The sequence below is a fragment of the Diadema antillarum genome, unplaced genomic scaffold (genome assembly GCF_040938485.1).
Source record: "Diadema antillarum isolate AM-2024a unplaced genomic scaffold, OU_Dant_1.0 scf00000097, whole genome shotgun sequence".
Classification (NCBI taxonomy): Eukaryota; Metazoa; Echinodermata; class Echinoidea; order Diadematoida; family Diadematidae; genus Diadema; species Diadema antillarum.
Genome location: NW_027270986.1, coordinates 1,058,514 through 1,130,602, shown reverse-complemented (window position 1 = coordinate 1,130,602; position 72,089 = coordinate 1,058,514). Strand labels below are relative to the sequence as shown.

Below are 72,089 nucleotides of genomic sequence, written 5' to 3'. Positions count from 1 at the left end.
CGTGCGTTGCCACTGTCTTGTTCTCTTCTATCTCCTTGCTTTGGTGCATCAACGGGGATTTACGGTTTCTATAGTCTTACCATACGATGGATGGAGCTGCAGCTCCATGGTCTTACTATAATCTACACCCCCTCATCCCGGGGTTCCAACCTTCCACCAACCCGATCCCCACGGGCCAGGTGTCATCCAAGAACGAGGATGCTCACTGAAGAAGACTCTTTAGTCTGATTTTTACTCAATTGTTAACTTTATCATGACCTAAATCAGATACTCTGTGGCACTGGACTGGGATACTCCTTATTCTCACCCCTTAAACTCTTACTATAAGTGTCCATTATGTTATCACATCCCCTCCGTCTGGCTCCGCATTAATGTTCATACAGTAGGTCAGAGATCATATCAAGTTCTGGTATTAACTTTAGGATGTGAACGATGAAACCGTGGAGCGAACCCTTCTCCGTGTATCGATCACGAGTTGACCGCTTTTTTTTTCAGCTTTGTTCTACTTCGAGAACTTTTTAATAGGTCGTGAGAATGCTTAGGCAGTCCCCGAAGCCCCCGGCGGGAAGAATGGCTCATGCGAGCCAAGAGTTTTTTTTCCCCTTGTTCCTGCTCCAGTCCAGATCTTGACGCTTGTTGTTATAGTTTTTTTAAAGTTAGACACCATTCACATAACGTAAATTATTTTTGTATGTTTTTTAGTGTGCCAAACAATCTCTATAGCCTCCTATTTGCAACACTGCCCTATACAAAGGTATATAATTTCCGAAATAAACCTATATAATATATACGTACAGTCAAGAGAGCAATGAATATGGGGAAACTCAAAGGCAAAATGTGCAAACATTTTTGTCGAAATTATTGTGAAATAGTTACTGGTATTTCACAATAATCGACTTTCCATTGACGAGATATCCAATCTGATCGAGATAAGGCAGATGATTTATTTTTTTCATTTTTTCATTCAAGCAATATATTCATGTGAGATTTGCTGAATAAAAAAAAAGTCAAGTATAAAGTAAGCGATAAACATCAAACGTAAGCCATTACTGCTCGATTTTGAGTGTCTGAGAGTCAAGTTATATTCAACAACTATCTAAACACGACGGTCACTCTATTCATCCTCTGAAGCATGACTCGAGCAATCGTCTAGTCAGGTTGATACAGACAGAAGTCACAACTTGTTGACTAACATGGGTCATTTCACGGCGTTATTCGTGCAGGATACAAAAAGTTGGGTTGAATACGAGATGATGGTTTTAACTATGTCAGCATCAAATTATATGAACACAAATGTAAAGAAGCTGGTAATGCTCTATACACGTGTATGACTGAGTGTTGAGAAATGTATGTGAATTCTCCAGAACGCTTCATGACGGTTTCGGCATCAACACCTTTTATTCTCGATCTAGTTCTTCTTTTCGCTTTTTTGCTGCACATGCTGCCCCCAGACGGTAGGCCACCTGAAGCTCCTGGCTGCGATGTGCGGAGACCCCGAGTGCAGAGAAGAATTGGAAGGAGAAAGGGAAGAAAGTAACCCGAATCCCATTGATCAAGTCATTAGCGATTTATTTGCGTCACGTGACGAGGTGTCAGCTATAGTCTTCCTGCAATTGCTGGCTAACTCCAGGTCCCACAGGCTCTGTTTAACCTCCTTCTGCGGTGGACGAGACCGCGTTCACACATGCAGACTCTCGAGGAGTTTTCTATGCATAATATACCTGGAAGTTTCTGTATTTCGTTTGTTCACCAATCCTTTTCCGTTCTTCTAACTGAAGTGCCATAGCTTTCACTGCTGACAGGTCTGAAAACTTAGAAACTTAAAACTGGTATTACTTGTGGAAAGATAGACAGTCTGTAGCTGTAGTATAAACGTAATATTCACTCTGCATCGTACATCCAAGTCTATAACTGATGATATATTTTCATGATAAAGTTTCAATATAGATAATAATATGAGCAAAAAAGAAAGAAAAACAAACAAACCAACTTACGTAATATAGGCCCTGTTTGACACAATTTTCTCTCTCGAAAGATATATATATATATATATATATATACATACATACATAATTTCATCATAGGATAAACTTTGTAGTTGCTAAACAGTCACTTTTTTTATACAGTATTTGCAATTTTTGGACTGCGATATTTATTATGATTATATATGAACAGCGACTCGTATTAAGTAATCAGCTTATTGAGCAAAAGGGATGGGGGTGTTAACTTGAAAAATATCCCTTTTTAGTTTCCGGACCCTATGATTTTTGTGCTTGTCTTCAGGAACACGACAAGCTCCCCAGCAGCACCAAATGAACGCCAAAGAATGCGCTATCTGAACAGACCGTAGGTAATCGGCGTGGTGGCGCCTCGGTGTTGGTAAGCGGACTACGCTGACGCACGTGCGAACGCATGCATGGTGCGACTTTTAATACGGCTCAGAGCGTACTCTGAGCGCACTCGCGGCGCACACGCGAGATTCGAATTTTGACGACTGATTCACACCCGAAGATTTTTTCGCATTTGTCCAAAATGCGGTCTGATTCATATATCGTCGCCATGACAATTTGTAAGCCGAATTGACCAGACACATTTCTTTTTCATAGATTAATCGTATGAGTGAACGTGGGTTGTATGATTTCAGCCATCCATTCACTGCTGCATGAGGAACAATGTGTGTACGCCTGTCTGCACATCTGCTTGTTTTTCTCCTTTTATTTATTTATTTATTTTTTTTTTTGGGGGGGGGGAGCTATCACGAATGTTGAATATCAGCATTATCATAGAGCGATAGACAATTTAATTGAATCTGCGCTGATTAGTCGACAAGCCGTATCCTTATATAGAATATCCTCGAGTATGTGTGCGTTGCAGGTCGGTTTAATAAAAATAACATCGGCGCATACAGATCATTATACTTCGCAAAAGAGATGTTGAAGGCAAGGTCAGACACAGGAATTATTGCTGTGAAAAACAGCCCTGCAGTCATTATCTCTATGCAGACTAAACGAATCAAACACGATGTCTCTCTCTCCGATCCAATAACCTAGGAGTGGACCGGGGTAGACAGTCCATGTACAAACATCAGCGTTCTATTCAACTTGTACAGCTCTTTTCTTATTGTCGACACAGAATTCCGAAGTGAGTGGAGTTTCGAGTGAGTTAAGTGCTCCTTTCCCGCACCCAATGTAAAATCGTGTAAATTGACTTAACCCGATATACGCACGCATTGACTGCTGGGACCCCGAAGACTGACTGATTTGACTAGCAAATTGGGCTTGAAAGAAGTCAACGACCAGCCGGACAACCCACATGGCGGCGGATAGTCACCGATTAATCCCATGTCTGTTGAGCGAGCATCTTGCCTAGCTGTAGACATCTTCACGACAACTGTTTCCGAAAGGGCGTGTTACATCGGCAACGTCTTCATTCGTTTTTGAGAGAGAGAGAGAGAAAAGAGGAATTTTTAAAAATAAATGTGGAAAACGGGAAATTTACTGTAAATACATATTAAGTGTGAAAGTGAGGCACTATGATCTGATAGCTATATAACGTTTGTCCTTTATACGGGTCGTCACACTGTAGAAAGGACGCAGGTGCTTGTCATGTAGTTTCAGTAAGTTATTCTTTTTTTTTCATTGTCATCTCCAGTGACATCACTGTTCGTGTAAGTTTAGTCAAAGTTATAAGTTGCAATCGCTAGGTCACCGATATAAGGGACAATTTGTGAAACCGAAGGTGCTATGGTGGGACTCGAATGCGTACAGAGTGAAAAAATGACCCACAATCATCGTCGAGACTGTAAGACTGATCAGGTATAGTTTTCTTTCCTTGTGACACCACTTGAATACAATAGATCCTAAAAATTCTGAGCTTTCACTTTGCAAAAAGCGACAACCCAAGCAAGCACTTCATTTCAAGAAATTCACCTCCTGAAGGAATATGATTATTTTATTACGAACTATTCATTATTCTCCTTTGTTGAGGTATAGGGCCTATAGGTCCGGCATTGCACCCGTACTACCTGAAACAAGGAGTATGCAACTACTGTTTTTATTTCATTCCATGAATCTGTTCGTCAAGCTTTTGCCAGCAATAATCCCCGGACTAGCCCCCACATCAATGAAATTGATTGCCGGAGAAGTATAAAATATATCCGCGTAACACAGAGACACCACACACACACACACACACACAGACCAATTGAAAACGCATTGAATCACCGCATATTGCTAGGCTTCATAATCAAAAGCGTTAAACGAAAGAGTTGTCGAAATAGAACTTTCAGCAATAATGCACAATACGTGCTACACGGTTGTTATGTGATTTATACAGTAATGTTTGAGATAAAAATTTGATGTCAAATATATAATGCATTCACATCAATATAATTATAACTCCATGCAACGTTTGTATTTGTACAAGCGTTCCCATGGCAACCTTTTGCCCGATCAATTGTCACAATTAAATCTGCCAGTCCTGATGCTGCTCTAGAGTTAAAAACGATACGATCTTGTGATATACTTGGCTACTATTAACGGAACCAAAATCAGAAAAGTCCACGACTTCAAGTGAATTTTCATGTTTTGTATGATAATGGTTAATTATTGCGATTATATTGGAAGCATGCAGGCTGTGTCATCACCTTGTAATAGAATATAAATTTGTTTGAGTAAATGTTCTTTTAAGAACATTTAAGACCAGATGCTGTTTAAGGACGACATAACCTTGGAACTCTCTTTCCACATCCCTGTATAATATCATAAACGTTGGTTTTGCCCTGCGCTGTATCATCATATCACTTTTTAACATGATATGTTTGTTTGACAATCAAAATTACTGGGGTAAAAACGGCATGATATTAATGCAGTTAATGAATTTGGGAAGCTGTTCTCACAAAAGTTTCGTCAGGGAACTCTAAACCAACGCTATCACGTACTGCTGTTCAGGGACAACACACTTTGACTTTTCTTACATGAAACGCCATGTATCGCTGTCAGACATGTATATTTATTGTGACAAACACTCAGTGATCGAAGAGACGATCCCATAAAAAAGAGAGGAGAAGAAAAGCGAGAAAGACAGATGGAAGAAGGAACAGTACACAAAGCTTTTTTATATCTATTCGACAGTACAATCACGCAGTGAATAATGAAAGGCATTTTTAACCTGTGAGGCCGTCATGCGATTTGTCAAATATTATTCGCATTATTTGCCGATGAATGCGCGCGAGTTGAGCTCGTCAGTTGACGAATAGCCGGGTGTGAAGCTGAGGCACCGCCTCTAAGCGCCTTTCGTCCTTACGAGGGGAAAGAAAAAAGATGCAGAGAATGGTCATGCGCTGGCTGTAACTCGGACATCCCCGTCTCTGCAATGGAGCGCGCCATGTGTACTCAGCACGACGTGTGCAGGTCGTAGACGGAAAAGGTGTTTGGACATTGTAATGGGGAAGAAAGATCGCTTGAATAACGGGGATAGTAAAAAGGCGACCGCTGCAGTCTCGCAGCCTGCTGAAAGCTGCACATGGGTTCTAGGGTACACCAAAGTCCACCGCTCACACCGAACGTGTTTGCAGCATACACACTCCAGCCCATGCAAACAGCATCCACACACATACACACACATATCGGGATACAGATTTAGACACACACACACACACACATCCTTACACATTCAGCTCGCGCCTCACCGTGACCCTTATTTATCAGGGTGGCCGTAATCTTCGCTCCCCCCGTCGAAGGTGTTGAATTTGTGCCATCTCTTATCGCCGCATTATCACCTTGCTATCTCGAGGAGACCGGACCAGCCGGAGACGGGCTCTGACCCGACGCCGACCGACTGATTTATCGAAGTGTCTCTCGACTGCTCGACCGAAAATACACCCGTTGGATTCCTACGTGATTACATATCATCACCTGCAACTTTGGGGTTTCTTGTTAGGAGGTGAGATACGACGCTTCATCCTCATGAGGTGTTGCCTCTGAATCGGAGGAGTATTTTGGTTCCTTCGTTTCCTGACTGTTCGTCTGACGTCTGCCGTCGTCCTTGACTGCAGTCACCATCTCGTTCTCCAGCTCGCGACTCGATCACCATTAAAGGAATAGGATTCTTAATTCCAGCTGAGGTGAAGACCGACCGGGCATCATCGCCTCTCTCCACACCATAGCCCTCATCATTCACCGTTTCAACGGCAGAACAAAACATGGGGTCACAGAGGTAAAGATACATTGCCTCGTTTCGCTACTGTTGACGAAAAAAATAAATCGTCCAGCATGTTAATGAAAATAATATTTTTTTTTTTAGCCAAAGTGACCAAACACATCATGTTCATTGAACTGAAGTTGATGTGAACTTAAATCTATATCTTATACATTTTACCTACTTGTAATTGAAAATGTAAACTCTCTTTTGTTTTAGTGGCTCATTTACATTTCTATTTTGATGTTCGTTAATGTCATGCTATGGCGTGAAAAGAAAGGTGAAAACTTGTTCATTGCTGCTGTGTGTGATGTTGTCTGCGTAGAGGCAAACATCAAGCCTGGAGTCGCTGTGGACATTTTTTCTAGCTTGCTTTGGTATCGTGCAGAGGCAGAATCCAGCCTTCATCCTCGAGGGCTTACGGCAATACCAGGCTATGAAAACAAGCCAGGTTTACGGGCCTGTTTGTCGAAAGCTCCCGCGTCGTATTGCAGGAGTGCGGAACTGAAGGAGGGAGAGCTAGCCAAGCCAAGCGGTCCGCCTTCCCCGCGAAAAACGAACCCCCAGCACTCACGGGGTGGGAAACGGCGGAGAATTGGGTCTTTTGTCGTACGCCGCAATTCAGCCCCCTTGCCAAAACAGCCGTTAGCAAACACACAGAACCTGTGTTGGTATAGCCGACAAAAATGCACTCCACAACAATTCCGTCTGTATTTTCTCAGCTTGTAAACGAACTTTATGTGTGCCACCAACATAGCTTATAGGTGGTAACTTCTGCCACTGTTCATACATACTGAGTACTTGAATATCGAGAGAGCTAGGGTGAAGGAGCATTGTTGTGAACATTAGGAACATTGCCCCTAGTTTTTATCTTATTCGTTGGAAACTTGTCGGTCCGTGTTAATGACACACATATAATTATCTAGATGAAAATATACTACGAAATTATAAGAGTTTCTATCATTGCAATCATGAGTGCGAGTGTTCGACAATTGGATGAAACCGTCAGCTGTATAGCTTATTTTTTTATTTCACTTCATAATGACAATTTTATGTTTTAGCACAAGAGAAACAGCTATATATGTGTGGCAATAATTATCTTCCATGTGGAATATCTGTACGATTCCATCTTCTGTGGAAATTGAAAGAAAATCATTTATATGCAACGCTCCCGCTATTCGCTCAAAACGTCCCAAAAAGTGCACTCACACAATCGCTCAAGCTGAAATAAATACCATAAACTGCCGACTAATTCGATATCAGCACGGTTCAGTGGAAGGCACGCACGTTTTGTTAATGCCTCCACCAAATCATTATTATAATACAGCCTTCTGAAGTGAAATGATAGGGATGTATATAACCGACTTATTTTGGAGCTGGGGAGAAATCGAATCCCCGCACCTTAGCGGAGCGTATCACACACTTAACCAGAGCGTTTAATCAGATTCCATTCTCCAAGCGCAGACCAACGACGAGAATAACCACATTTTCAAATTTCGAGTAAATTGACGGGCAGTGCGGGACGAAAGTGCCGTGTTTAATGTGCTTAAAATTTCAATATCGCCCACTCTCCAGAGGTAGGAGTCATAAATCCCTTCGGGGTTCCCCTATAATATCAGAGTGTTGGAGCGAACTTCACTTTTTCTTTTCTTCCGTTCTGCATCCCGGAATGGAAGCGATCGGTGCGTAATCCTCTAAAACTTTAATGGGATTGTCTCTCCCTCTCATATACTCTGCAGGAAGTGGTATCATGGAAAAGGGTGGGCTGAAGCTATCTGGATGACGTGTGAACTAAATTAAAAAAAAAAGGATGGAAAGGAGACACAGTATATGGTTATGTCTTTTTCTCGGGTTGAAGAAGATCCCATAATTGGACTCCGTGCAAAGAATACATTTCTTGATACGATTCTCAGGTGTCTGTTTGCTTTGAAATCACGGTCGCTTTACGATCGAATGAACAGAAACACCGGATCACTTGATAGCGACTGCGAGGGTCAATTTGCTGTAAACGCTCAGGTTGAGCAGGAGGTCCACCTCCTTGGGTTGAGTTACAAACGTGTAGTTACTTTTCATGCCTCGACTCTGTCAATTCGAATCCGTTGTGAGATATAAAACGATCAAACTTGTATAACCACATCGTTTGCCTGCAGTGGGACCATTCTAGAGTAAATGTCCACTGACATACTTATATACTATCAGTAGAGGAAAACACTCCACTCGTCCATAATACCTTTCGTCATTGCATGACACTATTGACTACAGACAGACAACTTGTCTATATCTGAATGTTAGAAGCTTGTTGACTTATCAGAACGAGTCAAACAGAGTGAAAATTTGGTGATTTTAGTTCGTTCAGGTAATCTCTAAATTAGCAGTAGCATAGAACAGCAACGTGAGGCAGCAAAGCTTTCGTATGTCGATTGCACTGAAGACGTTTCACATTCTGAAACAGAACTGTGTTTTGTTATCTTATTCTAAAGGATGATTCGGTGATTTTTTTTTCCTCCTGGTCCAACGGGGAGACAAATTCGAATCGGCAGTTGCCGTAGCAACAAGACCAGCATGAGTCTTGTGAGATTGAGATTCCTCGACGTGAGATTTCATCGTTCACTCGGTTGAACGAAAAGTAAAATAACACAGTCGTGGCATTTTAAAAGCATGATATGGATTGTCCACGTGAACAGTACAAAACAACCTAAAGCAGAAGCAATTGCTTCCAAACTAGTACGGTGTGATAGAATGAAATCCGTATAGACTACGTGCGTGTGAGATTTGTTCTCAGAATGAAGAAGTTCTGATCCAGTACGATCTCTTTTTTCAAGAAGAGTTATTGTGACGTTAATTATCACGTTACAAAGGGTTGTTGGAGTTTAGACGTAGAAGTTTACAAATAAGAGCATGAGACTGACGTTATCAACAATAACTTGAAAGCAATGATCGACAAACAACTTGATTTCGCCAGTGTATAAGGGATATTCAAAAATGCTGTCAAGCTTCACTGCTTTTCAACTTGTGTCCTTTTATTTACCAAGTAATAGATAATTCATGTATGTAGCTCCGAGTCTACTTTCGTTTTCGTTTTACAAGTCAGATGTTTTTCCCCCATCCTGGCCCACCATTTTTGCGGCATAAAAAATCAGGGATGAGCCAGGGGAGTGCATATAGGCACACACTGTTAGACGACATATCGTCTGCTGATGTAGTGCACACATTGCACGCTCAGTGTTGAGGTTGGGACTCTTGTGTCATGCTCGACACATGTTGGGCCCTGCGGCTCCAGCGCGACCTGCCCCCGTGCAGTCTTTCATCAGGCGCCAATTCCGGCTCGCTGCACCAACATCCACCTTACCGACTGAGAGCGAAGGACGCAGTGACCGTGAGGGAGAAAGAGGGAGACAAGGCAGGTTAGCATGATGCAGGAATATCGGGAGCAAGCCAGCCATCCCAAAGCGCGCCTTTCTTTGAATTTTGCCAGACTGGTTAGTCTTCCTCACAGGCACCTTTTTGTAATCATAGGCGGGGTATTGATATGATAAAACGAGCATTCCAAATTTTGATTAATCAAATAGAAGAAATGCTGTGTTTAATTATGTGTTATTCTATGCGCAATACTTGACACGATTATCACCATGCCCCAGAACTTCATACCATAATAATATGCAGATTGAGACAAATTTTGTTGTACAACCGTACGAGATGTTACAATTCGCGCCATAACATATTGGTAACTTCGGAATACGTGTGTCGTGACAAATTCATTCACTTCATTTTCTGTCTAAACACCCCCTGAAATGTAGCTCTGCATATAATATAGAACTAGGGGCGTACATATACATTTCATTTTTTGTACAGTATATGTGCAGTGATGACGTGTATGGTGGAGTAGCTTCATCAATCGACGAACTCCCGTATGTCATAAGGGCGGTACCTCCGAGCATCCGTGTAAACGACACCGTCATAAACAAACCACGTGCTGAAATGATACCATATCACTACAAAGACTGATCGTTGAATCCGCCAAGAGGGGGGGGGGGGGGGAAGAAGAAGAAAAAGAAAATCCGCATTAGTGCCAAATCTGTCATGGTTTTCGCCCTAACACTTAACAGATAAAGTGACTAAATATCATTTTCTCTTTCGCTAAATTTGTCTTAGCTGTAGGACATTAGGTCAGACAAAATCCTTGTGTTTTTCATCACAATATTTCGAAAGATAGAAAAGGGGAAACTAATCTGCGAGATCGCCCCAATTCTCGCAACTGAAAGTTTACAAATTTGATTAGAAAGTAGTTGATTAGAAAGCAGTGCATATTTTGCAAGTTTTTTTTTCACAGATTTGTTTTTCTCCCGCGTTTGAAGTCTCGTGTCTAGGGGATCCTGGGCGTTGCTTTATCAGCTTACATCCCCGAACGCACCGCTATCCCCTCCAATTAGGAAAGATAGCTGGTGAAAAGTACAACCTGGTAAGTTTGAGTTGATTTGACAGCACGCAACAAACAAGGACATGTATCGTTACGTGATGTGAAAAAAATGCAACAACAAGGATAGCACGTATTGAAAAAGAAGGATACAACAGAAACAAAATTAGGCAATTCTAACCTGTCAACAAGACGGGAGAGTCTTTTGATTTCCTGCTTATCTATCAAGGACGGGCGAATCGAAAAAGAATGTTTTAATTACATCTGAGCTCGTGGCGCCGTCAGGAGTAGGCCAGTATTTGTTCGTGGAGAATTCGCCCGCTTGGTCTTTTGGTTTTTGGTATACTTCTATCTGGAGTCAGATCACTGATAAGCTAATTTCTCTCCGTTTTTGACTGAAGGAGAGAGACCAGTGCCTTCTGTGGACCACTTCTACTCCTTGCCCACTGCTGGTTAGAGACGTACATGTACCAGGGTTCTTCCACCTCCCTGCATGTACTTACTAGAGCTCTTGTTATGTGCCCTTGATGTTTATTGGGGGAATAAAGGACCTCTTTTTTTTTTGGGGGGGGGGAGGGGGTGGGAAGTCCGTTCAGATTTTAAGACAAGTGTCTTAAGAAGTTGATCATGCATCTCTGACGACTAAAATATGACGTGATTTACTAAGTCATTTCTTTAACCACTGCATGGAGTTTGGACAGAGATTTTGAAAAAAGAAGAAGCTACCAATTCCAAAGCAAAACCGGAGACGGATTGGAAGACACAGTCAAAATTAGTCAAAGCCTTAGTGGGATATCTCAATCTATTGCTCGTTATATACAGCTGTCGACTATGAAATACATTCCATACCACGATAATTATGGGAAAATATTTCCTATGCGGATGGCGTTCCATAGTATACACGCACATACTCTAGTAGTGCATTGTACTCCTGCTTCAATTTGATCTTTTGATTTCTGTTGTTGGTGTTTGGGATAAGCTTAAAGAAGAACATTCACCACAAAACATAACATATCATGGTCACGTGTCTCATGAAGATGATGTAGCAATGAACACTGTCATTTTGTTTGTATTAGCTCAGGATCGTACTAATCCTTTCCACGTCCGAAATATAGCGCGGTTTGCCATACAACAACGTAGCATGTGACTGTGACGCTTTATCGAATCCAGCCGAGAACCATGACATGCGTCTATTCAGCAAAGAAGGATTTTCATGTTTGTACACTGCCTTTACCGCTCTAGCAAAATGATAAATGACATGATTTCAAATTACCAAGTGTGATATGATGTTTGACTAAATCCGCAATTCATCGGTAGCGATCGACCCCCACTCGGATTTCGTTTGCCGCTGACGGGGCACCCAGCATCAAATCCACTGTCAGCGATCCATCCATTATTCAGCACAGATATGGAGGGAGAGAGAACGCGAAGACGTAGGGGAGGATGCGTATGAAATGACATGCAAGGCAGCGCCCAGTTAAATTATTCACATTGTTCAATTATTGATAATGGAATTGGAGAGGTATCATGCAATGACCGGAACCGGTGGGAAAGGGCGGAGGAGGGAGGTGGGGGTGGGGGGGTGGGGGGGTTAGAAGTTGGGTGGATGGTCCGCGGTCCGAAGGGTGAATCCTATACCAGAATAAGTGGACAAAACTTGTAAAACGAACGTTATCCAAGTCCTTTGCATACATTGCAAGTTTAACAGTTGCCTTGATCGTCTCACTGCATGCCACCGCCAGTTTTGTGAAATAACATTGATTGGCCTAATCCCACGTAATTTACAGTGCACTTGCCAATTGTAAGGAACGAGGACACTACTGTATCAGAATCCGACTGCGGCCCTCGTGAGTAGTAATTGATACACAGAAATGAAAATTATCACATTTTCTATGATGGTCCATAATCTCGAAAGCAGCGTAATAAATTATTTTATATTCGACAAAATAATTAGTTTATCAAGCGCCGCTAGCCTTCGGTCTCGTCGAGATAAGACCGATGTAACGCCAATTAAATTTTAACCAATCACAAGGCTTGTTATCCATTCACTCACCATTTCCTTTAACAGTACAATAGTAGAGATAGGCGCGTCTTTCTTTCTTTAAGTGTAGGTAGTAACAGTTATTGTAGTGCATTTTCTGGAAATATAGTTTGCAGTTTTGGCAGATTTAACAACAAACTTAAAGCAATCACGGTCATTTTCTTGGACTATGAGTTTGGAGTCGTGTCGTCATTCATAGATGACAGAAATTTTCTAGCTTGAGTTTGTTTACTTCACTCTTCACACGACAGTTCAAACACCTATCGTAGGTCAGTGTATTTCATTCGAATGGCAGTGGTCACAATTAGCTTTCGTCATTAAAGTGAACCCCTTTAATTCTGTTACACTTAATGAATATGTAGCATATGGCGAGTATACGTACGTGTACATGTCAACAATGGAACATTTTTTTTTTTTTATGAATGCAATGATTCACATTTTATTCATCGGAACTTTGCGACTGAAATCTCGCATACTGGAATGATTGAAAAAAAAGATAGTGATATTTATAGAGAATGATATGAAGTCATGTACTCCTTTAAAAAGAAGAGGAAAAGGAAGGAATGCCCAATGTCTTGTCGTATCCCACGCAGTCCGAACTGGCGTGTAACTCCAGAACACGGAGGCTTACTCGCGTTTCTCGCGTCTCCCTCCTCCTCCTCCTCATCGAGAAAGCTGGCGAAAGACAAGCAGGGGGGAGGAGGAATGAGGGAGGTATGGTCCAATAAAATAATATGACTTATTCGGATGTTAATGTCGGACTGACTTTGGTCCCTGGCCGATTACCTGCCAGATGGAAAAGGCTTGCAACGCCTTCTCTCACGACCGTGGAATCATTCTTTGCGCCACGTCGTGATTGTGGCACAATCATGTCAAGTCGAATTTGATCCCGACGCATAAAAAGGGTTCGAAGCATGTATACGAGGAGGAGAAGGAATGTTGTGCTTGTCAGACTCGGCGCAACAAAACAATCCCATCGGGGGCTCACGCCAGCATACCCCTGGTGTTGCTGGTCTTCCCGTAACGCAATTATTTTCTTTTTCACCATGAATGCATGTCTACGAAAGGGAAATGAATTAAAGCTGAATGAATGATGGATGATACATAGTACGCCTGATAATTATGTTCCGAAACAGGAGTATTTTATCATAGTATCCCGAGGAAAATATAGGCTCCCACATAGCTGAGTTCGTATGCACCCCTTGGTGATATGTGTTTCTGGTTCCATGGTAACCCTTCGCGTATCCTGCCAAGTTCGCGTAATCGGACGTGGTCGTGGAGGGGGCAGATTTTTCCCCCTGCAGAGATGAAACCTTCATATTGTCACAATTTTTAAAGATCACACTACCAAAAAGATCTCCAAAGTTTGTTCTCACCTCCCCAGCTCAGCATGGGCTGGGTATAGGTGAGGTATGCGAGCCGACACTTTCTGAGACCGATTTTGTTTTTCTCCGTTGTGACACAAACGAACTCCCATTGCATTACCCCATGACCCTGACAAGGGGGTAACAACGTCACTTCGCTTCTCCTGAGGGACCCATCGCGAAAGCCTTTCGAATTCTTAATTCTCATTCGATTACCTTTGTGAGAAATGTCGCACTCTTGCGCAATTAGAAACTAAACGAATAGTTCTTATAGTGAAGTGAATGAACTCTTGAGGCAAAGACACATGCCGAAGTTTCTACTATCTCCCCCTCCCCCCCCCCCCCCCCATCGACTCTGCCTTCCCCTGTTCTCAAGTCATCCAAGCAGTAGGCACTCTAAAAAAGTGGGATTTCGTCAAACATTTGTATCATAACCTAGTTTTATGGTAGGAAGCATGAGCGATAGTGCCCTATATATTTGATGCTCCAGCGTAATGACAAGACAATGACGATAGTGATTAGATTAAAAAAGGGTTACCGTTTTTATGTTTGAATTTCTGTTTTTAACCTGGCTGAGAATGGAAGGGATTTTCCGATAGTTTTCTTTACAAAACTGTCAGTTATACTGGTGATCTTGTCATTGGATGATAATGCGGTGTCTTCCGCAAAATTTCAACTAAAATCAAAGTGTGTGTTTCACATAGATTTATTACATATTATAGAGGAATAATACTGACTTCAGAAGGCCCATCTGTTTCCGTAGTGCACTATGACAACTCAGTGTGACGTATGTTACGGTCTAAAAGTGTAGACGCACCAAGAACATACCAGTTATTGGAGATATCCCCACCTTTATAAAAGAGAGAGAAGCTCTTAGGAACCATTCTCGGCCCTATGGGGGGCAGGTGATGGTGCCTGCCGCCTCGGCTCTTCCTCCTCCTCCGCCTAATGGGAGGCGACAGATTCGTGCAGACCTTTTTACAAGGATGGAGCAGGTTAGGCCTTGAACTTCGCGAGAGCTCCTCGGGAGGTGTAGTAGGTAGGATCTGATGCGGAGAAAATTGGGGGCGGGGAGGGAATGGTATAAATAGGGAAGAAGTAGATGTGTTAGGTTACTCTTCCTTTGTGAGTGTGTGTGTGTGTGTGTGTGTGTGTGTGTGCGTGTGTGTATTTGCGTGTGTTTGTGTACGTGAGTCTGTGTGTGTTTGTGTGCGCTTAGATGCGTGTGTATGCATTTTAATATAAAATAATGTCTCTGTGTGTGAAATGTGTTTGTGTATGTGATGTCTGCTCTGTCCTAGCGACGGTTGTTCTCTTTACATTTTTCTGGCATGTCATATTCTGCCTTTTTCTGTCTATTGATTTTCCCTCTCTTCTTCTCACTTTCTCTGTCTTAATTTTGTCTTTCACCCTTAGCCTCTCAACATACATGTACCTCCCATCATTTGTGATGATTATATGAAATCAGTATGATAGGGCCTTATTGTTTAGAAATTTAGTCATTTTGCAATCTTGTAATATCATTCATGATCGTGTTTGTTGATAACCTTTGTGTGATTGATTATATCAAGAAGCTATACAAGTAGCCTCATTATTAAATAGATGATATCTCTCGTTACTTCCACCTGTCGGTCTTACATCGCGACCAGGGAAGTAAAAAGAAGACTCCTCCTCGTCACCTTGTCGTGCACCAAGCCATACACATTGACATATCGCAAATATGGCGCCCATTCAAACCAAATGGCCACGTTGTGACATTTAGGGACATCCTAACGATATGCGCATCCCTTATCGGCCCTACCTGCTCTTCTTCTGACACATCTGCCGTCCGATTATCGATCGCCACTACTTAGCAATCGGTAGCGAGCTCATCACGAGCAGGTTCCGTTTGATGCCTCTGTGGGAGATACCCGTGTGCACGAGGTACCGTTTTTTGATGCAGGCAGGCAGGACGTACGAATTCCATGGTTGTGTGCGAACTGCGAAGTATCATTCCCTAAGCTTCACGCCCCCAAATAAAGAACACCCATCTATCGATTTGAGTCCATTTCAAATAGGCAACGTAACTCACACGTCTTCTACTCGGTGTAGAGGTTTGACAGATGAATGCCAATGTCGTGGCAACCATTAACCCTATCCAATTTCGTTCCTGTAAAGAAAAAAAAATCTTGGTACGATGTTGACAACTACTCCCTTCAAATTAATCACAGATTATAATTTATATATTGCCTGTTCACAGACGTTTTTATTAAAGTTTGCTCTCTTTTTTTTTCTCTCTCTCTCCCTCGTCTGCCTTAAAGGGATGGTACAGTATTGGTGGAGATGAGAATTGGGTTTTTAACTTTTTGCGAGATACCAAGAAAACACTTATGATATAGTACAGAGCATACCATTTTAAGAGGAATTCAAAGTTTATTTGATGAAAATCGGGTTTGGAATGACTGAAACATCCAAATACAAAGTAAAGCAAAGCGATCGTAATAAAATGTGGGTCCCACACTTTATGAGAATCACTCTTTTTTGGATATCTCAGCCATTTCAAACCCAATTTTCATCAAATAAACGTTGAATTCCTCATAGAATTACATGCTCTTTCATATTTTATAAGAGGTTTCTCATTATCTCACCAAAAAAAATGTTAGAAACCTGAAATTAGGTCTCAACCAAAACTATACGACCCCTTTAACTGAGAAGAAACTTCCGGAGGATTATACCCAAACATTTGACGTGATGTGCTAGATAGACATGATGTAATTAGTCATGAAGCATAAGGGTGCTAGAGGGTGTTTAAGCATATAATTTATGATTACTGCGCACTATTGCATCTGATGATGCTTCCTGATGTTCAGCAGTCAGCATATGAGGATTACTAGATTCATTTTCTCTCTTTTACGGCAAGATTTTGCAACAACTGAAAATTATATTAAATCCGACGAACTTATAAGAGCAAGAAAAAAAACCGCAAACATTTAGATGGCTTTTATGATGATTGTGTGTTAGGCCTTATTTATCCAGAACCGACAATAAAGTGGGGTACTCTTGTTTCTCGGACATTTTAGTTCTTTTGCCTTGAAATAGTTCTTCATCTTTGTCATTACCATTGTCAGTTGTCTTATGAAATATGTCAATGATGCCGTAAAGATTTGATCCGTAAACGGCCGCGGGTGAACCCAAAAGATATGGGATTGGAGCCCCCATGTACGCATTGTTTCGATGGAAATATATTATATATATGGTACAAGGAAATGAACGTACTAATTAGTAAGCAACAAAATAATGCGAACTCCCTCCTGTGCACAGTTTTTGCAGTAAAACCAATGTGATCGTTGCTACTGGGTGAAAGACAAATTGGGTGTAAAGTTCGAGTGGTTTTCCAATTTGCTCGCGTTGGTGTGTGTGTCAACGTAACCCTTCAATTTGTAACCTCTATTTATCGCTCCTCTCCCGACTCTACGGCGTGCGCGCATTTATCAATGTGACATCTCTTGGAGTGGGCGAACCGGCTGTCCTTCACGTTAAACTTAACATGCATTCAAACAAGTCAATGCACATTCATTCATGGTTGGATGTCTGAAAATGCAGATGTTTTCCCCCTTTGCTAGCAGCCCTAAACATGTGGCTAAAAGCCTCATAAACGTACGTGGGCTACCGCAGCTCAGGTCCTTAGTATGTGGGCTGCTGACTGGTTGTGGCGCAGCGCGCGGCCCTCTCCAAACAAAACTCGTAAGCCCTATTTGTCAGGCAAGTTGACAAATTGCTCCAATCGATCAACAAATCGAAGCATGCCCCGTTGTAGTCCAACACCTCCGTTCTATTCACAAAGCATTGGATCTAGCACCATAATGGGGCTCACCCGTATCTTGCTACGAGAAGCGGGATGTGTGTGTGAAGGGGGGGGGGGGTGGAGAGAGAAAGACTCGAATGGGCTCCTTTTCATTCGAGTGGTAACCATGCGTGGACGCATGATGTACGGCCTGTACGTGCGCATACGAGTGCCCGCATTATGGAAAGCGGGTCGTTGTGTGTGCCCAACACCTGGGATTGAGCAAAGGTGTGAATCCTTCGCACGGCCGACACGGTACGAGAAGCCAAGCGAGTCTGCGCAGGGTCAAAACCCACACCCCGTTAGCTCGCTGTGGGACGATGAACAAAGACAGAAGAAGTTAATGTATGATACCAACGCGCATCATCCTCAGCAAACCCCGGAATCTGTCTCCATTTCAAAGGAGGGGGGGGGGGAGATGAAATAATTATTGATGGCAGAAGAGCCCATGAATTCAAAACAACCCCCTAGGCAATAATCTAGGGTGATATATTACAAATGTCAGAAAGCTAGTAGTGTATAACTGGCGAGATCAATTTCAAAGGCGAGCGAACTGATGGCGAGCCATCCCGTTATAGGACGCGACGTAGAATTCATCGTACCGAAGTTGAACGGACTGGAAGTAGTTAGGAGGAGAAACATTGACCATATCTTATTCTGATATTCTCGCTGTTCCCCTGGCTGAAGTCTTCATAAATCCTTCCTGAAAAGGGAACATGTGAACTTCAACACCCCCCCCCCAATAAATTTAGTCTAAATCTGCCACTCCTGATGCTTCAAACGAAATATTCCATCCCTTCCCGGTGTTCCTGATTCCAGCATAGTGGCCACAAAAACGTGGAGTGTGTAAAATTGTAGTATAATTTCCTCAAAATTTAAAGGCTCCCAGCGGAGGTTACCTTGCAGTCCTTTTGATTTCCTAATCGACCATTGCTCATTCACTTTTTTTTTTCCTTTCCTGCGTTGTCAACCTCCCCCCCCCCCCCCGTCCCGACATCTTGGAGTTTGATCCCTGTACAAGGCGCGCTGTACCGAAGCCTTTCTTGTCGCTCCATTCAACTCCCAGATAACTCAATTCGGCGCTTACTAGCGAGTAATCACATTGTCGCACTTTATCGCGTTATTATTGGAACTTTTATTGTGTCATGATTTGATTGTCTGATCGTGTATGCGTTGGAAGTGTCTCCCCCTTTATAAGCTGCCACGGAGGCTCTGTAAGAGAAAGGGAAAAAAGAGAGGGTGTCAGGAATTGTGAATGCGTGCTCAATGTGACACGGCCGGGTAGTTCGAATAGGATTCATTCAGAGTCCGCTGCGCTGTCGTATAGCTCATCTCATGTCAGGAGGTGTATAGAGCTATACCCTTGTCTATTTATCTTCAGTTTTGGGCTTTCCATGGTCTGGTCCCCTCAAAACGTAACCGGTATACCCCTAGTCGATCTGGATGTCGTGACTTTGGACGTTGGGCGAAAGAGTGCTATGATGATGACCACTGACAGTTACTGATGCAGGGACAGGAATCATCTCGCATGTCCTCAAATCTTCCGGGAGTCGCGTTGCAGGGCAACGTTCACGTGCTCAGCAGGTAAAAGACCAATTAATTATCGGCGCGTCAAAGCACCTCCTTTCAACATGACCCGTTATTTCTTGTCAGTGATGGTCAATGCTTCCACTTTGTTCGCCGACCAGTAGCGGCGGTCACTCCGAGGGCTGTAGTATGAATCATCGCAAAGAGATCTTGAAAACCAATGATATAGAAAAATGCATTGCAAAGTCGCTTAACAGAAAATCTCATTTATTTTCGTCACCCCAGTTAAGGAGGTACAAGTACCTGTTGGTCAATCGCACACTGAATTGATGACGTTGTAGATAGGAGTGAGGATAAAATTAGAGAAAAGTGCCACGGTATATGCTCTGAGGCAGTGAACTTTTTTCATGCAATATCTCATAAAATGTCTTCATTGTGAAAGTATGTCAATTTGTTTTATGCAACTTACTGCTTTGAATATTATGAGGTCGTTGTACCCTCTTTATCTCTTTCTCTCCCCCCCCCCCATTACTGTATACATGTGAGTGTAACATCATACTAGAAAATGTCAATACAGTGTATACGATAAAATTTATGATGTGTAGGTCTACATATTCTTTAACGGATTTTTATAAATGCCAAGTCAGTGAACAGGAGACTATTTGACCGGTCGTTGAATTATGTTAACAAATAAAGCAAATTCGGTGTAGAAGATCTATATGAGCTTTATGATTGTGCGGCCATCAAAAAGGAATATTTTCCTCGATTTTAAGAAGATTATATAGAGGATAAGGACGTAACATATACTGAGTATGGCAGTCAATACCTTATTGCCAAGGTCTTCGTTCTCTCAGCGTGGATGGCTCTGTGTAGGCCTACATTGATTTTTTTTCAATCTTGACACTCAAGTGCACTATTGCCTGATCAATAGATATTATACAATAAAGATTGTGAAAAACAGGCTGCTGCGAGAGTACGCGACAAACGAAACGTCGCGGAATCTCTTATTTTATCATTATTATTGTCCGCACTTGCTGTTGTTTCATTTGTTCACAAAGCCGTATAGGCGATGGATTATCGTCACGTTCTTTTCACAGTATTTTATTTCTGCCCTTGTTCCTGGACAATCTAAGTAAGGGATGTTATTGCCGTTTCATAACCCATAAACTATCCAAAAGGAGCGTCACTCGCTTCCTCTGTTTATGTAGTACGTCCGTCTTTGATTAGATTATTATCGCTCTTGATTTAATAGTTATCTGCTTTCTGTGGTGAGGGCTTTCTTATGCTATTGTGTTCGATGTCCGTCTATATCGGGATCATAAACACCCACTGACACAGTAGCTTGCTAACTTTGAGTCGTACTTACATTGTCAACCGATAGCCTACTTGCTCACAGTATCAATGCATTTTATTATTTGTCAAATCGTGGACTTACGTCTAACATACAGGTGAAAATGAATGCTGTTTAGTAGAGAGGGGAAAGTAAACCATTGATACATCATGTATAGAAAGAGAGACGGGCTGGTGGGGGAAGGGGGGCAGAGATGGTGAAGTCCCATTCATAGGATATTGTGTAAGGCTCATTTTTATGCGGTGATCCACCTCATCACTCCTGTTCTGAAATTTATAAGCAGCTTTTACTTCGTACGACAACATGCTTTACTACTATCATTCAGTTGCTTAGGTCCTGATGGTCCTATTGAATTTTTAATGTCCCATTTGCTCTCCTTCCATTATGATGTAGCAGTAAATATGTTCTGTCGGCCTATAAATCTACGCATGGAAATTTGTACGCCCTGACCGTGTGTGAAACGGAGAAATACACAAGTGTCGCCTTCTAGGCTATGATGGGCAAAGATTGAGATTTTGTTTTCATATTACGATAAATAGCAGTTAGGCCTCAATCAACAATCTGGGTTACTTTTGTCATGGCTAATATCTTCATTGTTGAAATTCTTCGTAGTATCATCTCTGTGATGTTGATCTCATCAATATCACTGTTAGTAATATTGTTGATATCTTTATTATATAAGTTATTATTAGTAGTAGTAGTATTGATATTATTTGTGACATTATTATTATTATTATCATCATCATAATTATTTAATATTACTTTGTTTTCAATATCACGTCATCGTCACCATGTCACCATATGTGTCACATTTACATGCCACTCTTCAGACGTGAGAAAGAGAAAAGTGGCATTAGGAGAGAACTGGGGATGTAAGTCATCATCCTACGAGAAAATAGTATTCAAGAATTATTCGGACTTCTCTGTAGGGTATGATATGAACAGGAGGACAATCCTATGCACAAAACCTGCGCCGATTTTTTTTTTCTTCTTCTTCTTTTTCTGCCGTGATGTGGCGTGTGTAAGCAAACGACTTCTCCCCTTCACGAGACACCAACGGGGCTGGCAAGCATGGCGCTAGGCGTAGACGAGTGAAGCAAATGCATACATCATTATGCACACCTTTTCTCTCTCCCTCCCTCCCTCCCTCTCTACACCCCCCGTCCCAAGCCTCTGCGGGCACTCTGGATTAACGTGTGGCGCAAGAGAAGAAGGTGAGCGCCTATCCGCGGACGCGACTTTGACCAACATGCATGCCCGCATGTGTAAGCCTAGAAAGAGAGAGAGAGAGACTGGGTGCTAAAAATAGCCAGCAAAATGGAGAAAAGGGACAAGTTTATTGTCAGGAATCCCTTCTAGCTAAAGTGCTCGTGAATAAGAGAGACATGGAGAGAGAGAGAAAAAAATGGCTGAACTTTCTACTCGCAGGTGTATAGCTAGACTGTCTTCATCGATTGTCATGTCTCTACTTATCAAACATACTCTTCTTCTTTCTTCCATCTTCTTCCTCTCTTCTCATCGCTTTATCTTGTCGCGAAGTAACTTTCTAAACGTCCCCCCTTAGCCCCCCCCCCCCACCCCACCAGTATGATTCACCATCAACATCACGATCTCAAGCCAAGGTGTGTTCGGCACATCCCCTTCATGAATGTGTGGGGTTTTCGTGTCTTTCTCCCTTTTTGCAATGGAATTTTAATCCAACACTTCAATTACGTTCGGCCGCTTCATAGGATGTATGGATGGAGACAGTCTTTGACGCTATTATAATCAGAATTTTAGAATTTAGATTTGGCGTGAGGGATAATCCACTTGAAAGGGTTTTATTTTGGAATAGATTGCCCAGATGGCGGTGTTAGGCATAAGGGATTTGGAATGATGCGATGATCCAAGGTAAATGTCGGGGGTTTATTATTTGAAATAATTATGACATCACTATGTAAATGAAGAAGGAAATATCCAAAGGAAATTTGACGGAATGCAATTCTTTAACTGACCGAGACGACTTTAACATTTGTTTGACATATCTTAGTCTATATGGTATTTCTGTGGATGCCTCAATAACAAGCAGTTTACCAGGAATGAAACATATTAGACAATGTTTATAATGTCGATTAAGTGGCTATTTCACAGGAAAAGTTTGTTGACCTCATACGCTACCCCCTCCCTATCCTGTTCTCCAGATTTCCATGTCATGCCAGTGATAACGATCAATACGTGTGTAGCAAAGTCTCTGAGATTTCAAACATAAGAATGACACCATAGACAAAGGCGTGGCGGTTGTCGGATTTCATTACATTTTATGACAGATTTTGCCACGAAAATCAGCGCCCTGTATTTGTTACAGTTGCATATGTATAGCCTTTGACTATGTCCGTGTTGGGAATATTTCTTAACCTAGTCCGGAAGCCGAGATGCGCTTTGTAGACGGTGAGGGGTGTAGGATGGGCAGAATCCTTGGTGGAGGAGGAAAAAGAGGTAAAGAAAAAAACAAGTGCTGGACGAGGAGGAACATGAGGAGGAAAAGCGGAGGAAAAGAAGGAAGAAGAATCGAAGGACGAGATTAGAAAAGAGGATGGCAGACACCTCTTTATTTTTCGAGTTGATTAAAGACCAAGGACCAACACGTCAAAATCAAAACAGATTGTGATCGTTCTATCGCGTAAGATATGCGTTGTAATTGTAAGTGGTGTTTTTTAGTTTGAAAGGATTTTGAACAAAGCCTATTAAAACGCCTATTCGCCCGAGGAAGAAAAGAATTATGTCGTAAATCGAATTGAAGAAAGATTAGATCTCATGTTATGGTAGGATAATGTAAAGAGTGAGAAGGGAGAGCAGTGTTGGCGTAACTGGGAATTTGTCTAATTTCGCTTAATGCGTATGAATTGAAAAAAAAAAATGAAACGAACGATTAATATTTTTACATATTGGGCATTGTGTCTCAAGGTGTACGTTTAGTTGGAGCTCAGTGGATCACGAACAAGACGGAGGCAAAAGATTTGAGCGAAATCGGAAAGAAGATAAATTATCATGGAGCTACAACACCTCCTTTTAATTATGAAGCATAATGACCATAATATCGACAAGTCAAAAAATAAGATATCGCGATCATAAGGTACATCGATAGAAAGAAAAAAAACGGTCGATTTAGTGTGGCTTTACACCTCATTTATAAAGACAAGAATGACAATATTGTATATCTTCCTTGCTGGAAGCAGCAGCAGTGATAACAGTGTCTTGGATGTTAATGCCATGATAATGAGATTGTAGGTTTGGTGATGATAATGTCACCATAGATGCGAAGAGGAGAAAGGTTGAGCAAAACACACACACACACACACACACACACACACACATACATCACCATCATCACACATACACTTCACAACACTGGATGATGCTCCTGCGAGCGATGTCCTCGCGAACGCTGCAGCGAGTGTTATTGACATTGATGCCTGTACAAACTGAGTTGCATTGCTTGACGATGACGTATGTTTGCTGGCATGTGGTTCATAGTGAATGGGATGGGGTGGGGGTATGGACTAGCGGAGGTTTATCTCAGGTGCGCCTTGATAATGACATTAGATTGGTTATTTCGACTCGAGACGGACGTATTTCAAACGTGGTTACGCAATTTCGCCAGTGTTTTTTTTTTTTCACGAACTGGTTTCTTCCTCAGACCATTCGTCATTTGGGGACAAGTTCAGACTCTATCCAAAAAGCGTTTAAATGAAATTTCATTGTACAGCAAGAATGGCAATTATGATAATTTGTAGAAATTATCACAAAATGACATAAGCTATCCGTGATGGCGCTATCATCCATGATTATATCCAATGTTTGCTGTACATCACGCAGTAACGGAACATATGAGGGCACAGACATGTGACAAATTTACGTGCAGCAGGACGCGATGTTTCAGTGATGGACAAGGGATAGAGGCGGGGTAACGGTCAGTCGGGATGCGACAAAGATTTATAGTAGAGTGACCACCCATCGTAGTCTACCCCGATGACCATATGTTGATATTCCTACATAATACCGTATAAGCCCACAAAAGTGCCGCCAAGGAATACTCCACCATGTATACCGAGCAAGGAAGCTCTCTTTCATAACTTTGACCAAATTTCTTGTTACAAACAAGTTGCAGATTAACACATCCATTTCAACCACAGAGCCACTATTCCCAAAATATTTTTGGCGATGTGTACAAACTAAAACTGGTTACCGACACAGAGCTAAACGCAGAAGATCGGCCCTGTATAATATTCATGCTAAGTGGCAGCCGGCATATCAACTTGAAATAAATCTAAGCAAATGGAAAGCTTTTGAATTGCCCTCGTAGGATCCCTAAAGGGGGGCAGGTCGTATCACACGGGGCTCCCGACCCTGCTGTAAATGGCATTGTATTTTGATGAGGGATGCCCCCACGTTGATTGCTGCCGCAGTCGAAGTGATGTCATGTGTCGACGGCGAGATAACGCCGCGGTGGACATCGAGAACGTGATCGATGCTCTAGCACGGTGGTTGGCAATGACTCGTGATGGGTGACGACATCAGATGAATATTCATGAGTCGGGTTTCGTTTGATTCGCCTCGGAAAAAAGAAAATCGCCGACGCGTCATCCTGTGTAGTAGTAGGGTTTCCCAGGCACGGTTTGAGAACGTAAAGCTAGATATGACACGAACTGCGGATGAAGGGAATATTACCGTTACGTGTGCCAAGAGGAGAGTTACACACGTAGGAATTATAACTCATTATTTCCCAGGGACTGAATAATTCACGCGGAACTTAATATAAACTAGATCAGAGAGCACTGAACTGCATTGGGAATAAACGTGGCTGGGTCGAGAGAAGTGTTACCTTTCCAGGAAATATCGTGTGAAATAACAGTGTTCCGATTGTAATACTGATGGTGATCGTTAATACGCGATGGAGCCTTAGAAGTTTGGTTAGTGTGCAGCTTTAGCTGTGTCGTTACCATCAGCAACCTGCTTCCAAATTTCATTTTGAGAGTTGCCATGATGGTTTCGATGAGATCGTAGTTTTAAAAGGGTTAATGTAAAGCAGCGGGTGGGTGGGTGGGGGAGGGGCTATAAATGCAGAGTATTGCGTTGGCCTTCTACCATCTGAACTTGATCAGCACTGAAACCGCTGACATATCTTTTGTGTTGTGTTCCCATTTTGTGAGGCCCACCTTTTTCCCCCGATAAATCTCTACGATAATGGATGGGCTGTGCCATCCGTCAGCGCCGCTCATGGAGTCAATTTGGAGGGAAAGTCGAGCAAAAGAAGAAAAACGTGTTTCAGATGTGTTCTCAGTTTTCCTTGCTCAGAATGTGTGATTGCTACGTACTCCTCCTCCTCATATAACAACGCGTAGCCCTTTGTCGGGACTGTGAGCTGCCTTCTTGAGGATCAACAACAGGGGAAGGCGCTTTCGCGATCCTCCAACTTTCCTTCGCTTATGTGGGCACTCCTGTGCATGTTCCCGCGATGTTTGCAAATGACTCTTTGGAACCACGAGTGAGGGGGACGGACAAACATCCTCACCTCAATCAAGAGTTTTGTCTAACTTATCACGTCACATGAGTCTGTGTCTTACTCAAACATGAGAGAGAGACGGAGACAGAGTGAGATGGAGTGAGAGCGAGAGAGACAACGGCAAAGTACAAAAAGGGGGGAAAAGGGGGAGAAATAAGAGAATGAGGAAGGACGAGAGTAGAGCTGGCGCGAAAAGTCGTAATTGGGTCCTTTCATCGCAATGTTGAATCAGTTCTCGGATGATCAAATCTCCCCATTCTTGCCAGGGTGTGAACCCTAAGTGCCTCATTCCCAGCTCTCTGGTTGCAAGGAAGGGATCCGCAGGGTGTTTGGCCTCCGTCTCTCAGGAGCATTCTCCTTCCTCCTCCTCCTCCTTCTTCTTCTTCATCCTGGCCGCCTGTACCCTGCGCCCGCTCTGTGGATCCCCTTGGACGGATGGCGTGCGCTTTGGTCAACAATCGAAAATATGCCGGTAAATATTACTCAGTGTGTGAAATCCACGACGCATTCCGGTCAAATTGCAGCGGTAGAGGCAATAAGTGGACATCTTTTTTTAGGGGGGAACGTGCCTGTGCCGGCTCTGTTCAATACCGAGCAGTCCTGACAGGTAAACATAGCAAGGAAATCTACCGCCGACAACCCTTGGTGGACAAACACTGAGCTAAGCCAGCCATACGATCATGCTACGGAGTGCAGACTATATTATATCCAATCTATTCGAAAAGGCTGGAAGTGTTAGGCGGGGTTTTACTCTAGTCTCTCTCAGAGCTCCTCTTTCTTCCTCTTCCTATTCTCTTTCTTCTTTGCCCTTTTAACTGGAGCTAAAACCGTCGCCTTCACGCCTGCATTCTAATTGAATGTTCTGTTTACCCCGCTTCTTCTGCGTGATCTATTGTACGGAGTGCACAGCATCAGGAGAGTAGAAAGTGTGAGGTGGGAAGGTGGAAGTGGGGGGGGGGGGCACGGCAGTAAATCACTGAGCTCGCTGTAAATGCTTATTGTCTTCGAGGAAGTCCTCTCTTTTGTTTGACATCCGACTTGTTCAGAAGGGGAAAAACAGACAATGCACATATTTCCGCCCATACCCCCTTCCCTCTGTAGGTATTATCAATAATTATAAACCTAAAAATGTCAATATAGCCTAAATATATAAAACACATATACTGTTTCTCAAATTGGCAGTGGTCCCTTCGCACCGTGATTAAAATGGCTACTTCATCCTGATACTCGTATCACTATGAATGGTTGAATGGTATGAATCCGGTGTGTCATTAATAAATGATATTTCAGAAGTCTTGCTCGTTGCTTAGCGTTGGCTTTGCACTGCGGCCGGCTACGTGTGGAACACACGGGCTGAGGTGCCGAGCCACCAACGTGCGCACACGTAGACCCAATTTCCGTTCGCCGCTCAATCTTTTCGGGACCTGTGATTGATGGGCACATGCCCCGCGCAAATCTAGAGCAGCTCGGGAATTATCATAGGTGTAGTATCGCGAGCGGGAAGAGGTTAAACTCCTGCCTTTTGTTTTCGTATCCCATTCTGTCGGTAAGCACTTTCTCGTGCCACGTTTCTTCCATTCTCATGTTCCTTTCTCTTTTCTTTCTCATGCTCTTATTTGATACCCTGTTTTTATGATCCTTGGCTCCTGCAGGTAACCAGGCACTGTAAAACATTTCGGTTCGAGATCAAAATGCACGTAATGGTAGGTGTATAGTCGTACTTTGATCCTGGCGTGATTCAGACTCTACAATCATAAGTGCTACCATGATGATTATCGATAAAAGACACAAAACGAATAAACGACAACAACAACAACAACAACAACAACAACAACAACAACAACAACAAAGGAAACTTCAGTATCAGAATTTTATTTGCTACCTCAACTACTTCATGCGATTAACTTGTAACCATGGTGACAGTTTCTGTAGAATTGACTGAGATAGCGTGAAGCCACTTGATGGCCTTGTCATGGATATAATACATGTAGTAGCATTGTCAGGTACCCATTTATACGGAGAAACGTAGGTAATGCGTTTACTCCATCCAAAAAGGGGTGTGCGCACTGGGCAGGATTCGAACTCGAGACTAAAGAGGCTAGAGCAGTCTCCCCTCTACCACACATCTTCCACCAGGGAGAGGGGGACCTTTGCACCCCTCGCTCCGTATGTGAAGTCTTCATTAACTACGATGGCTGTCATATTTCTAGTGGTTGGGGACGCTTCTTCCGTGCGAGCGGTGCTCTCGGGGTCTACTCCGCAGTCGTTGGCAGTCCCCGAGATTTCCCCGTCGAGTGCCACAAATCATGCTGTTATTACGACCCGACGAGAAATAAAACTGTCACAACATTATAAATAAGTTTCGCCGTATATTTCGAGGGTTTTTTTCTCTCCTCACATTGCAAGTCGCTCTGGGTTGTCGAGAACGGTTCTGCTTTGTGGGTAGTTGTTCGAGCGGGAAATTTAAAGGGAGAGTTTGCTCTTCGTTTTCTAGGCAATCACTGATTTGCAGATGAAAAATAATAAATAATTGCCATATAGCGCTTATTCCTTCTCCCTTAAAGCTAATGAATTATTTTGGATACACATATTCTACATTTCGTAGCAGCTTGTCTAAAAGATAAAATGCATGCGCTTAGAAATTATGTATTTCTAGCCGTACATTAATTCAAACATCTGTCAAGAGGTTTTAAAATATTTTCTTTGACGGAGGTTATGTTTGCTGTGTATACATGGAGAACTAAATTCGTCTGAATATTCATAGTCGATTTGTAGACTTGGTGATTGCTGTCAATCATGGTCTTTCTGATCTTCCATAACGCCAACGACATCGCTGTCGTAATCGTCGTTGAATCAGTCTATGTAGTTAATGTAGGATCCGTGATCGGTGGCGATTGTGACGCTTCGCTTGCAGACAGAGGAGATGGCTAGGCCATTGTTGCCGCTGTCGAGGCTGATGTGTCTTCTTGGTGGGCGTGTCGACATCGTGATGTCACGAAGGAGCCAAGCCGAGTGGGGTTAGATTGATACTAAACAAACAAAACATGCGTATCTTTTACGACAGCCCTCTGGACCGAACGGAGAAATTTATGTTCGGCGAGTCTCCAGTATGGTTGCAGAAGCTATTGAAAATGTTGGATTACGCAGACTGTAGCCATAGAGAGTTTTGACGTACATAAAGCACCGCAGTGTTTACTTCAGTGAATTTAAAAATGCACGGCGTGTATCTTTGTCCTCACCTACTCCTTCCTGTCCCTATTACCAGTCTTTCCATATGGAAGTATGTGTTTATCTGTATACATTTTATTGATTTATTAATCTTCCGGTATCGACTTAACTGTTCTTTGTCCCTTCTGCGGTGTCAGTTTCGTTTTATGTTTCTCCGCTACATTTTGCCCCACGTCTGTGTAAGGTCATTCTGATATTAAAGACCGGCTATGGGATTGCCCTAGAAAGATCGAAAGAGATTTGTTGAAATTGTATTGTTTGACTGTTTAGAAACGCTACGTTTCTTGCGTTTATGATGTTTTGGCTCGGAAAATGTGATTTGAAGTTACACCAGGTCCTAGCCTATGTGATTATGTATACTTTATACCTCTTTTCATATATTTTGAGTTCTAGGAGCGTTAGTAAGTCATCTAAACGTGAAACAGTCAATCTGATAAAGTTAGTTTTTGTTTTGTTTTTTATCTAGAGCACAAGCGTTTCCAGTGGACTGGTCAAGAAAATGCAAGGCGGCTGTTCCATTTCCAAATTCCCCATCCCTCTCGGTCAACTGCGCAGTACTTGTCAGTGAGAGAACAAACCATGAACTTGCTATAAAAGAAGGTTCATGCATAAAACTTGTCACGGTTCCAAGTCTCAATCGTCACCCATGCGAGTGTCGATGTGAAGAATAGAAATGAAGTTAGAACGATTACGACGTATCACTTCATGACAGGAGTTGGTGGGATTTTAATTTTGCTGAGCAATCTTCCTTTTTAAGAACGCTAAGTGCATTTTGGTCTTGTGTTATGTATTGTTTTTTCATTTGTTTTCAAAATTGCTGCACCTGTGACCTAAAGATTTTGTAGGAACCATTCCTTCGAGGTTCTTCATTGATGGGATACCGTCAGAATCAGTCCATGGGAACTGTCCCGTTAGAATCGTTCTTTTGTTATCGTATCATCAAGCGTTGGTTTCATCTAACCTTTTTCGTGTTTAGAGTGACGGCGGATCGTAGTGTACATGACGTCAACAGATCTGTTATCTCTTATTGTCATCGAGTCTTTGACCTTCATGAGAGCATAGTAAAATTGGCAATGGAGGAGCCAAGTAGGGTGGTGCAAAGTACGCTGATAAGAAAGTTTCCGCTTGTGAAAATACATCGTATCTCGGTCTTGATATTGAGACCTCGTAAATATAGCGATTGTTTCGTGCAACAGCTCCTATACTGTGCCCAACTCGTGTTGAATGGCGATTTTAGTTGCTTCGTTGAGGAAATTGTAGAATGTGATATGAACAAGATGCGTGCGGAAAAAACAGACCGCCATGTCACAATTTGTGCAACTCTGCCCGTATGTGTATTGCTCTAACAAGAGTTCACAATGTCAATCTGGTACTTGCGAAGTCATTTCCCGGCAGACGAATTAGGTTTAAATCGAATCTTAGAATCTAATTTACCACAATACCGACCGTCACGCGTGCGTTTTCCCATTCCTTGAATGAATAATAAGTTCTATAATTGCAGTCAATATCACTTCCGTCGAGAAAACCACCATCAATTTGGCGATCTCGCATCGCGGTCATTTGCTGCGCTTCGTCAAACGTCGCCTGGACAGTTGGAACAAACAGAATTGCCAAATTGGGTTGCCGCGCGACTGCGTCAATGATCCACTGCGCAGCGGATGACCAATAGATGGCGCAATACAATCAATTGCTGTGGCCGGCCTTCCTCACGTGCATCATATGTGAGTGTCAGTCTGTAGTCAGTAAGCCGTGTTTTCTGTTCGCGGTTAATATGATGATTACAGGTTGTATACATCTTCATTATGCATATCATATTTTAGCTCATTTTTGTCTTCATTTCTCATTCCTCCTCCCTGTCTTGCCCCCCCCCTCATGTCTATGCCATTTTCACGTGGCTTTCGAGATCATCCTGCCGTACATAAGATGGACTTGTTTCTGTGATCATAAAACAATTAGCGCCTCATTCATGAAATTTGGTTTTGGTTTTTGCTTATTATCTGTTTATCATTCACTCACATATGAAAAAGAATGTTTCTTGTTTGTATGTCTATATCTGTATATTTATATGTCTTCAATGGAGATGCCTGTCCCAAAAGAATGTGGAAGAGTAATGCCATTTACATTCCTGTTTCAGGACAAATCGTCTTGTATCCAGTGATATGCGTAGAAACACATCGAATCTCAGGCCGCTAGAAACTTGCATGCAGTGCCCTTTCCTTCCGCCGAAAAGGATTCTTGCTTTTACCTCTTGGTAGGTCCAAGCAGTGATAACTCCTTGGTAGGTCATTCCTTGTTCGGTCGTTATTACTTGTCAAAATGTTGGCACGCTCTAGGTTTATGTCGCCAAGTTTGAATTGCCGACGATTTTTAGTCTTAAATACTATACGTCTCTGTCCACGCGCCGGGTGTAGCTTACTCAACTCTCTAAAAGTTTTTTTTTTTTTAATTGCTGTATAAGTTTGCCTGACTGTTTGATGAACAACGCGTAGAGTGGGGTTGTAAAACCATAAAGCCTGCATGTCGGGTAGATATTCGGGCGTCTTGTCCAGACAATTTAAGGTGGCTCTTTATCAAATGACACCAATTTTTGAAGAGTTTATGGCCCGCAGGGAAATGTTATATCTACTTCAATAGTCTTGCTCTGAGTTCACACATAATGGATCCATCTACTCTTTGTTATCTTATGGCTTTGTCTATGCACCCACGTGATCATCAACTGTGACCAAGTCCGTCTGTCGTGAGAATTTATGGTTACTTTGTAGGAATTTATGAACGCTCAATGCAGGGATAAGTTGTCACCTTTTTTTTTTCCTCTTAATATTCAAGCAAACGACCTGAAGACAGACTAGTGACTATTATTTTCTCCTCGATCGTTGCGTCAACTGATCTGGTTCTTTGTTTACCGTCGCTTGTAATCGACGGAGGGCAATTTATCATTGGTTCATACGGTCAGTCTAAAACCATCCACTGTTGGTTTAGTGTATCATATCATTATGGGTACTTATTTCGCAATACATAACACGTCACTACCACCAGTATAGAGGGAAAATTAAATAGAACTTTGCATGTTATCTTTTAGACTTGGATTTAATTGGTTTTCTTGCTGGAAATGAGTTTCGTCGTTATTGATTGTAGTGACTTATTGTTCTTTACTTTTGCATGAGAAATGCTCTGTCTCGTCCGAAGTAGATGGGCTAATATTAGATGTAATTAAGTAAAGGAAGATGCTCACAAGCCTGTTCTTATCTCGGCAAGCAATGACATTCATACCAACGTAACAAGGAAATATGTGGCATAATTGTCATCGCTCTGAATACAAGATGCTGATAATTTATGCATCAGAATTATCAAATTAAACGCCAGGAACATTCTACTCGTTGTAACGTCAGTGCCATTGCTGCTGAATGAAGGGAATATAAATACAGAAATATTTCATGTTCTTTCCGCATTTGACTCGTAAAGATGGTTAGGTCTAAACTGTCCGAATGTCGAAATCTTTTTTCCCTGGCCCTCCACCTCTTTATTGGACCACGCGTGCATGTTCTTCTTCTTCTGGTTAAGTCTGCCTCCTTCAATAAGCTGAAGATTGTCGCAGACTCGACTGTGTTCACTCTTTTGCAGAGAACGTGGACATCCCCACCTGCAGACAATCTGATGAGCATTTCCCCGATTCCTCCCCATCGCTGTTACCAGCGTGTCCGACCACTCTCCGACCTGACCTTACTTTCCCAGAAATCAATTTGTCATCCATTTTATTCCCTTGAAATTCCACTGGTAGTCAACAAATTGCGGTGCATCGCTCATCTCACTCAATCCCGGTCCGTCGTTCGAGGTGGCCCAAGTACACTCCAAGGGCAAGAGTTAGGTCAACTGAGCTCCAGTCGTTACCCCCCCCCCCCCCCCAACACACACACACAAACGCACACACACACACACACACACACACACACACACACACACACACAACTCTAACGATTCCATACAGCCATACACTCTCTGCGGGCGTCAGGACTTCAGAGGAATTCTATGTACTCTTTCAAACAATCTTGCCCACGCCATTTCTATCCACACGCCATAATAATACATCCATCCTTTGTGCGGAATCCTTGTCTTCCAAGCCAGCCAAATGAATTTGAAAAGCATGTACCGAGCCAATGATCTCATTTTGTTCGTAATAACTAAAAGAATAATATTATGATTGTGTAAAATGACTCAGGTAGAATGTGCATAGCCTATTTGTGTCGATTGTAATTGTCCCGACAGAAATTCATCTTCATTCAGGCAGAATCAGTATCGACTGAATGACTATTGAAACGTATTGCTCCATGCATTTGGGTTTGCTTCTTTGAAGACTCGTGCTTGTATTTCACGCCCTCGGGTTGCCACCACTAGCTGCTGTTCACTTGTAGAGCTGCAGCGGCAATCAAAGTCAATGGCACGTGAAGTTAACGCGAGTGAGCCCTCTACGTCGATTGGTAGTCAAGTCTCGTTCTATCGCGACATGGCGCTATGGTACAATCAATGTGTTTTTGGCTAGACATGTCAAGATTTCGCTTCATCCCTGTCAGTCAGATCGGTTCTACAATGATTTTTACAATGCTTGCAAACTTAAGTGACTCTTCATCGAGTTATCTTTCAGGAGAAAGAGTCTATGTTTGATGCTGGAGGATGCGAGCGAATCCATCTATTCGTGCACGGAGAGCTCTTCGGCACGTCATGAGCGCATCTTCCTTACTGGTTGTGCGCTGTTATCTGCTGTTTAGTTAAAATTGTTGTCTAAATTGCGTCATAATACATGGACGAGCTGAATTACCCCCCCCCCCCCCCTTACTATAGTCGGCATGCTGTAATTGCTAGGTTCATTATCACCATAGTCGCACCATGGAGCCACTATAGTACCATGGTCGAATCATACTTTCTTGATTGAATCCTCCAAGGCCAATATCTCAAACCAGGGAGGTGAGACTCTCACCTCCCTACTCAAACTGACATTGGTCGTATAAAGTGAATGATGATAGTGACAGGACAGTTAAATAGATTGTGATTTTGTCCTTGTTTAAAAATGTCCTATTCCTGTATTATCCTTGATATTTAGAATAATTTGAGTGTTTATTTTTAATATGGATTTCATGAGAGAACACAATCTGTACCCATATTACGCTATCTTTAAAAGACAGTGACGAGATATTCAGATATGTTTGCTATTTTTGTATTTTTGTTTGCTATTATCACAAAGAGACATGTCACCTTAGGGGAAAGTGGTGAACACTGCAATTACGGTACTTGATGATGGTGTTATCTCCAATGATGTGTACATGCATGGGCCTATCTGGTAGTTATTACAAGGTGGACTTGAAAAAAGAGACAACGGTCAAAATGGAAGGTGTTTGAAATTACAACCAGTCTTTACGTCAGAGATTGTATATTTTCAGATACGTCAGTTCATTCTCCGGCCACGACGTGATATCAGACTACATGTAGGCACACTATTAGCTCCTCGAATTGGAGACCATGCCGAGACAAAAGCTGAAGGAGGTAGCAATATTCGCATACCATCATAACTCAGTAGATTAGCTACTGAATTTCAATACGCTTACGTGTCAATGCGAGAGCATCGCAGTGACTGCATGTAGCCGTAGGCACTTACACGAATCATGAATCATTATTTTCGCTCTACCCGTGCGTCAGACACAGGGTCAAAAAGTCAACATAATCCGTCCCAATTATCTTTTTCCATATTGCTTTCCGAACCGTCAAATCAATGACGAACCTTGATAGCTTGATATAATCTTTCCAAGCTTTTTTTTTCCTCGTCGATTTGTGCGCTATGTAGGGCCTACTCTTGCAGCGGAGAGCATCACCTTTATCATTGCTATAACCAGCAACTTCATGTCCTTGCATGAGAAAAATGTCTGAGGAAATTAGAATTGGCCTCGTCGAGTTGATAATAATCGCTCGGTCTATACATTTCTTTATTGAACCATCCTCGAGAATTTCACATTAGTCGTTGTATACCATCAGCTGCCCCCGTGAGGTTCTATGCCGTTCGTTGCTAAGGCGGCATCGCGAAAGCTCAGGGTGAGATGCTTGGCCAGGCTAGCGTGAGTCACTGTCACGTTTACATGTGTCATGGGGTGTTTTACAATGCCGCGCAAATACACTGACAAACCGACAATTAAGACGGACACGTGGAACAAGTATTAATCTCGCCCGATGATGAGGAATCAAGGCCGTGCCCGGTTCCCCCATCACTGGTATCTCCTCTATCCGTACTCCCATTCCCCCCTCCTGTCTCTCTCCCCCTCCATCTCCGTTCTCTTTATCTCTCTTCTTTCCCCACTCCTCTCTCTTTCTACCACCATCATATTCTATCCTTCCTGCATCTCTTTTTGCTCCCCACTCTCTCTCTCTCTCTCTCCCGTCTACGCATCCCTATTTTACCCCCCCCCCCCCTAGAGCTCCCTCTCTCCCACGTCAAACAGAACGATACATGTTGGTGGTCGGAGTCGCGATCCAATCTCTCTCTCTCCGGCATGTTTACATCTAAATAAACACAACCGGTAATATGCCATCCTCGTGATTATTGGTACTTGTTGGTGTAATTATTTTCATTAGCTGATAACACTTCCCATCTTGGCACTCCGATCTGTTCGGATGAGCTGCCAGCGACATACGCACCATGCCCCAGGAGGGCAGTCGTTACCAGTTCCTCATCTTCTTCACACAGTCATCAAATTTGCAAAATTAAGTGACAAGGTATTCGTAGAGGTTCTGGCAGCATTCGTTGCGGACATTTTCTCCGAAAAGGCTTCTCATCTTTCTCATATTTTCTCCCTTTCAGATAATAGTTTCATCTTCAAGTGGCTGTATTTTGGAATTTCAGTATTTTTACAGTGATAGGTAATGCAAAACGGTCTTTCAGTGAAGCGCAACGATGCTTGGAAGAAAGAATGAAATCATAAACGAGGTCGCATGGATAATAGTGTCTTATTCAGACGTTTATATTCTTCACTAATTGATACCGCACATACGCACACACACACACACACACACACAAACACACACACAATGGTCACGATTTATTTCATTGAGTTCATTCGCCATATTGGAAAATTTCACGAGGCCATTGTCGCGTTCTGACGGAGAGGTCTTCCTCGTGTGTCTGCCGAAGAGAGGGCTCTTCTGCGTTGGTTATTTATCTAGACGGGTTTGGCGGGTGCTCCAAACAACACATTTGTCAGGGGAAAATAAAGGGGAGAAGGGAGAGAGGAACGGTAACCTCAGTGAGAATGTCGCCATCCCAGGTGATGTTTGTTTTCATACCAGTCCCTAGACCCATCACTCACTACCAGGAGAAGAAGAAGGGAAGTTGCCCAAAAGAGGTTTCTTTCAAGATATTCTTTTTATGTTTGGCGCGTTTTGCACGACACGAAGAAATGTCCCTTGCCGTGAGATTGGTCATCAGTCTTACCACGTGCATGATGTGCTGCAAATCAGTTGATTATATCATGGACCTACAACGAATTCGTAAAAGGTCCATGATTATCAAGGACCTACATGCTACTACCATGGTCCATGGTTATATCAAGGAGGTATCGTGTTCTTCGGTTTGGTTTTCTATAATTTCATTTTGAATGATCTTTTTTAGAAGGACAATGTTTGATCTGTCATTTCTTGTTGAAACTGTTTTCAAGGAATGTCATTTTACGTTGCGCTCATCCGAAGTGACTGTAGGAACCTATACATGTACTTTTTGATGTTGCCAGCAACGTGCTGTAGCTGATGATGATATCGGCTGATTACTCAATAAATATTGGAAAGCAAGTATAAAGTGCGTATTGTGGTGTGACACGCTGGTACACGACATCATTGCAGTCATAAAGCAATACGGTTTGATCGTGGCAATGGCGCAACCATGTATTGTCAGCTGAATAGAGTCCGTGGGGAGGATGGTGTTGTTTTTACCATCTTCATCTCCATTTTCGACATCCGTGAGACAGCTGCTCATGGTGAAATCGTTTGTTTTGGTAAGACACCTTACAGAGTATGGTCCGGAAAATGATTAATCGCTGTCCGTTCGAATTCACTGGGTAGGACTACTTCATACCCTGGGATGAACTCTGGTGTTTTCAGGTGCTTCTTTCAGATAAGGAGCACCAAAGATCTAGGCCCTAGAATAGATGTATGGAAAGTAGAAGTTGCATCAAGATTACGTGTGCTGGTAGAGGTATGACTTATCAACTCACATGTTGTTTAGAATATAATATGCCTTATTTATTGTTCTGTCCATCCTATTCTATGACTGCGAGGTTGATAACCCGACTTGTCAACAATTATTCCAGTGAATCTGTACACATGCATAAAACTGTCACTATCTTAGGTGTGTCCGTATTTTGATAAGCTTGATAAATCAAAATAATGTTGCAAACAGGGCTCGAATTTTGTTGCGTGTATAATTATGCGTCGTTTTCTGATCTCTGATCTTCACCTTGGAAATTGAGACCATAGAGATGGCTGACACGGAGCATGCAGACGGCTATAGATGCTACTCTCTCTATTCGAACCAGCACACTTCAATCAGCGAAATTTGTTTGTTGCAAATTCCTTCACGGCGTCAGGAGCGTTCAAGACGCGCCTTTTTCTCTCTTTTTTCAATGTAAAATTCTATTTCCAAAGAATATTTTGAAAGCTGATAAGCATCAGGTGAAACTTAACGAGTACTGGGAGAAGGAGACGTTGGGTAAGAGAGAGGGAGAGAAAGGAAATAGCTCGGATCGCGGTAACCGAAAAGGAGAGAGGTGAAACTACAGTCGAGCGAGAACTGTAATCGTATTCCGACGAATGTCAAAGGTCATATCAGCGAGACCCTCGTTATACTATCATGATGCCATTCAGGAGAATTTGTTCCATGTTTTCGCTTCATTCCCGTTCTCTCTTTTGTCGGGAGGAAAATCTGCTGGATAACGAGAAACAGAAATGACGAAGTGCTTCTGTAATCCATCTGTTAACATGATAAGAGGCGAGGAGGTTGGGAGAGAGAGGCGCGACATAGATTTTTGCCTTGGGCGTCAGATGAGTAAGGGTTGACGTGACTGACGTTTTAACTCGCTCGTTTACGAAACATTTCTTAATTCGGAGGCGGTAAAAACATTCCCGAATCCGAAGGTCGCATAAAAACATTGTTGGGGGGCCCTGAGAGGTGTAGATTCATTTCAATCGAAGATGACAACTCTTGCGGTAAACACGTCACGGCTTTCAGTACGTGACAGTAATTTTGATATCCAATTTACGGCGGGCACATGGAATTTACTTACTTGGTATTGTTTCCCAGTCCGTCCAAGGAGGTAGATTATAAGACCCAAGAGATTGTATTCCCCATAGGCTGCCAGAATTTCCCAAACGGCAAATGTAACCTGCACCCAAAGAGAATTATGATAGCACCGGCCATATGAACCCCAAACTTTGTATCAAAATGCGTGGGACTGTTGAAGGCATAGGCCTAGATCTTTAGTTACATATAATTCTGTTCTCCATCTCGCCTACATTATGTCTCTACTCTTGTTCTCTGTTGTCTAAAGTTCCGTTTAGAAGTCAGTGCTGGGTTTTCATTCGTTTTGTCGTGTTTTATTTTGGTTTGTTGGTAGGAGGGGGCAGCATGACGTAGACAATCATATTCCATGCTCTTGAATCCATCTTCGATGTAGTTGGTCACTGGCCTCAATATGTATCTGACTGCCTTTCCCTGTGACCAGGCTGTGTATACATGTACAATGGTGAATTGTTAACCCGCTAAAGAGCTCGACCTTCAATCACTCGTCGGGTCAGCGAAATAGAGCCCCCGCTGAAGTTGGCCGTGGTTGTCCGGGGGCTCTCCGCTGTGCCTTCCGATAAACCCGACACCCAGTTGGACGACTGTCTAAACATGCCTGCAGTGGCCCAATCAGCTTGGTTTCATAAGAGCACGGGGTATCACTGGTCTCCATTCTTCCCACGAAGACAGCAGATTGTCTGAAGAATGAAGAAATGGTTAAAGAAGGTAGGGGAGACGGTCTCGCTTGCTTTATATTATACAAAGACCAGATGGAGAACTCTATAGTCTTCGACGAGCCAGATACGTTGCTGAAAGAATAGGAAAAAGGGGTGAATAGTGGATAACGAAATGCATTCGTACCAAGTGCATTTTGTGCGCGCAGGCTCATACTTCCTTCGAGGTTTCATAGACTTTGTAATGTATTTTGCTTGGAGGAGCACTTGATCATTTTATATTTACCAGAGATGTTCAGCGTGGCCATATCTTTCTTAGTTTTATGATGAAAATACTTGGTAAACGAATCTACTGTTCTATATTTGACGCCGTAGTTTGTTTCACACATAACTCATTTTTCGATTTCAAGTGGGGCGCTCATACTTGCTACAGTGGTAAAGCTGGAGTAGAGGGTCGCTTATCAGCCGGTAATTGCCGTCGATATTGCTGTCATTGATTTTTTCAAGTTATGGATACATGACATCAATACTTGGGCAATATCTGTAGTCCAGGCATGTACAGTATAATATGTGATATCATTCATAAGCCACAGAAAATGGTGCTTTGGTATAAGTGGCCGCTATGATTCGTGAGTTTGCGCCCGTGCGATGATGATACAATAATGCTGCTTTATCTGTCAGTATTCCTGTGAAAGTATGTGTGTGTCTTATCAACAGCAGTATAGATGGCTAGGTATATAATATACTCAAACCAATAGACGGGAATAACAATGACCAAAGTAGGCCTACCAACACATCTTTTCGGGTTGCTGGAAGAGTTCTAGTATGACTCCGCTGTTATTTTGTCCAGTGGATGCCGAGTGCGTGTGGAGAACAGCGCCACACGTGCCCGTCTTCTTACATTCTGACTACCTCGTGAAGTGCGTGTAATTATCTATCTCCCCCTCTCTTTCAAAATGGATATATTGTCCCTTGTACCCCTTTCTTGAGTCAACTCTCCGGCACTACCCTGGAGTAGTCATTACCATTGTCATCCTGACTGTCAAGTGCACCACCCCAAGGGGGTCCACCTTTGTACCCTTTTTGACCTCCTCTTCTTGAACTATGTTCCTTGCGCGACTTGTCAAGAATGCCAATCATTCTGATATGCTTATTACCGGAAAGTGGGGTACACACAGCGAAGCAAGGCCCAATAAAGAATTCCTAAGCATGAGCGGTAGTGTGATGAAAGTGTCCCGAACTTGAAGTGTGTCAGGCGATTTTTTTTTTTCTTTCTCCTTTTTTTTTTCTGTGGAGAGAACCTAATTTTCTTCTTCATTTCCCTGATTGCTTAACAAATTATACAAACGTTTGCTGTTGAATTTCTAATTTGTTTCCTTTGTTTCATTCTACAAGTTATGCTTCCTTGGAATCAGTATGACTACCTTAATGTTTGCATCGGCGTTCATTTCGTACATCATTTTTTGATTATTATATTATGTGTTGGGGTGTGGTTGTGTCTACTGACAGTTTATGGTTTTAGATTGTACTGGACATTATTTTGTCCACCTCCATGTAATTATGTGCCTTAAGCGTCTTGTGAGCTGGTATCAACGGACCCCGAACTTAGATAATGATTTAAGATTATACCCAATACCCAACAAGCAAGCAACCAACTAATCTTGGTCATGTTATAATGATATGTTGAGATATAACTTTTTTTGCGAGACGACGTCATTGTCAGTATAAGGTCCTTCAGCCCTCCCTCCCCCCCCCCCTTCCCCCTCCTTCTCCCCACCCCTTGCTCACACCTGAATGGAGATGGGAGATGGTAAGGGAACAGCCGTGAGCTCGTAGTGGAGATAAGCCGTCAATAGATTGACCAATTACAACGCTATTGTTCACCTCAGGGTCAGGTATCCCCATATTTCACCGTCTAGTCAGTCGCATTGAGAATAATGATTATGTTGTCTATACGGAGACATTCTAACCATTTCTCTTGAGCTACGAATAGAACACGCATACAAATAATATATGTATATATCCCGGTAAATTATGAACGTTACCTTCCTCAAGTGATATTATATTGGAGATAATAATGACTTCTCAGCTCTGAATCAGTGAAAGGTCAGTATAGCTACATAATTATGTCGCGTTGAATCTAAAATAATATCAGGTTTATATCATTCCTGTTATGTATATGCGTAACCTTTAGTACAATCATGGTAAGAGTAGCCTTTAGTCTCAAGTTATAACAGACTTTTCAGCTCCGGTTTCATTTCCAGTCTGTAGAATAGGCCAACTATAACTATAAACAGTGTAAGAATAAAGGTGATATTTTCAGGTATTGTTTTGATACTGTTATACGGTTACACAATTGTGAGGTCTTGAATCATTAGGGCTTCTTTTTCTGTCTCTTTCTGCCCAACCGCCCCCCCCCCCCCAAGTGATTATCTTCAACTTTTTCTCCGTCTTTCCGTCTTTGAACTTAAGTTAATCCTTGCGCAAGACCACAATCACAAGGAACATCCTCAACACTTCCCCGTAAATGCCTTTAAATCCCTCTCATCCTATATTCAAATTGAGCGGTCGCTCTCTCGCGACCTCTATTGTTCGACCTTTAACAGCTTCCTCCACGTAAAACGTCATTATCTTCTCTCCCGTCGAGGCCCGGGTGCTCAGTGATCAATTACCGCTCACACTCTTGCGTGACTGACCTTCACGGCAGAAAAGATAAAGAGACTCGCTAATTTGTCCTGAAAGCGATATCAATTCGTCTGACGAACGAAGGCTTTGCATTAGGATCACATCATTTAAACGCCCCTATATAAGTATAATAGTTTTTTGTGCATCTTAATTGATTTTTTTCCCTGTCTTTTCATTTGCCCGCTTCTTTTTCGTCTCTTTTTATTGTTTCCTTTTGTTATTCTTTCTTTTCATCGTTTTATCATCCACCTTCGTAAACATCATCTTTTTAATGTTACAGCTTTGCTTACATCAACTAATCATCCCATTCACTCTTGCTTTCGAAAGTTGAGAAAACGATAATTTTATTTCACGTAGGGCCTATATTCTCCTCATATTGCATGATGCGCTGAAGATTCCCCATGCAGTTGATCTTCTACCCATGGATGCATTTCACTTTTAGAGGAATATAAACATACGCAAGCAATAAAAACATTGTGCGAGATTTAGCTCTGCATTTATGCGTAGAGTTTTGAAATGCAAGCGTCCTGTAATTTCATTGTATAACTTTATTTTCTTGTGAGGTGATTCAAGCTTCGTCACTGATTCGTGTATATACTGTCGGCACATGATCCGACATCAATTTCATATCAGGCGTTGATCGATTTCACAAGGCATAATCTGCAGTGCCGATGCCTTTTCTTCAGCCAGCGTATCGCGATCATTATCAGCGGCTCTCGAGATGCCCTGGCTATCGTGATTCATTCGGCCCGATCGATCGGTAATCTCTCCTTTCATAAATCAATTTAGAGCGAACAAATTACGTCTCTGTTTCTTTTCTTTTTTTTTTCCTCTCTCTCTCTCTCGCTCGCTCTAAAGCCCGATATCCCTCGAGTTAGAAGAGAGGGGAAAAAGATACAAATTTTGTGTTGATTCACCGCGAAGCCCTTGCCAGCAATGAGGTTTTCGAGATATATTTTGGAAATTAGCAGGCTGTGGTGTTTCGATTTGCCGCTGGGGGTAGTGGTACTTTTCCGAGATTGGAAGGTGGAATTATGATTTTGTGGCTTCTCCCGTGGGGTAGGTATGCTATGAGTGGCATATTAGCGTGCTTGAGGTGGTCGACGTAGGTGTGAAATGGACGACCGGTGGGCTAAAGGTAGAACTCGAACAAAAGGCTCGGGCTCTAGGCTTGTGTGATAAGAGTCTCCCGGTGGAGCTCGGGCAGATCAATCAATAGCGGGAGTGTGGTTTTGTGTGGAGGAGGCTATTGTCGAGCTACGTTTTAGTGATTGGCCTTTGCCAAGCTTGAGCCAATAGAAAGCATTTCACAAGTCGCCCATTCATTCCCAAACTCGGCCTATTCATCGCGAAATTTGCACAATTTACGGGGACAAACGCCGCTGATTTTGCATTCAGCGGCGCTGAGCCGAGTGGTAAACTTTGACTAAAGAAAGGAGGAAAAAGGGGGAGGAAAAGAAAGAGGAATAGGTGGTTTGTGCGGGAGAAAATTGAATAAAATGCAGTGAGCAAACGTGCTTAACAAGTTGGGTTCGTTTGTTCGCTCAGGTGAACTGACCAATAAGCGCGCGGTGCGGTGTGTTTATCGTGGATTGGCGATGACAGCTGGAGTGAACCTCCCCGCAGGCTCGGCGGTAGAATACATCCACCGACAGTACACAAGCGCCAGTCTTCCCGACAACACGCACGTCCCATGCGAGCATTTCAAGTATGCATTCTACGCGTATCCCTACATCACAGTGATTTCCCCATCGCATTAATCACAATCGCTCCTGGTGTGTTGGCGCGGCTGAAGCTTCTCTTAAAGCAGGCATCAGGATGTTCACGCATTGCACATCATTGCTCCTGACGTGGACAATATACGAGGATTAACTTTCGCTCCGCACACTTTCCACTAGCGATCGAGCGAGACGTGGGTAGCAGCCGCTCTCTCATCTGATTATCCGCAGCATCCAGTATACACGCACGTTCCGTTATGGACACAACCTACGCTGCGCTCACCGCGTAGCTCCCAAGTCAAGCTCGATGGGGGAGATCCGTGACATTATCTCGAGAAGAGTCAATGTATTTTGCCGACAGTGGTGTTACCCCTTTTCGAAGAGCGATGCTTAGCATCTGAATGAATGGCTTGAGTGCTAACACATAGGCAGACATCTTCAAGTATGACTTATCCAGGACTATGTTCCTCCATTCTTCTCACTCCAGAGCAACTGGGCTAGTTGATACCTGTGCCACGACCGCCACACCGGCTGCACATACATGGAAGGGTATGGGGAGGCGGAGAGCCGCTGCCAGCAGTAGGACAGTTCTGCCGTCATCTTCGGTAGCAGCTCTACTTCTCCATTTCACCGTCTTCGCTGCCCTCGTGTCAAAAGGTGAGTTTTCGAGAAAGACAGAACAAAAAAAAAAAAAACCGGAGTACTTTCTAAGTACTTTTTTTTTCTTCAATTCAACAGTTAGTCTACCAACAGTCCATTGCATTCAATCATACCAAAGGATCGCCAATATTGTAAAAGCGAGTGAACTTCATTTTGATATGCGAAAGGTCGGGAGCTTATAAAAAAAGTGTGGGAAAGGGAGTTCTTTAGTTGCCACAGTCAAGACGTATATTAAATACCATACCATCGGGAAGTCAGAAAAATGATGTGGGTGATCCTGGCCTGATCCCTGATGAAGCTGAACGAAATCTTGAACCCTTCTACCACGTGGTAAACTGAAAATTATGCAATGATTAGCAACTTTAGGAAGTTACTTAATAACCTTAAATTAATCGAACATTTCGCAAGGATATACTGAACGATTTGACACTGCGTCACGTGACTGACTTCAACACAAAGAGATATAATTATAACTATGAGGTTCGTAGTATCTTCTTGTGTCTCTGTTACAGCTTTAAGATGAGATTTACGTACTTGTATGAGTAATATCATAATTATGATGAAGCTAAAGGTGACAAAAACTCCCAACATCCGACTAATTAGGGCGACTACTACACCTGTGCATTAGTCGTCGAATTGTTGCACAGTTGTATGTCGAGAGGTGTGTCCCATCTCAGATGTATTCCTCCCGTGTCGTGATAGCTGCTGAAGTTATAGTACAATGTACATATGCATGATGCAACAGTGATGAGTGTAAACAAATCCGGCCAGCACTTACACCACTGTATGACTGGGTGTGAATTCCATGATAGTCAATTGCTAGAATTGCTATTAGTAATATTTATTTGTCTAATCTGTCTATGATAATGGTACACAGTGTCATATTTTTTTATTGGAATAATGTTCCAGCGATGCCGTCAGAGCCATGAAAAGCAATGTCCCTATGATTATCGCAGCTTGCGCACCAAGGGGGTACCTAGTACTAGTAGGTCGGTGTACTCAGCATTGATATGATCCAATGGAATTTATACTTTGCTATATAGCAGTTTAATATTCTTGTTTCAAGTTTGATGTTGAAACATTAACGTTAATCCTGCGATCATCGCTCCCGCTTTTGTACATTATAATCCATATGCCTTTGTTGATATTTGTCAATGCTATTGTATGAATAACAACATTGGTGATCTTTGCCACATCACGAGAAATGCAGTAGTCAAACTCTTGTGCCCCCCCCCCCCCCCCATGTGCCTTTTACACGATAAACCAAACATTCTTAATTGACGCTGTGAGGTATACAGTTTGGAGATTCGTAAATCAGAATTTCCGACTTTTGTTTGTCTTTGGCTTGATTGGAGATGACGATTCTGTTTTTATGTTGCTTTGGGTTTTTATTTTCTTTCCTGTATTCCTTTTTAAACGAGTTTCTCGAATCTTGTTATCATTATTCCATCAAGCATCTCAAAAAGCATTAAAAAAGAACACATCCCTCGGATGATGCTTTGTTTTTTCGCCGGAACGCCAGATGTACACTCTTTAGTTTTATCTCCGGGCAGCAAATGAAGTGTATATCCCCCAATCCTATACAGTTGGGGATTTTGTTCTTCAATTTCTCTGGCGTAGAAAAACCGCACAATAGATATGCAGCCCCACAATCCCTGCAATTGCTTCTCTCTTTTCTTGTTATCTTTTATTCCGTTGGCCTCAATGCTCTGTTGCGTAGGTGAATTGAGACGTCGTTGTGCTATCAAAATTTGGCGATTATCTGGCTTGATTGGGGTTTTCATGGGAACAATGGTGGTCGCCTGTATGCTCGGGTACAACGTAATGGGGTGCATTGTGCCCGTTCCAGTAGCTTTTGACGCGGTACATTTGCAGAGTCATAATTACCAAGGGCACTGATGTTTGGCTGTAGATTGAATATATTCCGTGCAGACCAGGGGCACAAGAGTGTTATGTGTATTATGTGCACTGAAAGCCTCATGTAACGCGACTACTACTATTCGATCGTTATCGTGCAGTCCCATCTAATGGAAACAATGAGATACAAGTGCACGATACAAAATTCACCCACTGGTACTCGCCACCCCCCCCCCCCCCCTCCCTTTCCTTTTGCAAAGCAGAGATTAGATTAGGAATGAATTGCGAGGCCTGACCAAAATGTAGAATAATTGCATTAGAATCGTGTGTGTGCAGCCCCGTTAGGAGCACGTCACGTGTTTACGGACACGAGCTGGCATTTTCAAATGACAACGGTGGGATTGGGACCATTTCACAGCTTCGCGAGGTCGTTCAATTTACTGATCAAATAAAAGTAAATTCATCGGATGTGTGCGACCTCAATTCGACCTTGATCTCGAGTCCATTTATCAAAATATATATCGACATCAGGAAGCCAAGCGAATTGTGCTTGATGGCCAGGCATAGAAATTTGTTGAGAGAAAATATATTACAGTGTATATCATGTATGGAATACGGTTCTAACGGATGTCAGAAATATATTTTCGTGAAAAGCTAAACTCAAGAAAAACATGCCTCTTTTGATTCGCTTAGTTTTCTATTACTTATATGCGGCTGATTATTTGATAGAGATGATGTTGTGTTATTGGGTCTCACTGGCATTGAGTCATGTGGTCATGGGCAATGTACTCTTTGGAGTAACATTATTATTCAATGTTCGAGTACATAGACTTGGATGGTACCGCTTGCTGTCTCAACTTCATGAAATTTTATTATATTATTATCGTCGTCACTGAGAAGCGATGATGGGCTCCATAGTCAGATCAAGGAGGTATAAGTTATAATCTTGTTCTGATTACAGTGCACCGTCTTATGAGTCGAGTATTAATACACAGGACATCCACGTCACGTCCCTCAACAATACAGCCGTCACAATACTTGACTAACAAAACATTAATATGCTACAAATACAACGCGCACCTGTGTACACAAAGTGGGTTGTATTTACGTTCGTGTTTTTCGCCGAAGAGTACTCTACTCGTGAGACTTGTTAAATTGTGCGTGCAGAATGTTCTGTTTGCTAGTTCATTAACGAACCAGGCGCTATGATTTATGCCCTTAATCTATCCGACTACCACGGAACAGTTCCCTGTTTTTACGACCCGTCAAGCACGACGTAAATACTGCCCCATAACCCCCCCCCCCCCCCACTCCTCCTCTTCCTCTTCCTCCTCCTCCTCCTCCTCCTCCTTAGTGGAGGCATGGAGCTACAACCGAAATGGTGGAGGTCACGCAGAATCTCGCCAACGATGGTTTGGCGTATACATCCATCATAAATTTAGACGTGGGTTGTTCACACGCATGATCAGATTATGCGTCCTGTCAGAAGTCCATCAAGCATCCATAATTTACCTTCCATGGGTCAGCCTGACCATGGCGTAACGCTTGGTCGAGCGATCTTTTTATTGGTTCACAATGATGGACATCTTTCTCCCACCGTGTTGTGATCGATCATTTTGTGTGTCGTGTATGTGTGTGGGTCCTTCATCAATTTTTCACGCTCTTTACTATTGTAGCAAAACCTGCTTGTCACGTCGTCCAATGTAGCATGGTTTCACTTGCCGTAATGTATACGTAACACAATTTGCCTTAACTACCGTCCATCGGGAACGCTTAATAAAACGAATTTGATGTGGTGTCTGAAATATTTAAGTAAACTAGATCGATCTGGTATAACGTCTTACCTTGCCTCCATTGTAGTATTAATTTTTTTGCAGGTACCTCTCAGAAGGCAGGGATGAATGTATCGCATTGAACTACAATTTTATGTCAGCAACAAGTTTCATTGAAAATGAAATTATAAGGCATCCCCCTTACTATTGTATGGGCCTATCGTTTTATTTCGTTTCGCTGCACTGTATTGATACGTATCAATTATTATGATTCTTCGTGCTTATTGTAGTCTTCTTATACAGCGAAGGCAACAGGTGGATTTAGCCCAAACTTTAAATGCCTTTATCTCAGTCTGGAACAGATTGTCCAATTCCCCTCAAACCTGTGATGTTGTTCTTCATAATTGTTCATTCACTGAATTCATATAAACAACATGAAGATAGCTCTTGAGGTTGAGTTGGTGATGATAATATCTGTATTTCTGAATAATGTTGACAGAAACCGAATAGATTTTACTACACGAATATATGATTGCATTTTTTTTTTAATTGCGAGATGTCATCAGACAGGACAAGTATCGAAATGATTTTCTTTCTCTTCCACCCTTCTGTGTCCTCCAGTTTGCTCGCAGTGTTCAGTCCAGCAGTGCTCCAGCCAGTACAAGGAAGACCTAGACGCGTTGGATCCTGGACCATACCTGGAATACTGTCGCGCCTTGCAGAGATACCAACGCTGTGTTGATAACATCTCACCCGGTGCGTGTCGGGGCGACCTCACCTACCATTCCACAAGGACAGTCATTAATGACCTGCAGAGAACTCATAATTGCCAGCGAGTCCTTCGAGGAGAAATTCGCCCTAACCCCACAACGTCCAGAGCGTTGACTCCGTCCGGCAGTTTGTCAGGAAACAAAAACGGGAACAAAAATCCAGGAACGGGAAGTGATCCGAACAACCCGCACAACAGAACGCCTTGGTATCCCTGGAATATATCTTTCTCGGACGGACCAGACACGGAAGTTTCCAACAGGTGCCGTTACAGGGGAAGGCCTGACTTCCGACACTGTGGACTGTTCGGTGATCCTCACTTGAGGACGTTCGAGGACGTGTTCCAGACCTGCAGGGTGGCTGGAGCCTGGCCGTTGATCTACAATAACTACCTGACTGCCCAAGTCACCAATGTGCCTCTGGTGCATGGTTCTGGTGCGACGGCCACAAACAAGGTTGGTATACTTCCGACATTGCCATGGCATGTCAGTGTAGCCTTACGAAGAAGTGTCATTCAAAAACATCTTTCCTGCTATTGTCATCACCTGATGATATCTTCTAAACTGTCCACAATCTCTAATAATACAGTATATCTACCAACACACAAAAATACTCTACACACACAAACACACACACACTCTCTCTCTCTCTCTCTCTCTCTGTCTTTCTCTCCCTCTCTCTTCTTCGTGTTCTTTTAGAAGTGGTTGTTGACTTATCCATGAGCCTTTGAGTGCACCATTTTGTTGTAACAGTTGATGTCAGTGACAATTGTTTCATTGTCATTGACAATTGTTTCATTCATCCTTAATGCTTCTCGAATTTCTTCCTGGAATTTTATTCAACGATTCGGTCGGATTGTTCTCCTGATCCCTGGTTAGTTAAACTACCACCATCCCCCTCTTCCCCCACCTCCCTCTAACCTTTATAAGTGCCCCTGTAGCAATTCCCATCAGTTCTCCCCCGAACCTAGCCGTCTCTTCTCGTTTTGATGTACCCCCGTGTGTGAATCGGCAACACCGCCGTCGTGCCGGTTCTCCCGAGATATGTTTGCTTTCCATTAACGCAGATTGCATCTCCTGCCTTGAGAACAAGTGCAAATAATTATGAGGGAGCTGTAAACAGGCCCGCCATTAAACATTTAGGCTGAGATTGTACACAGACTCATGCAGCCAGTATCTGTCCGTCTACCTCAGTGCTTGTCCTGAGGGTGGAAGAACTTCCTGTCAGCAAATGAAGTGCATGGTGGGACTAGGCTCACAAGGACCTCATAGGTGCTTCTCATAGATTCCTGAAGAGTTAGCCAGCTCGATATCAAGTAATCTGACTCACTGTAATGTTGTCTCATACATTCCCTTTTCTGTGTGTATCTCAATAGGCAACACCTGAGCCCCATTACATGAAAGATGTAGGGATAGCAACTCTTGCTAGAATAGCAACTTACCGTAGCAACAGCCAATCAGAAAACGCTGGATTCTTGGCGTTACCATGGCATTTGCCATTTCAGCAAGAGTTGCTATCATTGCTACTTTTTTGATGAAATGGGGAGCTGATGTTTCAGGCTTCATTTCTGTTCGATAGTCATGGCTATTGAACTGAGTGGCATCGAAATTACTGAACTCTTATGATGCAAATCAGAGAAAAGTAAACTATTCAAATCAAATGATATTTGAATTACATTGTGTTATGAAAAGGTCACGTTAATTTAGAACTGCTTCGTTTACTTTGTTCCGAATGCCTTCACGACTATCACACGAAGCGATCTTGGGAAATTAATAGGAATGTGTTTGATCTCTCTTTAAGTGCATTAGAGTTGCCGTGTGTGACTCAGATGCAATGTGAAATTAACTATTGTAGTTGCGCGGGAAGTTGTATTTGTTCAGCGCTTAATTTTGCAGTGGAGGTGAAACCTTTTGTTCTGCGTGTATCGCCCGATTGAAGCTACGGATATGGTTCTGCTTGATCGAAGTCATTCTTGAGACAAAGCCAGAGAATCCGCCATTTCCATTTTGTAAAAGCGTGACTTCCAGTGCGGCGAGGTCGCTTCCCTGTCAAGTCCAAGTACATGCATTGAGTGTCTGTGGACTCGATAGGCTGACTAACTTGAGACAAGGAAATTCACCGCACCAGCAGTCGTGTGTATCGGCCTGTGATAGCTCGAGGTGTTCCCTGTTTACTGACTCTGACGTAGCACACTACAGCTCTTGAGAGCAGTGGTTCTCGCACGTTCGCTCTGCACTAGTTACATGTACAATTTGTATGTGGCTCGGTGTGTCAACACGACCCGCTCCTAGTCCCCTTCCACCAGAGAACCACGCCGTGGGTACCCGCGACACTTTCAACAAAAATGTTATGCTATTAACTCCAGCTTCGTGGCTGCGGTGGTTTTAACCTTCGCCGTCTGTTTATTCTCTCCCTCTCTTATCCCTCGACAAATATCTCCCACCGTCTTGCCACACACGAAAATATATACGGAGCAATTCCTGGGTCTTAAAAGGTCTGTTGAGGAGTATGCTGAAGGCCCCCAAAACTTGCGATTTTCATAAAAGAACTCTGTGCGAACCCGATGCTTGCCTTACGCCTGGTTGCCCCTCAAAGACGCGGGTCCCGGCGGGGGCAAACCTCGTGTCGCCTACCCCGTTTATATTAGTGTGTCGTGAATACGGGGCAGATGTTTACCTGCGAGCTTTTCTTTACTTCGTACCATTTTTTTTTTCTTCAACTGATCGAAGCTGTCTCTTTTGGATGAAACTGGCGAGGAACCCCTATGGCTGACCTACAAAGAGTCATGAGAGAAAAAGAAATCCCTGATTCATATCTATGGCATCCTTTATATTCCATTGTGGGTCAACCTTTGGGTTTCAGCTCACCATTGTGACGTGTTAGTTGTTGCTGTTGCAAGGAAGGAGGGATGTGGCGTTTAATATGATTAAAAATCATGGTTCCTGTTGGTATTCATAATACCTTGGTATATTGGTTTTAGAGCTACAGCATGCATCAGGCGAAAATAGTAAGAGTATGCCAATATTTTATGGCGACCATTAGAGATGGCTGATTGAGAAGATTTCAATTTCCAACCACTTCCGGGTCACACATGCCGTACATACACTTCTGACTTCGACTAAAGGGAAGATTAGAGAAAAACGTATACTGTATATGATGATAATCAATCTCTCACTCGCTCCATCACATTTTCACATTAACCCGCATACACGCTACCCCCCCCCCCACCCACACACACACACACACTCACACATACAGATACCATACGTACACACCCACGAACTGTCATGTACGCATTCCGACCCAAATGCCTGATGTATTATGTAGGCCTCCACACAGTTACGGCACTGTCCCTTCAAGCTACTCTAATCGCCATAAATTGTCCAGCAGCTTCCGTGCGTCCCTATCCCTGCTCATCTGAAACACTGCCCACCCCCACCCGGTCGATATCACGCCCATCATTATAAAGCCATTTCGGAATCGAAGCGCACCCGCTCATTCTCCACTCACCTTTCCACTTCGATTTGTAAGACGTGCTAAAGCGCAGTGTTGTCGTTGATTGAATGTAGCCGAAGAATCGATACGCGCACCGGCAGACACATTAGGCGAGTGACGGGCAGTTTGGCGGAACAAAGGACATGTGGCGATCGACCTGACCGATGCTTTGCTGTCCTTGGGATGATGATGGGTGGATTCGTGTTGGTGGCCTAGCGAGAGATGAGGGTTTCTTGTTGCTAGAAATGCGATCTGCTTCTTGACAGATCTCCATGATTTAGGGTTGGGGATGTACAGGAAATCCAACATACCACGGTATGGATTTCATGTTGGTTTGGTTTTGTTCTGTGTTAATTCGCCTGAAAATGCTATGAAACAAAAGAGAACCGACAGGAAATCCAAACCCTGGTAAGTCAAAAGGCTATAAATCATATCATATATTATAAATTTATTGTATGGAGACTCACATCAGAAGAGACATGCAAGATGCGTACCTTAGTAAGGTCTCCAGCTATTTTAAAGCCCAGTATGTTATTACAAGCGTCAAGCAGAAGCGAGAGTGAAGCGTAATCCGAACAAGGCTGTATATAGCCTCACCGACTTCCCCCCCCCCCCCCCTCCTCCCCTACCCTTCACACATGTTACGAGACGATTCCAGAGAACAAACTGCACACGGCCTGAGCAAAACCCTCGCCTCCCTGGCAAAATCGTAACCCGAAGCTGACCGTCCCCGGGATGTAGATGACCGTTTGTTTACATAGGCGCAGTCGGGCATCAGACCGCGAGCTCCTGTCGATTCGCGCGGGAAAATAAATAACATAACTTTTTTTTTTTCATAAAGAGGCATTCACACCCGCGGTGTTTCCGAACGAATTATCTACCCTAACATTTCTGAACATGGTGACAGTTTTGACAACGCCATTTCAAACTCGAAATTCGCTCGCAATCGTTGTAGAATATTGTCATCGATGATGGTGTGAAAAATCAGGGCGTTGCCGATCATACGCACAGATGGTAGGAGATAATGACCTTTACTTAACTTCACTATTGCTTATTTCAAATATTGATACATCGGCTAATATTTTCCGAGATGATGAAGTACGCGGGAAAACGGAACTACTTTTACTGGCTGTAAACCTGCATCTAAAAATGAAGATGAAAGGAACAAGAGGATGTCGTGATATTCTGTTTATCTGCACGCAAGTGCTGTGCGTAAATTTACCATACTAAGGCATGAAAAAATCGAGCTGTAGAGAGACGAAATCCAACAGCGGATTAACTCTTTAGTATGAAGTGGACCTGAGTGTTATTGGTCAAGCGAGGCGCTTGCGTTAGAAAGCAGGTGGCTGGGGTAATAACAGGAGAAGTGGACATCGTGAAAGACCAACATGATGACCTCGGGATGTCGACATAACCGGCAGATTGTTAAATTCCAATCGACTGAAGCTTGATTCGGGTCATGACCTGCGCCGCGCCGTTAAAGGACATTCTTTTGTCAATCTGCCCCACCACGATCCGGAAAGGGGAAAAACCTTTATCATCCATAATACTGAACAAAATAGATTTTAATATCATCTTATTCTGCTGTAGAGGATGGCTTTCATCATGCGATGCGATGTGATTGGATTTCTGCAACCCAGTAGAGAGCGGGGTCTATCCACTTTAGCATTGATGATAAACGTACAATTCATGACAGCGTAACCTTTTGCTTCTACACACGTGATTTCTGTATTCGTGTTTCTTTGTTTTTGAATATGACCATTCTTTAAAGCTCATGGGAGATATTTATGCAAATATATTGCAGTAATTATAGAAATAAAATTTATCGATCTCTTTTCAAACCCAATGAGACATTATACTTTGTAAAGTGACAGGACAGTAAATATTATATTGGTCATTCCGGGCATAATTATGACACAGGAGCTCACACTGTCTTTACCAGTATTTAACCTCACTGCTTGGTAGGGAGCATGGGTACTAAGTAACTACTTTAAAGGTAGATTTTTAGGTAATCCCTTGTATTGATCTGAAATTGTCATGCCAAAAGCGATGTTAGGTTAAAAAAAACACACACACACAGTGAACCCACAGAGTTCTGATAGTTTGAGCGAAATCGGATGACCTGTAGTGCTCTCAATAGCAGTGGCGGTTAGAAGTCTTGAACAAACGGGACTTTTCATGCGCGTAGGATATCAGTTTTTACCTCATTCGCATCATGCCTGATTAGTATTCACACACAATACCTTGCGATAATAGAAAACTTCCAAATTCGCGTTATTTGCGTTAAGAAACGGAGAAGTGAGTGTACTTATAAATATGAGCAGGTGCGAGCTAGGGTTTTGAGCAGTGACAGTTTGCTAAACTGACCGAAGTGCCGAGGAGTTTTCGGGCCCTTGGCTTGATGGGTCCTCGGACAAAAATAATGACATGCTGCCTTGTGTTGATTTTCTTTGTCAACAATCCACAAATCAGTAGATTTGCAGTGATATACTTGAAATAATGTTCCTTGTGTTCCATATTCTGTTAAACACGTATCTCGCTACTGGATTTCCAAAGCGAGTCAATGAGATATCGTAATGAAAGAACGAGTCATCCGTTTGCCTTGCGCTAAGTTGATGCAGTCTGTCTTATAAGACAAAAATCAATGGATGTAGGCTATAGAAATGGATGGAGTACTAGTACATTGGGTTGATTTTGTGCTTCGTTTGGTCATGTCTTTTGGACTTGGAGAGGTTCCACCATTCCATGACCTCGGTGGAGGCCAAGCAAGCATCGCTCTTCCACTAACATGGCCCGGTGTGAATTGGCTATGTAGAGCCAGTCCCTGGTAGAGCCCACAGTTATTCCCCGCTCGCCTTCACCGGGGCTTCAAGTTCCAATTCGTCACCTTTCGACAGTCATCAAGGTAAACAAACAGTACGGGCAGAGATAGGCTTCAAGTTCTCCACGCCTTCTCGTCACGTCGTTCACACATTTCACATTGAAAGGACGAGCGACTAGGCATTTGTCCTTCCCTTGTTTGCTCCCTGCATTGCGAAAATATCACGTAAGCAAATAAGCCTTTGTTAGGTCCAGTGCGTTAAATAACTTACACACATCGTGCACAAACGAGTGCATGCTAAGAACTGAACGCTGGAAAAGTTAATACGGATTCACCTTCTGGCCGAAATAAAAAAAAAAAAAAAAATTAACTTAAACAGAAGAAGAAAGAGAGACGGGGGGGGGGGTAGCACTTTATAGACCAAAAATGGTAATATTACCGCGGCATCTCAAGCTGGCATAAGGTACGACTGTATTTGAATGCTAGTAGCATGGTGGCATCCTACTTACAGTTCGAAATAGTAGACGTGGTCACATGGCCATGATGTATTTGCCGTTTTGATTGCGCCTCAAAAAAACGATACCAAAATAATGTGACCTACATTGTAGGCATATATCAATAGATGGTTAGGTAGATAAATTATATTTTTTACCACCACCAAAACTGCCATCATGGTGAACTGTTTTCACTAAAACAGAGAACCATAGCATGGACGGTTGTCAACACACTACTGCCAAGGAGCAGGGAGGTTTTCCTCTCACCTCCTTGCAAGGAGCCAACCTCCTTCCTTCATTCAGTGTGGGAGATGTGAAAACCTTTTTCACCGTTGTACTTCTACGACTCGGAGTGGGAAAAAATACTGGTGTAACCCAGAATTCAAATTGTGTGGGGATTGCCCGACTATAGTTTGATCTTCACGGATATCTCTCTCTCCTCTGAAAATGGAAATAAAAGAGAGGAAATACAACAGCGAATTGTAATGGGTTCGATATGCGGGGTTCTTCGAAGGAAACTGCACGCCGGAACATCTGCGCCGACGTGTCATGTCTCTTAGTATGGTTGCTAGGAGACCGAAGAGGAGAGAGGAGGGACCTGCTGGGAGCTGTCAGGTCGAGTTTGGGAGGAGAACTAGACATGAGCAGAGGACGTTTAAAGGGCGCCCTTTTATTCCAGTTTGACTCAACCTCATTGAGGTTTAATAGGGGGAAAAATATACAATAATCCTCTGAATGGCCAAGGAAATATCCAGTGTAGGGATCAAATCAATATTTTATTTTTCTTCAAGTGAAACATATTTTAATTTTAATACGTCTTCATTCAGTTTAATTTCTTAGGTTAGGACAAATACAAATGTATTGTATGTCATTTTCTATGGATTCTCATGTCTCACCGTTCCACGTTGTCATTGGATATACGTCCCCTTATGGAAATGAGTGTAGATAATACCTATAGTATTTATCATCATTGTGAAAATCGGCGACTGCCGTACGTAAGCATTGACAACAGGAGATGGATGTGCAGTCTTTAAGATCGTCGAAGAGGTATACGTTTTGTAGTCTTATCGCTTCACACCTAAATTAAAGTGAATAACTGCTCGATTTGTATTGAGACCATGTTGTTAAAAAATTATAGCATAGATGTGTTGGCATCAGCAATCATTTACGAGATGTATGTTGCAGCAACTTTCCATACAACTCACTCAAGTGTGAAGAGCTTTAAAGTGACACCGTATGATGCAGTGTTAAGTCATATACAATACTATGCTCGGAAATGACACACTTCTGTCACTATTTCATGCCATGTCGGTACAGTTTGTGCAGTTTAATTTCCGTTACTGTATTTTCGAACAAATCTCATATCAATATGTGGAATGGTGATAGTTGTTTGTTCGGGAAACGATTTTTCGTACCAATATACAGTCACCTTAACGTAACAACCTCTTTAATTTATAGGTCGGGACGAATATCTCTTAGCCCAAGGTAACTCCAGCTCTGTCCCGCAGAGGCTGGGGCGCTGCACCCCATTGCTCCCCGCTGCTCCTGCCCTATCCGACGGGATGGCATGGTGAGAGGTGATGTGATGAGGGGGAGATGGTGATGGCAAACAAGTCCTGTCCTTCCTTGAACTTCTGCACACAAAGCTCCCCGCGCCTTCTACCACGCAGAAACGTATCCAGATTGTCGACCCCGTTACACCAAATCAGTGTTCTCCTCTCAAACACACGGTCTCAATGTATGCGATCACGTTGTCAAATTCATCGTTGGTCCACCTTCGTTTTAGTACGTGTGGCCGTTACAACATAGAACGCACAGTGCCAATCAAGTTTGAGTCAGATAGTCCTACATGGAAACTGTCCATTGTTGGTACGTGACGACGCTATTAAATCATATCACACACCGGAAAATGAGCTTACAGACCATCTGTACACAATAATGCTGTAATGATGTTTATTATATTTTGCAGGTCGGTACGAAGGCGTCTGTCGTTTCTGAGCCATTTATTTCAGTCATTTGGGTTTTTTCCTTTCCTTGATATGGTGGTATATTTCCCTTAATACTACAGGAGCTGTATGATTCAAATGGGCTCGTTACTGAGTGCTACAGATGTTCTTGTATTTCAAGCTTCTCGCGAGATATCATAGAGTTGTTTTCATTGTGCAGTCTCTGTATAGTTTCCCATCATGCTCCTCTGCCCCTAAAAGGCGCGCGTGCACGTATTTTTGTGAATGATGGACCGACCGGCTGCCGACCGTCGGATCCGCGATCCCATTATCGTGCATGTGGCAGGCTGCTATCTAGAACGATGTCAAAAAAACCGGATGAGTTATGGGATTTGGATGAAAGGCGCGGGAGATAAAGAAATCGATTTATGAATGCTACGGGCGGAATCGCTCACCATTGCCAATCTCTGTTCACTGTCTGAACTCTGCGCCTCCTTTTGTGGGATAAGTGTTTGGGGTGCGATCATTGCTGAAACACCACTGTGTGACATTAAATTGCGTGGCAGTCGGGGGCAAAAGTAAAACCATTCTTCTTTTGTCGCCTTTGAATCGTGGCAGAAGAGCGGTGGGTCTCCATTATTTAATGATATTTCCCACAGATACATGCTGGTACACGTCATAACACGATGTGCAAACCCCTCTGGTTCAAATTGAAGTTTCTTTTGATCAAAATATGAATCTGCAAAACCTTATCGCTGTGAAAATTAGAGAGATTAGATCTGGATTTCGTGTTTCTATTAGCAGTCACCTATACTGTTAGTATTGATATAAAAATGCATTTTGACAGGAACTAGACTGAGATAGGATTTTTTGTGTGTGTGTCGAAAGATTACTCACGCAATTTCTCTCAAGTTCATAGTGATACTGGACAGGTAGGCCTTAACTGTCAAATGTATTATTCAGCGCAGATGCAGGTGACAGTTGTATAGGAAACCGATACTAACATTTTGTTTCTCCCGAAACTGTCAATACTGTGTATTGAAGCTCTTTCCGGTTCTGATGCGCGGAGTGTTTTAGATATTACGTTCCATTGTTTTTTGTTTTGTTTTGTTTGTTGTTGTTGTTGTTGTTGTTGTTGTTGTTGTTGTTGTTGTTGTTGTTGTTGTTTAAGAAAAAGACATGGTTATGCATTGATATTATGGAGGGATGTTGATGCTATTGGCTTCTTGTTTTTGTTTCATCCAATGATTTCCTGCCATGCTCTGCTCGTCTTGCTGTATAGGCCTACCGATTTATAAAACACGGTAAAGCTTTTTATGGTGAGGAATGCAGACATTGGGAGGATTTCCCTAATCCTATCAAGTCGGGCTACCTATAGCATCTCCCTGCCCCCCCCCCCCGTCACACACTCAAGCATCCTCAGAAGGGTCAGTACATGTGCACATTCCCGTTCTGCTTTCAAACATACCTATGGTTTAATGTAAGGAGATTCCCTCAAACAGATTTGCAGCTATACAGCAATGACGATATCGCAAAATCCGATTTGATGTTAAATTTTGCGTTTGTTATTTGATTAGGAGCGTTTAACTCTCACCTCCCTGGTTTAATTCAAGCCTGTAGCAGTAATGTGTAGGCCTATAATCATGTGCATTGTAGTCTTAACCTATGTTGAAAGAGAAAGGGCACGTTTAGTTTCTGTCGATCATGGGTTTGTTTGATTTTTAGTTATTTAGCTTGGGTGTTTTTTTTTTTTGTTAGTTTTTGAGAGAATCAGTATCGAAGTGACAGCCATGCTGTTGGGGTTCTAGCCAATTCGAACAGGCCCTCGCAGAAACAGTTGGTTTTGTTTCAGCTTCTCGACAACCTACGGCTGATATGACCCATATTTCTACCCTACACGCAAGGACAACTGTCCAGTGCGTCCTGGGTGAAGTAATTATCAGTAAAAGCTTACACTTTATGTTTTAAGCTGGAAGCAGGGAAAAAAAATCAACTTGATGGAGAAGAATCGACCCTGCCCCGACAACTACTCATATGTAATGATTGAAATTCGAGAGGCATTGTCGCTTTATTATTGGTCGTCTCGGTTCTAATATTGTTTCTCCAGGAAACGAGACGAAATCAAGCATTTGCTTGAGGTGTAGATGTGAAGTTCAAGAATAAATCGAGAATGATAAGAAATGAGTGCATTGACGAGATGGCCGACAAAAGTGTTCTATGCATGGCTCCAAACCTTCCACTGTCTGAGATGTTACCCCAGCGGGAAGACTTGGGGCGCAGCTAGCTACCCGACGCCACCACTGATGGTACTTCATGTACGGCGATGCATTCTCTTTTAAGAGAGCGAACATCGAACCTTGTTCAGCTTACAGGAATGACAGCGATATGTTTGTATCTATATTACTCGGTCTCCTTCCCCGCGTAGCGAAACGGAGGTTGAAAAAGCAACATCTTGGCATACGAAGTAGGCCTACTGTATGTAGAAGCGCGAAACTGCCTGAGATTGAGACTTGAGACGCCTTGTTGGTTTTAAATCAATGGTACACGGCGCTCAGAGGCATGCATAAAGCTACCGTCAATTCTGCATGCTGTTGCTAGAAATGCACCATTTTTTTTTTCGGGACCTTGACCTTTTCCAATAACTTCACAAGAGTGAGTTTTCCAATAATTAGCAGCAGTTCGTGCACACTCCCGAGAGTCTCTATAGGCATAGCAAACTCATGCAGGTGCACTGAGCTAATCGATGAGTCTGGAAACTGTTAAACCACCAGTTTTTTTAAGTGAAATTATAATAGATGAACCGAGATGAAAATAATAATTGCAAACTCCACCAGACCAGTTCTTGCTCTCACTGCTTCAATTGAGTAGCCGACAGGAAGTGCAGCGGCTGGCGTATGTCATCTTATACCAGGGTGGGGCCGGTCATTCCTTTCGCTCTTCCCGCTCAGCTCGTACCGAGAGTCCGAAACTCAGATTTACTATCGTGACGTGGTTGAGGTGATTAGTCTTACATTTTTATGGCGATATTTTTGTCGTAAATCTCATTTGGGTCTGTAGACTGTCCCCCGTGTTGTCCAAGTTTTGAAAAGGTTTTGGTTGGGCGGAAAAACAGAACTCAGGAGAGAAAAAAGAAGAAGAAGAAGAGTTTTTATCGCGGGCTGTACTTTCTTCCTCGGCGTCGCCATGTATTTCTTATCATAGTTGTCAGAAGTTGGTACGTTGTGCATAAATAAGTTTCCAGCAAACATTCATTTCAAGAAAAAAAAGTGTGGTATTGGTATTGCGTATATTCGGTGTGTGTGTGTGTGTGTGTGTGTGTGTGTGTGTGTGTGTGTGTTGGGCGCCTGTCTGTCTCGCCATGACATTATGTTAAGTAGTTGACAAGTTCAAATTCGTTAATTGATAGTTAATTGTTTCGTAACATGCAATCGGTCATATAAGAATCGACTAATGTAATCAGGGAACAGACACGCCAACGGTTATTTTTGCAGTGTTTTGTTTTGTCTTGTTTTGTTTTGTTTTGTCTTGTTTTGTTTTGTTTTGTTTTGTTTTGTTTTGTTTTGTTTTGTTTTTGCCAGAAATACCGGCTAACTGTACTACCAAGCAGAGTTAGTACCTCCTTGATCTGACCAGGAAGGTTCTAGCTCGCCTTGTATAAGGAGTATCTTCTTGATCTGACCATGGAACCACTGTGTTGTAGACCCATGGTCTAGCCTATAACCCAGGGAACGTTTCCTATACACCCAAGTGAACTTCCACGCAAAGACTTCGTACGGTGCCGACAAAGACCAAAAGCTTCTTTCAGGAGCAAGGAGGCGAAATAATGCAGAATTGAATCGGAGAGTGCAAAGGGGAAACGAACGGTCCGACGCTTGTAGCTCTCCTGTGTGCCGAAATAATTATATGGGTTTCTTTCCCTTAATTGTCGGAAAACTTAGTATCGGAGGCAGCTTGTACAAGGCTTCTGTGAATCCGAATGTGTTGGTGTGTAACGTCCTGGCTAATTACAGTGTAGTTGTTAACGAATGAAATGTATACAGGGGATGAAAGCGAAATGGTGTGTGATACTGCGGTAGCAAAATTGATTCGTGGTCAAATACATTGTATACTGTCACATAATTAATATTACTGTCACGTGATGTAAAGAAAGGTGCCTGAGGAACCACCGTATTACCTAATTTCTCTCTTTATCTCTCTCTCTCTCTCTCTCTCTCTCTGAACACACACACACACACACACACACACACACACACACACACACACGCTCACGAATGCACCATTATGTGGCTATGAAAGGGCGATTTCTAATTGAAGATAGAGAGAGACACGGTTTCTCGGAAACGTCACAATGCCTTCGGTTCGGCCCATATAAATTGCCTTGGACTTCACGGGAAAAAGAGTCTTATGATCTGTGTTAAACTTCCATTCTTATTTGCCCTCTTACCGTTCTTTTTCCTTTTGAGTTGGAGTACCTATATCGCTGAACTTCGAACAAGTGTTAGTGAAAGTGGAAGTCGTTGATAGGAATGGGGTGCCGAGGTTGTCGTCACCCAGCCGACAACGCCTCGCCTCCGGGCAACACTAACCTTTGCCCTTTGACCTGTAACTATCATTCCGACTCGATTGAGCCATTTCGGCATGCTGGTGTCGGGACGATTTCGAAGCTCCGTGATGTCCGTATAAAGGAAAGATTGTAGGCCCTGAAAGTCATGATTGTCATTGTATTATTAGCATCATAATCACTTTTTGTTATTTCAGCATTATAACATAAACAATAATAGTTGTATGATAAGTTTTATAGCATGACTAGCAATTGCACTGTCAGTTTAAAGGCTAGATGACGACGCTATACAAGGAAACACGTTACCACCTTATACCGTTTAAGTGCTAAAACACTAGTATGTATGGATACGAAGTTAACTTTTCTTTATGAATTTCGATGTCAACCGTGACTGATATCAAACCAAATAGGCCCTATATCGCAGTTACTGAGTCGATTCTGTCACCACGCTCGTCTGCCGATCTGTCGTATATACATTGTATGTCTGTCCGTCCTTTGCGATTGCTCGTCATAACTGTCATAATTCAAAGAAATATAGATTGCGGTGTTACTAGAAACGTGAAGCAAGAATGTATTGGTCTGGAGGTATGATCTTTTGATGTGAGCAGAAGCATAGATGTGAAACATAATTGCGCTGTAGAATAAAGAAAAGCATTGTCTCTGTGACAAGTTATCATTTAATTGTACATTTCCTTCTTGAAATATTGGCAACAGCTTTGACGAGAGGTTCTTGTTTTGAGAAACAGGCGTGCTTTTTCCATATAGAGGAGGAATAGGTCCTTGGAAATAACGGGTCCTTCAGTGTACTAAACTGGGTTGCGTGCACTTTCCACACTGCCATTGTGTGCGCGATCAATAGTCCAACTTTCCAATTACCGACGCGATAGAAAACTTGTTTTTCACGTGGTTATTGAAAGGCCTTTTCTCGTCAACAAAACGACAAAAGATCCGCCATGTCCTTTCACCCTCAACTCCTTTCAATCATGTTATGTGTGATTGGGGGAGGGGTGCCAATGCAGCAGCCTAGTTCCCTGGACAAGAGGGGGGGGGGGGGGCAAAGTGAGGAGGGAATGTTGTTGGGTGTTGTTGTTGTTGTTTTTTTTTTTGGGGGGGGGGTGTTTTATATGTTGTTCAGGTTACCTGGGACATCACTCGAGTCGTCTTGAGATAATATAACTGAGCTATAACCGTAAAAGTAGCTTAATCAAATTTACCAAGGAATCCCGAAGTGTCTTCCTAAGCCTTCTATAAGTCGATCGTTGATTGGTTATAGTGTAATGTTGTACAAAAATTTTAACCGTCAGTAAAAGGGTAATCCTCTTCAGCGATAGGTGGATTATTAATCAGATTAGGTATTTGTTGAAGAAGAAGCTGCCTGTCCGTCCACCCCTCGGTTCTTGCGTGTAAAATCCTATGGCGAAACGATTTTCGTCCAAAATGGCGACTCATAATCTCACCTTTCACAGCGCGACTGTTATTCACTGAACGAGAAGTTTTCAACACCTCGCCCTTATAGTCCCCCTAAAATCCTGCCATAATCTGCCCCATGGCCCGCAAGAAAGAGGCAGTAAGGAGGGTTTTTTAATCCCTTTATTTAAAACGATCTACCTGAAGGTTTCTCGTATTTGTTCCCGAGGTCTAGCGGTAATGGAACAATGGCCAGGTGTAGCGTACGATCGAAACCTACAGCTCTGTCCGCCGTAAAGGTCACCCATAACTTCCATTTGTCTTTCCTAGTGCTGTACATACACGTGTGTGTGAGTGTGTGTGTTTGTCCGTCTGCCATTTTGTGCATAGAGACTATGTATGTTCACGAGTGTATAAAGTAGGTGTGGTTTGTTGTTGGAGTTGTTGTTGTTGCTGCTGCTGCTGTTGTTGTTGACGATAATGGTGATAATGTTGTTTTTATTGAAATTGATTGACATATTGCCCTACATCGACGTTAATACGTCTATGTTGGGCAATTTGTCAATCAGTTGCAATGAAAACACCTCGAAGGAAGAATTTCATGAATTTAATGTTGTTGTTGCTGCTGCTGCTGTTTTTGTTGTTTTTGTTATTGTTGTTGTTGTTTTGTTGTTGTTTTCGTTTTCAAGCACACTACGCTGATCAGGCGTGCATTATATAGGCATTTCAGTATTCCTGTTGAGTCTCCGGACATTTTGCTGTGACGAAAATGTTTGAGGTGTGCTCCTATACCGAGTGCTAGGACCGAGTTGGGGTAGGGCTGAGATTACTGGGGCCGACTGAAAAGGAGCCCTGTTGAGCGGATGGTTGGAATGCGGTCGGTTACCACCAATATGTCAACAGATCGTATTGGGTCGTTCTGGCAGCAGACTTCCAAGGAAATACCAGACAGCGAGTCGTTGTGCCGACTCTTGTATTCTCCGTCCACCCCTCCCCGGCTTCTTACCTGTAGGCTGTACTTCCCATCCCCTATCTCTACCTTGATCCCTCCCCACCCCCATCCCTCTATTCCCCCTGTTCAGAGGCAAGCCAGCTTATACCAAAACTCGATACGTCCTATTCCTTCAAATATGATTTGTCTATTTTGCATAATGATAATGGTATATTGTGCACGATAATGTCCAACACTGTCATCGCTAGGGGTGTAATAATATATGCAAATTCCAAAAGTCTCTCCGAAGAGCGTACTAAATACAGTGTTGTAACATAACAAGTTAGTAACGCAATACTCGTGAAATTCCGATTTCAAAATGCAGTGATGTATACAGCACATTTGTAGTGTGAAGTGCAATGATAAGTGGCGGTTTAGAGTTATAGCCGAGCCTTTTGATTGATTTATTATGAATGTCAGGGCTCTGGAGAAGAACTCGTAGGTGAGAAATAAAATGAAAGCTGAGTTTGAGCAACAGACGAATGCATTTAAAGGAGAATCACGATCAAGTAAATGAGGACCTTGTGTCCAATTTGCTGACATTGATACACTACATACCTAGAGTCATCAGTTGTGTTGTTGTTTATGTATATCACCAATGTCGAATGCCTACATCGTCACATTACCAACGATGACATATCAAAACTACACTTACCAACGATGATAGACCTATATTATTCTTCATAACGGTAAAGTGCTCACTCGAGAAGAAGAAAATCAAGCGGGTAATTTCACCGCGATCATTTTACCTGATTTCGGCAAATTTCATTTCTTTTCAACAGAGCTTATGTACAACGCTAACGGGTACATCTGTTGTTGTGGTCATTCGGAGCATCAATTTCGGTCATAGTGCAGATTAGGGAGGTGAGACGTCTCACCTCCCTGTGTGCAGATCGAATACTGCATTGCATGTGACAAGAACAAGAGCAAGCCCTTACACACGCTCAGTCATAGACTTGAATAGACAGCATTGGTTAGTGTTGATAAGTTAACACGAATATATACTAACATGCTATGAGCTTTGTGTGGTGTGTGATCAGATGTCGATCACATTAGTGAATAGGTTATCTAGATTTAAATCTCGTAGTCAATAGTAAGTGACCTTATCAGTATACTGTAATGTAACAGTGCCGGCTTTGTCGTAAAAACTTGGTCTGTACAGTGTCTGGTAAAGGCAAGGGAGGTACTAGCCGAACCTCGTAGTTTGTACCTCCTCGGTAAAGTTTGGAGGCTGGATGGTACCACCAAGTTGTACACCTCCTTGTTAGTGGGTATTTGTGCGATGTATGTTCGGGCCAAGGAGGTATCCATCCTTGAAGCTGTACGGGCAAAGCTGGTTGACGGAAGGCGGCGGGGACCTCCAGACACGGAAGATGGGGGTTATCACAACATTGAGCTGTGAACTTTGCCATGTTTTATGACGTAGCTAGGGATGTGTTTCGCCGGGTTTTAACTACTCCCGAGAGAAGGGTTATTTGTCATTGCGATACGGGACGAACGGCTTGGCGGGCGGACATTTTTTACGACATTCACCTTGGAAGTTTACGCTGTAATCACTGCGCGAGTTGTGGGGTTGGAGGTTGACTGTTACCTATTTTTGTGCATGGCGACTGCAAGTTTGCGATCTTTCGATAAAACCATTGACGCCTGGTCCGTCGACCTACCCCTGGGGTGTCCTCAATCCAGACCAACACTAGTTAATACCCCTCATCATGTCATTCCTTCTCACACCCCCCCCCCCCCTCCTCCCATGCATTGACACAACATGGTGGGTTTCCAGTAACTCTGACAGAAATACTACACAAGAGCACAAGTGGAGTGAAGGTACGCGTAGTATCTCCTTGGAAGGACTCATTCAGCACTAGTATTACGCCATAACGTAACTTGAAGACATTCCCTAGACCCTCCCGAAGATTCATAATCAACAAAGCCAACATTGTATGTAAGGGCAATGCTTTTATGCTGTGAGGATGTGCTCAATAAAATCATGCTAGTCCGTGTAGCGCCGGCAGATATTAAATGCTATCGGGTAGTAGAATCCCATGAAATATTGGGCTTATTGTTGGCAACTGATGTTTTGATTTCGTCGGCAGCGAAATTGGTTTGTGGTAACCCCAACATGTGTCGTGATAAAACCAGGCAGGTATCACACACCTGGTACAACCTAGGAGGTGATAGGCGATTCTAGACTACTACAGTACCTCCGTGGCATAACCGAAGGTTCGCATAATATACCTCCTTGTGCAATAACTTGTCTTGGACACCACGCATGTAGGCATACTAGGGATTGGTCCCTCGCTGAAAAAAAAAAAAAAAAAAAGCAGTACCAGTTAGGCTGATGCTGAAGGAAAATTTCACAGAGAAGTTGTCGAAGATATCTTTATGACAGAAGAAGCCTGTTATCCAGATGAAAGCGTGCTTGATCACTGCAGTTTACTCTTCCCGTCTACATGACGATAGACTCTAACGAAGGTGCGTAGCCGACATGAGGTGTTATCCTCCTTGCACAATCTCTATGGCCTACCAATAGCCTGTATTGAAGGTATAATAAGCTTTATACCAATGTAGGAGAAAAACCTTTTTGTGTGGCTTCCTGTCAAAGGGCGAAGAAAACAGCCGGAAAAATAATAACGTTGATAATGCCTTGAAGAAAAAAAAAAAGGAGAATGAATTTGATGAACAACTATGATAAAGGAGGGGAAAATATAATCCACCCCAATACGTGGAATTATCGAGCGGCTAAAAGGGGTTCTGTATCCCGCCATATTTCGCGCCCGACTTGAGGAGAATTTTATCATCAATATCCTGTTATTACGGTCAGGTGACAAGAATGAATAGAGTTCGTCTGATAATGAGCCCGAGGGACCGGGTTTTGTGGCCGTTCCCTTCTCTTTTTGGTTGGCTGGTGCTCGCTGACATCGGTTTTCGCTGCAGGTGCATGGGTAGCTCCATGGTTAGATCAAGTTGGAGGTTGATAGGTAGAAAATGCAGCGCCTCGAAGACGCACGCACTCCTTTATGGCGGTGTTCCCTCATCGACGCGCGCGCGCGGAGAGGGCGTCTTTCCGGCAAATATTTACATGTATGCGAAATATAACCGTTTAGAAGTAAATACGAGTGGCTTTTGGCTTCAAAATCAGTTAAGTTGGTGAACAAATCATTTTTATAAGATCATTTTAACTTCTGCCCCTATACTGTTCCTGCTTTCACGCGGAATTATTAGTTATAATGTTACCAAGTTCCTGGTGTCAATATTGCTATGCGAATTGTCATGGCTTTTTGCTTTATTGTTATTGTTTTGATAGTGAGTCCTCATATTTCACTGTTGCGTTGAGCGTTAATTAGCAGGCACTCGCTCGCATCGATGTGACAAATACCTTCCTGGTGCCAGTGTCCCGGATGTAGTCACTCACGAGGAATAAGCGCTTCGCGAACCGTTACCTTTATATTCTCATTTGTCTACCACTCTGTTTGTGTGTGTGTGTGTGTGTGTGTGTGTGTGTGTGTGTGTGTGTGTGTGTCTCTCTCTCTCTCTCTCTCCTTCTCTCTCCTGCTTTATTCTTCGCACACTTGGCCTTGCCTTCGTGAAATGCAAGACACACATAGGAATGCGGTCAGGAGTATCACATGGGGTCAGACGGCGAAAAAAAAACTTGCCTGATTTATGCACAGGTAATGCAGCGGCTATTGGGGGAACACGAGTCAACGGCGACGGGACAAATTTGATCGTTGTATAGGCCAAGTGTTGAAAGCGCGTTTGATGGAAAAAGCAGCAGGGGATATCGCGCAGAAAGCAGGCAGGCAGGGGCGCAGGCGCTCTTCGCAGTGCCTTTGTGCACACCGTAACTCTCTACACTGCACCGAACACGGTGTAAAAAAGGGCAAGACATTCACAATTTTTAGGCTGTGTTCTTAGTTGTTTTGCCAGCCGTTTGCTATATAGGTTGTTTATCGCTTTGTAGTGGATAACAACATGCGCATCGTAATAGTGGGTCTTAGAGTTTTCATACATAGTAATAGATTTTAGACAGCATCTGAATCAAACATTAGTGTGCTCATATGCAAGTCTTTTAGACCTTATCTCTTGCGTCATTCCTGGTGGCTATGAAAAGCATCAACCCACCTATCAAACCCCTTAGATTCCGTTTGTGTGAGCGACGGAAGTTGAGAATAGTGGATAATGCCCGCTGATGATGTTTATACATAATAATTCATTATACTGGCAAAGTTTGGATCCTTTCGAAGCCCCTTCCATCATTCATATTCACTCGATGCAAACGCGCCAAACCCCTGATTTCTTAGCGAGTTTTGTAATCACATTGACCTTCACGCTCACTTGTCGATAATTTCACACTTTATGAGCCGGTCAAGGTAACTGAGGCGTTTCTGCTTTCATTTCATTTCATTCGGACCGCTCGATTTTTTTCTCTCTCATTCCCCATTACTAATCTCCCTCTCTTTCTCTTTTTCTCTTCCCTTGCAGTTGACAGTGATAATCAAGCCGCACAGAGACGGTGAGTGCGCCGAACACAAGCAGTACCAGGCTGTCGCGGGAAACCTTCCGGCGGCATTCTCCGACGGCACGGTGACAAGCGGTCGGGAACAGGGCGTGGTCATCGTGGAGGTGATTCCCGGCGAACACGTCGAGATCCACATCAAGTACATCGCCACGCTTATCGTCATCCGCCAGGTCGGCCGATACATCACCTTCGCAGTCCGGATGCCCCAGGAGTTCATTCACCACTACGGCGCGGAAGAGATGCAGTTGTGTGTGCGAGGCTGCCCGCCCTCGGAGCAGATCGAATACGCCAGTTTTCTGAGCGAGACCGCCAGGGATGATCGCAACTACAAGGAACTCCGCGAAGGGGCGATCGCCAAATGCCGCCAAGCCCGCGTCATCGACGACTACCTGGACTCGTGCGTGTTCGACCTCCTCACCACGGGCGACGCGAACTTTACGCGTGCGGCGCAAAGCGCCCTCGCGGACATCACGCGGCTTCACCCAAATGCTTCCATTCTCCTGAAAAACAGGACTAGTGTGTTTGAAAATGCATCCTTTCCTGGATTCACGAACGTTGATGGCGGTGCACCGCCGAGGACATATTTTTCGCACCACTTGCTCTTCAACCTAGCGATGGTGCTCCTGTCAATACTCACCAGTAGCTATACGTCATCTTGGTGCCATATCCAGCGGTGACACCCTTAACCTGCCCTATTTTATATGCCCCTTCCCCCTAAATCCCATATTATTTTGTATATTATTTTGTAAAAAATATATTATATTAACTTGTATTAAGATATATTATATATGTCATACCATCCTGAGCCGCTCACTGCTGTACATACAAGTTATTGGACTTATTTGGAATACTCCCATTATCAAGTTAAAAAAAAACCAAATTTGAAAGAGTAATAGAAATTAATAATTAAAAAGGGATGAAGACTGCAGTTATGTAAAGCTCAGGGTATATTTGCAGACATGGCTTCGCAAAATTGAGAATATAATATGTGAAGAATTGATATAAGCAGTGTCGTTGCAGTTTTGTGGTGTCCTGAAAGTTGTGTTTGTGTCTGTTTTTGAGTGTGTGTGTGTGTGTGTGTGTGTTTGGTTGCTCCATATCACGATTGATACAATTCTATGAACAGGGTTTTTCAAAGGGGTCTGTATTCTGGTCAGTAGAAAAACAAATTATTTTCAAGAGGAATGACAGAAACCACTTTGAGATGTTATGTTTCAAAATAACAATAACAAAACATTTCCTAGTCCCATATTTGAAGGTCGTATATTCCTTTTGCTAACGTCACGCAGTTTTACACGGTTCAAGAATAATATCTCGCAATATTGTATTTACCGTAATACACCTCAGTTTTGGAAAAAGAAGTTAAAAACTAATCCGTGTTACTCGAGAATGCGATCCCTTTTTGCACCAAAAAAAAAAGAAAGAAAAAGAAAACGATTGGAATTTTTTTTCGGAGTCCGAATAAGTTCACTGGAAATTTATAGGATTGTGTTCTCCTCCGGCGTAAAGAAGCTTCCAGCTTTATTATTATGAGGAAAGATCAGACTTATCTATACACATTACGAGCTAATGGTATCAGGAGAATTTTCGGGGTTGCAAAAGGAACATACGAACTTTATATGCATGAATGTATAGATGAATATAAATGATGATGTTGGTTACGGTATGAAGATAGCACGTAGTTGGCATGATATTTCCTTATAAAAGAGACGTATGTGATCAATTAAAGGACAAGTTCGCCTTCATAATCATTTGAATTGAGAGAAAACAGTGCTATTGATAGGACACATCAATAAAAGTTTGAGGAATCCATTCAAAAGTTATGAATTTTTGAAGTTTCTGTGCCGTCATCCCTGGATAAGAAGACTATACAGCTTGTAATGTCAATGTGTAGAACGATATAAAGAATATATTAAGAGAATTCAACGTGTTTTCACTCTTATCGCCCAATGAATGAACACTTGACTTGCCTCTTTCCGAAAGGAGGGAGAATAATATTACCCTTCACATATGTCAGTGACAAGTTGAGGGAACGTGTACTTTTTTTCAAAAAAGTAAATTTGTGAAATTCTCTTTATGTTTTTCTTATATTATTCTACGCATATGACATCACAGGCTGTAGTAGTCTTGTCATCCCATCCAGCAGTGACTTATCACAAACTTCAAGAATTCATATTTTTTGAACGGATCGTCCGATTTTCGTCAAACCTTCACTGATGTGCTCTACTAATATTGCTTTGTTCACTTAATCCACATTTATGTCTATGAAGGCGAACATGTCCTTTAATAGTTACATGGTGAATACAGTAGTGTTTGCCGCGATGTGAAAACTGAAGTAGCAACCGTGATCATGTGTGACGTCGGGCACTGCTCTCTGGGCATCGCTCGATGAATGTAAACAGGGATTATTATTTTGAGGTCACCTTAATAACTCTGGATTTCAAGGGAGATTTGCGAGTCATCTGGAATTTAGATCGCGCAAAAAGGGAAAAGTCGCGGTAAAGTCACATGTAAATCCTTCGCATTTTCCAGAGATGTTCCGATACCCTCGACAGTGAGGACACACCAAAGGACGCACGCGTACACACGTACGCGCACGTAAATGCACATACGTGTGCGCGAGTGCATCTTGCAGTCAAAACATCATGCTTCTGCAAGGTCTACGATGTGAACAGCTAGTGATTCGATATGGGCCTGTTATATAATTGAGAAATTGAGAAGCGTCATACATGTTGCCCTCTCAAAAAAAAAAAAAAAACAATAGCCAATACATTTCATCAAAAATATAATATATATATATATATATATATATATATATATATATAAAGTGTACGAAGTGACATACTAGTAATTGTCATCGACGCCAACAGAATAGACACTTTCCCATTTGCATCAATAGACAATTAGCAAGATTTCATCCTCT

General features: G+C 42.8%; 1 protein-coding gene across 1 annotated transcript; it reads left to right on the top strand.

Annotated features, from left to right (window-relative positions):
• Positions 1-43,720: 43,720 nt before the first annotated feature.
• Positions 43,721-69,843, top strand: LOC139718564 (repulsive guidance molecule A-like). Its single transcript, XM_071630031.1, has 3 exons — positions 43,721-44,532; positions 48,786-49,387; positions 69,130-69,843. The coding sequence occupies exons 1-3, from the start codon at positions 44,337-44,339 to the stop codon at positions 69,841-69,843; spliced, it is 1,512 nt and encodes a 503-aa protein (XP_071486132.1). The 5' UTR covers positions 43,721-44,336.
• Positions 69,844-72,089: the final 2,246 nt, after the last annotated feature.

Excerpts from the sequence above, each read along its gene's own strand:
- LOC139718564 (XM_071630031.1), top strand. The coding sequence starts at position 44,337 with ATGTTCCTCCATTCTTCTCACTCCAGAGCAACTGGGCTAGTTGATACC. Across the intron at positions 44,533-48,785 it reads CGCTGCCCTCGTGTCAAAAG|TTTGCTCGCAGTGTTCAGTC; the intron begins GTGAGTTTTCGA and ends TGTGTCCTCCAG. Across the intron at positions 49,388-69,129 it reads GTGCGACGGCCACAAACAAG|TTGACAGTGATAATCAAGCC; the intron begins GTTGGTATACTT and ends CTTCCCTTGCAG.